This window comes from Oncorhynchus masou, chromosome 12 (genome assembly GCF_036934945.1).
Source record: "Oncorhynchus masou masou isolate Uvic2021 chromosome 12, UVic_Omas_1.1, whole genome shotgun sequence".
In the NCBI taxonomy this organism is placed as follows: domain Eukaryota; kingdom Metazoa; phylum Chordata; class Actinopteri; order Salmoniformes; family Salmonidae; genus Oncorhynchus; species Oncorhynchus masou.
The window spans coordinates 8,958,048-9,020,547 of NC_088223.1; the positions used below are offsets into that span (position 1 = coordinate 8,958,048).

At 46.1% G+C, this 62,500-nt stretch overlaps 1 protein-coding gene and 1 pseudogene across 1 annotated transcript in view; one reads left to right on the forward strand and one right to left on the reverse strand.

The window, feature by feature from the left end:
• Nucleotides 1–1,404, reverse strand: part of LOC135549513 (macoilin-1-like) — a 25,238-nt gene extending 23,834 nt beyond the window's left edge. Inside the window, exon 1 of the mRNA XM_064979527.1 lies at nt 1,179–1,404. Coding sequence (XP_064835599.1) covers nt 1,179–1,258 — 80 coding nt within the window. The 5' untranslated portion in view covers nt 1,259–1,404. The remainder of the gene's footprint in view (nt 1–1,178) is intronic.
• A 3,235-nt stretch (nt 1,405–4,639) lies between these two features.
• On the forward strand, nt 4,640–37,850 carry LOC135549514 (transcription factor E2F3-like; annotated as a pseudogene).
• Nucleotides 37,851–62,500: the final 24,650 nt, after the last annotated feature.

A 62,500-nucleotide genomic window follows, 5' to 3' on the forward strand; every position in this document is an offset into this window, starting at 1 on the left:
GAGAGAGAGAGACAGAGACGGAGAGAGACAGAGAGAGAGAGAGAGAGAGAGACAGAGACAGAGAGAGACAGAGAGAGAGTGCCCAAACAGTAAAAACAAAGAGGCTGTATGAAAACTAGCTCTGGTCCAAGGTGTTAATATGTTCCTCTACTAACCAGTAATGGAACATGTGTCACTACCGCCCTGGACCAGAGCTAGTGAAAAGCTCCCTGTGATATGATCAGTTCAACAGTGATTCACATAAACAACACAGTGTTTACAGACAACAACTTTCTCCTGATTTCAGCCACGAGGTTAATCTGCAACCACATGACCACACGGTTTCCGATGTTGTTTAAAAAAATAACATTCAAAAAAAAAGAGGCATTTGCACTGAATAACAGAAAAAGTTAATTCATATTTGTTCCTTTAATGAATCCGAAATTCATCCCCACTTGTTGATATACAGATATATATGGTTGTACAGTCCCTTCATACTAAAGCTCTGGTCCAGAGCGTATAGTCTTTGTTCATACTGTACAAGGCCAGAAATACAGCACCCTGACACTGTGCCAGACAGTGGCGTATGTCTATCAGAGGATCGGAGAGAACATTAAAACACGGTTTTTCAACAGCTGCTTTGCTGTGTGATCAATGGAGGTTTGCTGCTGACAATGTACTGAAGTGCTCACAAGTGTAGATGAACAGTCAAGCTTTGGATAACTAGCTAACTTAGTTATACAGGGCTACCAGACAGTGAGTGAGTATACAAAGAACACATTGTCATGTTTGGCTTGGATGTCCAGCTAACTATCAGTAAGACACTAATTAACCGTGCAATAAAATAATGATCTCTGTGTGAATGCATTTTTAGCACGTTTTCCAATGCCATTTGATTGTCTCTTCCATGTGAATGCAGTCGGTATTGTTTACATTTTGGAACAAATCCCTGAAACTGTCAGAATAGCAAGCGAACTAACAAGCAGCTGCTACTTAGTTAATATTACATAGCTTGGCCTTCAGAAACAGGCTATTAGACATTTGAAAAGGACACATTAATAGTAATGCTAAAGCAGGGGGGGGGGGGGGGGTTATTTGACACACTACACGACAGCGAAGTGTCTTGTCTGATATATCTCAGACGCCATTATTGTACGATCATGTCCCCTAACTAGAGCCCCCTTTCTTTCCGTCGGTACCTGCTATATATACCCTCGGTGATTCGGTTCCGTTTTAACGGGCGTCGGAGCTTGCTGCAGTCCGCATTGCGCCGCTTCATCCTCCCTCCTGTGGATTCGGTCCTGATACAAGTCCGGTAATTATAACGAAAATGTCAGGCGAACGATCAGATATGGACATTTCTACAAATATACAGCATTGTTGCTTTCTGGACGTGAAACAAAGAAAGAAATAAAAAACACTGTATCGTGGGACCCTCCCCCTTTCCGTCATACGTCACGACGCATTCACGTCATTCATACTCCTCCGTAGTAAGAAAAATGTCTGCCGCCATGGATGGAGCAAATGTTTATCCAATTTCAATGTTTGTACTTTGAAGGTATGAGTGATTTTCATTCAGTTGTTTAAATGTGCACTGTGGTTACTGTAGTGTGTTATTAAAATAAAGTTGTCACCTCTATATATTGTTTTGTTGACGTCAAAAGTCCGTACAAATGTACTAGCACAAACTGCGTCCTCGGACATGTTTGTAAATATGCTAACGTTAGCTAGCTAGCCCTGTTAGCAGTTACTGGGACGTTAGCCACCGTAATAACTTTAATGTGCCGCTAAGGTAGCTTTTATTATCCCATTGTATTTACCTTTACTTCTACTGTATGTTACATACTAGGTAACTACCTAGCTAATGTTGTGGATCTAGCTATGTCATTCACAGGTATCACCCACAGAGAGAAGAGAACCCAAAGGACGGGTGGAGGTAGAGATGGAGGCAGGGGTATGGGCTGAGGAGGTGGTAGGGGAAGGGACTTCCAGAACTGGGGCAGAGGGGGACATGATGGCCCGTCTCGGGGTCCTGGGACACGATGGTGGTTCTTGCAAGGGAGAGGCTGGGGAAGGGGAGACTTTGGAAGGCAACAGGAACGCAGAGGGATCTATACCACCCCTTCACTGCAGTCTATGGGAGGCCAGTAAGAAGATGAAGGAGCAGCAGACTGTGATTCTGGCCTTCCAGGGATAGAATATGAAGCAGCCCATACCCCTGCCTCCACCCCTGTCTCCATCTCCACCTGTCTCCATTGGGTTCTCTTCTCTCTGTGGGTGATACTGGCCTTCTGGGGATAGAATATGAAGCAGCCCATACCCCTGCCTCCACCCCTGTCTCCATCTCCACCCGTCTCCATTGGGTTCTCTTCTCTCTGTGGGTGATACTGGCTTTCTGGGGATAGAATATGAAGCAGCCCATACCCCTGCCTCCACCCCTGTCTCTACCTCCACCCGTCTCCTTTGGGTTCTCTTCTCTCTGTGGGTGATACTGGCTTTCTGGGGATAGAATATGAAGCAGCCCATACCCCTGCCTCCACCCCTGTCTCTACCTCCACCCGTCTCCTTTGGGTTCTCTTCTCTCTGTGGGTGATACTGGCTTTCTGGGGATAGAATATGAAGCAGCCCATACCCCTGCCTCCACCCCTGTCTCCATCTCCACCCGTCTCCATTGGGTTCTCTTCTCTCTGTGTGATACTGGCCTTCTGGGGATAGCAGATGAAGGAGCAGCAGACTCCGATACCAGTCTTCCAGGGATAGAGGATGATGTTTGAGCTAGCTACATTTAATTACACCCGCCTAATGCCTATATATAGGTATAGGAAGTACTGGCCAGTACTTCTTTGTCTTCTTTCTTCCCTTCGTGAAAGGACATTGAAGGTGACAGCTATTTGGGGCCTAAAAACAATGATCAAATCCTCGTGATCTGGGGTTGCAGGGTAGCCTAGTGCTGCACTAGTAACCGAAAGGTTGCAAGATCGAATCCCTGAGCTGACAAGGTAAACATCTGTTGTTCTGCCCCTGAACAGGCAGTTAACCCACTGTTCCTAGGCCGTCATTGAAAATAAGAATTTGTTCTTAACTGACCTGCCAAGTTAAATAAAGGTAAAAAATAAAATGACTGTATTGCATTTGAATGTTATTTTTGCTAGATGTTAGGCTCACAGGAAAATAATCAATGCAAGAAGACTCAATATGAGAAGAATGCAAGGTTTAATAATAATAAATACATAAAATACTTTGGGGGGGGGCTTATATTTGTACTATTTCATTGATGTACTTGTATTATATATATGTGTAAATTTGATTTTTAAAATATTTTTATGTCCCATATCCTCCTGAGACACCTTCGGAGACCTGGGTCACAGTCAGCCATTATCAACGCCAACCCTGGAGCAATTAGGGTTCAGGGCCTCGCTCAAGGGCACATCGGCAGATTCTTCACCTTGTCAGATTCAAACTAACAACCTTGCAGTTAATGCCCCAACGCGCTAACCGCTAGGCTACCTGTTATATTCTTATTCCAGGGTGGTGCCAGGTTTCCTCCAGACGTGACGCTTGGCATTCAGGCCAAAGAGTTCAATCTTGGTTTCATCAGACCAGAGTTTTTTGTTTCTCATGGTCTGAGAGTCCTTTAGGTGCCTTTTGGCAAACTCCAAGCTGGCCGTCATGTGCCTTTTACTGAGGAGTGGCTTCTGTCTGGACACTCTACCATAAAGGCCTGATTGGTGGAGTGCTACAGAGATGGTTGTCCTTCTGGAATGTTCTCCCATCTCCACAGAGGAACTCTGGAGCTCTGTCAGTGATCATCGGGTTCTTGGTCAACTCCCTAAGGCCCTTCTCCCCCGACTGCTCAGTTTGGCTGGGCGGCCAGCTCTAGGAAGAGTATCAGTGGTTTCATTTTAAGAATGATGGAGGCCACTGTGTTCTTGGGGACCTTCAATGCTGCAGAAATATTTTGGTACCCTTCCTCAGATCTGTGCCTCGACATAATCCTGTCTCTGAGCTCTACGGACAATTCCTTCAACCCTCGTGGTATGGTTTTTGCTCTGACATGCACTGTCAACTATGGGACCTTATATAGACAGGTGTGTGCCTTTCCAAATCATGTCCAATCAATTGAATTTACAACAGTTGGACTCCAATAAAGTTGGAAACATTTCAAGGATGATCAATGGAAACAGGATGCAACAGAGCTCATTTTCGAGTGAGGGTCTGAAAACATTATTTCTGTTTTTTTATTTGTAATAAATTTGCAAAAAATTCAAAAAAAAAATCTCACTTTGTCATAATGGGTTATTCGTGTGTAGATTAAGAAACATTTTCATTTAATCAATTTTAGAATAAGGTTGTTACGTAACAAAATGCGGAACAAAGCCAATGGGTCTGAATACTTCCGGAATGCACTGTTTATATATGGTGCTTACCTGACATGATCGAGTTTGACGTTTAGCAGACAAGTAAGCACAAGGTATCGCATTGTGTGTCGAAAATCATCACCCATTGGTCAAACACACTGACGCAATTACGTATAAGGAGACTGATATGACGCTAACCAATAGCATACCATATTCAAATATCGTTTAAAACATTCCCGGGAAATCCGAGTTTCGCGGGAGGGCCCTTCGCGGGTAAACTGCATCCCCTTATTCATTGTCAGCTTCCTGGAGCCATTTTTTAAACACCCAGAACGGAGCTTTCGATTCAATCAAATCCGTTGCATCTTCCCGTTTTAGAAACGTATCGTTTATACAATTTGAACGAATGGGCATGTAAGATATTAGTCTAACGATATCCCTGATTATTTTGGGTCGAGCCGAGGCGAACTTTGAGGAGAAAGTGCTCCAAAGTAGCGGAGGTACAAACGGACATTTGACCCTGAAGATGAGAAAGAGGGGAGTCCCGGAAAAAGTCCTAATTCCAGGGGTCGGAGGCTCCTCCATGGACAAAAAACAAACGGTTATGTCCCGGTACAGCAATGCGACATATTATCAGATTTTAACACCTCCGCCCTGCCCGAACCAGACTAACAATGTCGGTGTCGCAGACCCGACCGTGAGTCAGCTTTACACTACACCCATAGGGGTGTCTACAAACGGGACAGGACCGCGACCAGCCCTCGGAAGACCCCCGGTAATTTATAACACGATGGCTCTTTTGGCATACAAATATGAAGTGCAAGCTGACCAGTTAGTTAATAACTGTGTATTATGTTCGCTAACTAGTGACATATCCTAGTTATTTAACTAGTACCATTAGCTAGTTGGCTACAATTGCTAGCAAGTAGTAGTAGTATACAGTGCTAGCTTTTTTTTAAAATGTAGCTTAATACACTAATTTATATGTTTTACTGCACAGTCACACGTTTTTGTGATGCACCATTTGTAACGTTTCCCACTTCGAGTTGTCCCCTTTGACAGTGGATTCATAAAAGGGTTATTGAAGAACAATAGCTAAACTAGTTAACGTTAATTAGGTTTAGATACCTAGTTAGCCAAATGGCAAGCATACACCACGTTAGTTGGATAGCCAACACAGCTAGTTAGTGAACTATGGTCTTATTTGACACGTTTTAAACCAATACACCTCGTTGTCGTCCATATCCAGCAGCAGCCACAATTCTTAAAGTTTTGATCTGCAGAAATTATATCGTAATAATAACCCCCAATCAATCTTAAATTAAAATGTATACATAATCGACGACAACAAACAAACGTGTCTTATTCGTGGTACGTAGTTAGTAAAATGCCATCGGCTAGCGCTAAATGAAAGGGAATATATTCCTTAAAAAAACAACCCGAAACTAGGCCTTAAACCACACTTGGAGGGGGATGGGGTGAATCCGGTCCCCGTATTACTTTGGGACGCAAGTTTCTGTCGGTTGTGTTTCTCCCATTTTGTGATCATTCGCTCCCGGCGGCTCAAACAAACCGCGTGTGGAGTCAAACTGAAAGGTATTTACCATAAGTCCCCTCATTGTCATAAAACTAAAAGTGCACCAACTCTCTGTCACGTCGCTCGATACCTATAATACATTGTTTTGATAGCCAACATGGAGTCATACCACGAGGAAGTCCCAACACATTTCAGATTTTGTTGTGAAATGTGGTCAAATCGTGAAAGTTAGATTTTTGTTGTTGTTGTAACTTGCAAGCTGCCTGCCACACACATGGGAAGATGAATATACACTCACACTAAGAAATTATTTATGCAAAAGCATTTAAGGTGGGACTCTAAACGAAACATACTTGACCATAGTTCAAAGAATCAAGCAACTTGCAATGTGCCAATGTAAAGTAAACACATCATCAATGTGGAAGGAGAGGTGCTATGGCCAGTAGTCAGCTCTATAGACATACCAGCCTTTCTCCTGAGATAAATATAAACCACTAGGTTTAAACTAGGTGTCCTGATCTCACTTGACCGTGTTTACATGGGCAACCAGTATCCCCTGTAGTATTCAGGATACTCAAGTAGTCTGTTTTTGAGTTGACGCGTATATACACACAATAACCCCAAAAAGATTGTGTCCCCGTTCTGGGAAACCTGGATAAAATGCCTGTGATATGCTCATCTAAGACTGGGTACTGTGGCATGTGAACATCTTTTATTTTATTTATTATTATTCTCTCTTTTTGATCTGCACAAGCTTAGTTCTGCAAATCATGGGTATTGTGTGATGTTTTCATCTGATTTGTAAAAACAAACGACTTCAAAAAGTAGGCTACCCGTTCAGTTTGATTCACCGTAATGAATTTACAACATACTACTTTCACCTCTAATTTAGACGAGTTTCTGCTTATAATTTGGTTGGTCATTTGTTTGTCAACTATAGATACATGTAGCTTATTTTCTGTCACAATTGTGCTCCTGAGTGGCACAATGGTGGTTGTGATACAGCCTGGAATCAAACCAGGGTCTGTAGTGACACCTCTAGCACAGAGATGCACTGCAGACCTGGGTTCGATTCCAGGCTGTATCACAACCGGTCGTGATTGGTAGTCCCGTAGGGCGGTGCACAATTGGCCCAGCGTTGTTCGGCTTCGTCCAGGGGGGGGGGGTAGGCTGTCATTGTAACTAAGAATTTGTTTTTAACTGACTTGCCTAGTTAAATAGAGAGACTAAATAAAGGAGTGCTCACCAGAATGTCCTACATCGATAGAATGAATGCATTAGTCATCTATACTGAACGAAAATATAAACGCAACCATTTTATATAAGGAAGTCTGTCCATTGTAATAAAATCATTAGGCCTTCATCTATAGGATTTCATGACTGCCCAGCAATCAGAATATGTTTTTCCACACAAAGGGGCATTAATACAGACAGAACTACTCCAATACGAAATATAATCAGTTTGACCGGTTTCAAGGACATTAAAAGATGAAACGCAAAGACTTCAGTTTGTCTTGGGTGCATATTTTATATTCTGTGGTTGAAATACTGTCTGCTTGCATAAGTGTTAAAGATATAACGCATGACAAGCACCTTCAACATTTTATCGCGACGCTGAAAGAAATCGTACTTCTCCACTCTTGTTTTTCAAAACAAACTTACTATTTGTTGTATAATTTCACGGCATAATTCTGCAGGAGTTTATATTCCGTTGCATGTGAGAGGTTATCGGTCGACAGTCAGTGTCCATATTTCAGTTTATATTACATTTAACTCGTATGAATTTAGACGAGGGATCTTCTGTTTATTCATGGATACAGGGATACTCGTGAGCGGGATACCGAAGATGCATGTAAACAGCTTATCCTGAATAGTGTGTGCATGTAAACAGCTTATCCTAAAATGAGACTTTAAGTGGGACATGAGCTACTATCCAGTTTATGGATACAGGGATACTCGTGAGCGGGATACCAAAGATGCATGTAAACAGCTTATCCTAAAATGAGACTTTAAGTGGGACATTTTTAATTTTACCTTTATTTAACCAGGCAAGTCAGTTAAGAACACATTCTTATTTTCAATGACGGCCTGGGAACAGTGGGTCAACTGCCTGTACAGGGGCAGAATGACAGATTTGTACCTTGTCAGCTCGGGGGGTTGAACTCGCAACCTTCCGGTTACTAGTCCAACGCTCTAACCACTCAGCTACCTGCCGACCCTACACTCTAACCACTCGGCTACCTGCCGTCCCTACACTCTAACCACTAGGGTACCTGCCGACCCTACACTCTAACCACTAGGCTACCTGCCGACCCTACACTCTAACCACTAGGGTACCTGCCGACCCTACATTCTAACCACTAGGCTACCTGCCGACCCTACACTCTAACCACTAGGCTACCTGTCGACCCTACACTCTAACCACTAGGCTACCTGCCGACCCTACACTCTAACCACTAGGCTACCTGTCGACCCTACACTCTAACCACTAGGCTACCTGCCGACCCTACACTCTAACCACTAGGGTACCTGCCGACCCTACACTCGTAACCACTAGGGTACCTGCAGACCCTACACTCTAACCACAAGGCTACCTGCCGACCCTACACTCTAACCACTAGGCTACCTGCCGACCCTACACTCTAACCACTAGGCTACCTGCCGACCCTACACTCTAACAACTAGGCTACCTGCCGCCTCTACACTCTAACAACTAGGCTACCTGCCGCCTCTACACTCTAACCACTAGGGTACCTGCCGACCCTACACTCTAACCACTAGGGTACCTGCCGACCCTACACTCTAACCAATAGGGTACCTGCCGACCCTACACTCTAACCACTAGGCTACCTGCCGACCCTACACTCTAACCACTAGGCTACCTGCCGACCCTACACTCTAACCACTAGGCTACCTGCCGACCCTACACTCTAACCACTAGGCTACCTGCCGTCCCTACACTCTAACCACTAGGGTACCTGCCGACCCTACACTCTAACCACTAGGCTACCTGCCGACCCTACACTCTAACCACTAGGGTACCTGCCGACCCTACATTCTAACCACTAGGCTACCTGCCGACCCTACACTCTAACCACTAGGCTACCTGTCGACCCTACACTCTAACCACTAGGCTACCTGCCGACCCTACACTCTAACCACTAGGCTACCTGTCGACCCTACACTCTAACCACTAGGCTACCTGCCGACCCTACACTCTAACCACTAGGGTACCTGCCGACCCTACACTCGTAACCACTAGGGTACCTGCAGACCCTACACTCTAACCACAAGGCTACCTGCCGACCCTACACTCTAACCACTAGGCTACCTGCCGACCCTACACTCTAACAACTAGGCTACCTGCCGCCTCTACACTCTAACAACTAGGCTACCTGCCGACCCTACACTCTAACCACTAGGCTACCTGCCGTCCCTACACTCTAACCACTAGGGTACCTGCCGACCCTACACTCTAACCACTAGGCTACCTGCCGACCCTACACTCTAACCACTAGGGTACCTGCCGACCCTACATTCTAACCACTAGGCTACCTGCCGACCCTACACTCTAACCACTAGGCTACCTGTCGACCCTACACTCTAACCACTAGGCTACCTGCCGACCCTACACTCTAACCACTAGGCTACCTGTCGACCCTACACTCTAACCACTAGGCTACCTGCCGACCCTACACTCTAACCACTAGGGTACCTGCCGACCCTACACTCGTAACCACTAGGGTACCTGCAGACCCTACACTCTAACCACAAGGCTACCTGCCGACCCTACACTCTAACCACTAGGCTACCTGCCGACCCTACACTCTAACAACTAGGCTACCTGCCGCCTCTACACTCTAACAACTAGGCTACCTGCCGTCCCTACACTCTAACCACTAGGGTACCTGCCGACCCTACACTCTAACCACTAGGGTACCTGCCGACCCTACACTCTAACCACTAGGCTACCTGCCGACCCTACATTCTAACCACTAGGCTACCTGCCGACCCTACACTCTAACCACTAGGCTACCTGTCGACCCTACACTCTAACCACTAGGCTACCTGCCGACCCTACACTCTAACCACTAGGCTACCTGTCGACCCTACACTCTAACCACTAGGCTACCTGCCGACCCTACACTCTAACCACTAGGGTACCTGCCGACCCTACACTCGTAACCACTAGGGTACCTGCAGACCCTACACTCTAACCACAAGGCTACCTGCCGACCCTACACTCTAACCACTAGGCTACCTGCCGACCCTACACTCTAACAACTAGGCTACCTGCCGCCTCTACACTCTAACAACTAGGCTACCTGCCGTCCCTACACTCTAACCACTAGGGTACCTGCCGACCCTACACTCTAACCACTAGGGTACCTGCCGACCCTACACTCTAACCACTAGGCTACCTGCCGACCCTACATTCTAACCACTAGGCTACCTGCCGACCCTACACTCTAACCACTAGGCTACCTGTCGACCCTACACTCTAACCACTAGGCTACCTGCCGACCCTACACTCTAACCACTAGGGTACCTGCCGACCCTACACTCGTAACCACTAGGGTACCTGCAGACCCTACACTCTAACCACAAGGCTACCTGCCGACCCTACACTCTAACCACTAGGCTACCTGCCGACCCTACACTCTAACAACTAGGCTACCTGCCGCCTCTACACTCTAACAACTAGGCTACCTGCCGCCTCTACACTCTAACCACTAGGGTACCTGCCGACCCTACACTCTAACCACTAGGGTACCTGCCGACCCTACACTCTAACCACTAGGCTACCTGCCGACCCTACACTCTAACCACTAGGCTACCTGCCGACCCTACACTCTAACCAATAGGGTACCTGCCGACCCTACACTCTAACCACTAGGGTACCTGCCGACCCTACACTCTAACCACTAGGGTACCTGCCGACCCTACACTCTAACCACTAGGCCACCCTGCCGCCACATGAGCTACTATCCGGAAAACTGTACAGGTGAACGTGGTTAGTTCCTCAAGTGGCGGGAACATCGTCTCTCAAACCACTTCATCTGATTCCGGGCCATTTGACTTATGTCCGAACGGTCGAATTGAGATTCATTTGCCCCTATGTGTTTTTTTGTTGTTGTTGTTTTTAGACTTTTATATGGCATATTTTGTTGACAGTTTGACAAGAACATGTGGTAGCTGACGAGCTTTACAAATTGTTTTCAAAGAAATGAGTGAATTTGCTAGCAAGCTCAACAGCTAGCTAGTTGACTGCTGTGGTTAGCTGAAAAAGGACTTGTTTGGATCATCTCATCCTTTTTTTAGACTTTTTAAAGGTGTTCTTACACTTGTGATTTTGAACATTTCAAAGTAACTGGTCACCTTCCATGCCTTTGTTTTATTATATCACTTCTGGAGTGTAGAAACGTCAGTCATTTTCACTATTCTTAGCAATGATTTAGGAATCCTTGTAAGTATTAGCTAGGTTGCTACTTGTTGTTCGCCTACTGAAATTGAACTTCAGTTCATGAAAATAAATAGCTAGCCAGCTACTTAACCCTGTTGCCCAAAGCTAACGTTATAAGCAGCCAGCTAGCTTCATCTGGCTAGTGAGGGCGACCGGACCGGGTTGTGTGTTGTGAAGCAAGACACAAACGGCGTTCCGTAGAAATTCTGGTTGAGAATGAAACGACTGAACAAAGAAACATCACAGTAAGTAAGTGAAGGAAACCGGTTTTGATGTTTTAGTGGTAATGGGGACATAAGGCCAACACTATAACTGTTTAGTCAGTGTGGTGTGGTGGGTGTAACCTTTATTTAAATAGACATGTCAGTTAACATATTATTTATAATGACGGCCTACCCCGGCCACACCCGGGTGACGCAGGACCAATTGTGCGCCGCCCTATGGGACTCCCAATCACGGCCGGATGTGATACAGCCTGGATTCAAACCAGGGTCTGTAGTGACACCTCTTGCATTGAGATGCTGTGCTTTAGACCGCTGTGTGTGTTTTAACTACTAGAATGCTTAAACGGTTGCAAAAAATGTTAAATATTGGTAATCGGTATCACTTTTTTTGGTGGCAAGTAAAATATTGGTATCGGACAAAAATGTAATATCGGTGCATCACTGCTCTAAACTTTAACAAACACAGTAGTACTAGGTCACGCAGTAGTACTAGGTCACGCAGTAGTACTAGGTCACGCAGTAGTACTAGGTCACGCAGTAGTACTAGGTCACGCAGTAGTACTAGGTCACGCAGTAGTACTAGGTCACGCAGTAGTACTAGGTCACGCAGTAGTACTAGGTCACGCAGTAGTACTAGGTCACGCAGTAGTACTAGGTCACGCAGTAGTACTGGGTCACGCAGTAGGTCACGCAGTAGTAGTAGGTCACGCAGTAGTAGTAGGTCACGCAGTAGTAGTAGGTCACGCAGTAGTAGTAGGTCACGCAGTAGTAGTAGGTCACGCAGTAGTAGTAGGTCACGCAGTAGTAGTAGGTCACGCAGTAGTACTAGGTCACGCAGTAGTACTAGGTCACGCAGTAGTACTAGGTCACGCAGTAGTACTAGGTCACGCAGTAGTACTAGGTCACGCAGTAGTACTAGGTCACGCAGTAGTACTAGGTCACGCAGTAGTACTAGGTCACGCAGTAGTACTAGGTCACGCAGTAGTAGTAGGTCACACAGTAGTACTAGGTCACGCAGTAGTACTAGGTCACACAGTAGTACTAGGTCACACAGTAGTACTAGGTCACGCAGTAGTACTATTAGGTGTAATTGGCTTACAAGAAATAATAATGATAATAATAAATAGATATTTTATAGCACATTTCAAAGAATCTCAAAGCACATAAAATATAGCCAGCTAACTTAACATTTAAATAGTGGAGATTTGAAAGTCTTGTCGTCTTGGAGGAAGTTGAGGCAGTTTGGGCGGGAAAGGCAGTGAGGGTTTAGTGGAGAGGCATCAGTGGGACTGCCAGGGAGAAAACAAAGGCAGTTTGGGGGGGAAAGGCAGTGAGGGTTTAGTGGAGAGGCATCAGTGGGACTGCCAGGGAGAAAACAAAGGCAGTTTGGGGGGGAAAGGCAGTGAGGGTTTAGTGGAGAGGCATCAGTGGGACTGCCAGGGAGAAAACAAAGACAGTTTGGGGGGGAAAGGCAGTGAGGGTTTAGTGGAGAGGCATCAGTGGGACTGCCAGGGAGAAAACAAAGACAGTTTGGGGGGGAAAGGCAGTGAGGGTTTAGTGGAGAGGCATCAGTGGGACTGCCAGGGAGAAAACAAAGGCAGTTCGGGCGGGAAAGGCAGTGAGGGTTTAGTGGAGAGGCATCAGTGGGACTGCCAGGGAGAAAACAAAGGCAGTTCGGGCGGGAAAGGCAGTGAGGGTTTAGTGGAGAGGCATCAGTGGGACTGCCAGGGAGAAAACAAAGGCAGTTTGGGCGGGAAAGGCAGTGAGGGTTTAGTGGAGAGGCATCAGTGGGACTGCCAGGGAGAAAACAAAGGCAGTTTGGTGGGGAAAGGCAGTGAGGGTTTAGTGGAGAGGCATCAGTGGGACTGCCAGGGAGAAAACAAAGGCAGTTCGGGGGGGAAAGGCAGTGAGGGTTTAGTGGACAGGCATCAGTGGGACTGCCAGGGAGAAAACAAAGGCAGTTTGGGGGGGAAAGGCAGTGAGGGTTTAGTGGACAGGCATCAGTGGGACTGCCAGGGAGAAAACAAAGGCAGTTCGGGCGGGAAAGGCAGTGAGGGTTTAGTGGACAGGCATCAGTGGGACTGCCAGGGAGAAAACAAAGACAGTTTGGGGGGGAAAGGCAGTGAGGGTTTAGTGGAGAGGCATCAGTGGGACTGCCAGGGAGAAAACAAAGACAGTTTGGGCGGGAAAGGCAGTGAGGGTTTAGTGGAGAGGCATCAGTGGGACTGCCAGGGAGAAAACAAAGGCAGTTTGGGGGAAAGGCAGTGAGGGTTTAGTGGAGAGGCATCAGTGGGACTGCCAGGGAGAAAACAAAGGCAGTTTGGGGGGGAAAGGCAGTGAGGGTTTAGTGGAGAGGCATCAGTGGGACTGCCAGGGAGAAAACAAAGTCAGTTTGGGGGGGAAAGGCAGTGAGGGTTTAGTGGAGAGGCATCAGTGGGACTGCCAGGGAGAAAACAAAGGCAGTTTGGGGGGGAATGGCAGTGAGGGTTTAGTGGAGAGGCATCAGTGGGACTGCCAGGGAGAAAACAAAGGCAGTTTGGGGGGAAAGGCAGTGAGGGTTTAGTGGAGAGGCATCAGTGGGACTGCCAGGGAGAAAACAAAGGCAGTTTGGGGGGAAAGGCAGTGAGGGTTTAGTGGAGAGGCATCAGTGGGACTGCCAGGGAGAAAACAAAGGCAGTTTGGGGGGAAAGGCAGTGAGGGTTTAGTGGAGAGGCATCAGTGGGACTGCCAGGGAGAAAACAAAGGCAGTTTGGGGGGAAAGGCAGTGAGGGTTTAGTGGAGAGGCATCAGTGGGACTGCCAGGGAGAAAACAAAGGCAGTTTGGGGGGGAAAGGCAGTGAGGGTTTAGTGGAGAGGCATCAGTGGGACTGCCAGGGAGAAAACAAAGGCAGTTTGGGGGGGAAAGGCAGTGAGGGTTTAGTGGAGAGGCATCAGTGGGACTGCCAGGGAGAAAACAAAGGCAGTTTGGTGGGGAAAGGCAGTGAGGGTTTAGTGGAGAGGCATCAGTGGGACTGCCAGGGAGAAAACAAAGGCAGTTTGGTGGGGAAAGGCAGTGAGGGTTTAGTGGAGAGGCATCAGTGGGACTGCCAGGGAGAAAACAAAGGCAGTTTGGAGGAGGGGGGGACAGGCCGTCTTTCACAGCCCACCACACCTGCTTCTCTGAATGGCCAGTCAGTCCGTTGGGCTCCTTCTCTGGTTCTGGTCCTCCATTGCCAGGAATGTAGCACCCACCTGGGTGATGGCACAGCTGCTGAAAAGCCACCACATCTTGGCAGTGATTAATTCCCTGAACTTCCTCTGGACATGGTATGCAGTCCTTGGTGTAATAGTTCCAAACAGATTGAATAAAAACCTGAATTATTTTAATCTAAACAGCTAGCTAGCTGTCAAGCCAAAATATATAAACTTTGTATCACTGTCCTGCAACTCATGACCACAGGATGAAAAATGAAATAATAAAAAAAATACCACCTATAAATATGTGAACTATTTAGATCTCGCTGCCAAGGTCAACTTCATTTATTTAACCTTTATTTAACTAGGCAAGTCGGTTAAGAACAAATTCTTATTTACAATGACGGAATAGGAACAGTGGGTTAACTGTCTGTTCAGGGGCAGAACGACTGATTTTTACCTTGTCAGCTTGGGGATTGAATCTAGCAACCTTTCGGTTACTGGCCCAACACTAACCACTAGGCTACCTGCCGGCCCTACACTCTAACCACTAGGGTACCTGCCGACCCTACAATCTAACCACTAGGGTACCTGCCGACCCTACACTCTAACCACTAGCCTACCTGCCGACCCTACACTCTAACCACTAGGGTACCTGCCGACCCTACACTCTAACCACTAGGGTACCTGCCGACCCTACACTCTAACCACTAGCGTACCTGCCGACCCTACACTCTAACCACTAGGGTACCTGCCGACCCTACACTCTAACCACTAGGCTACTTGCCGACCCTACACTCTAACCACTAGGGTACCTGCCGACCCTACACTCTAACCACTAGGGTAACTGCCGACCCTACACTCTAACCACTAGGGTACCTGCCGACCCTACACTCTAACCACTAGGGTACCTGCCGACCCTACACTCTAACCACTAGGCTACCTGCCGACCCTACACTCTAACCACTAGGGTACCTGCCGACCCTACACTCTAACCACTAGGCCACCCTGCCGCCACATGAGCTACTATCCGGAAAACTGTACAGGTGAACGTGGTTAGTTTCTCAAGTGGCGGGAACATCGTCTCTCAAACCACTTCATCTGATTCCGGGCCATTTGACTTATGTCCGAACGGTCGAATTGAGATTCATTTGCCCCTAAGTGTTTTTTGTTGTTGTTGTTTTTAGACTTTTATATGGCATATTTTGTTGACAGTTTGACAAGAACATGTGGTAGTTGACGAGCTTTACAAATTGTTTTCAAAGAAATGAGTGAATTTGCTAGCAAGCTCAACAGCTAGCTAGTTGACTGCTGTGGTTAGCTGAAAAAGGACTTGTTTGGATCATCTCATCCTTTTTTTAGACTTTTTAAAGGTGTTCTTACACTTGTGATTTTGAACATTTCAAAGTAACTGGTCACCTTCTGTGCCTTTGTTTTATTATATCACTTCTGAAGTGTAGAAACGTCAGTCATTTTCACTATTCTTAGCAATGATTTAGGAATCCTTGTAAGTATTAGCTAGGTTGCTACTTGTTGTTCGCCTACTGAAATTGAACTTCAGTTCATGAAAATAAATAGCTAGCCAGCTACTTAACCCTGTTGCCCAAAGCTAACGTTATAAGCAGCCAGCTAGCTTCATCTGGCTAGTGAGGGCGACCGGACCGGGTTGTGTGTTGTGAAGCAAGACACAAACGGCGTTCCGTAGAAATTCTGGTTGAGAATGAAACGACTGAACAAAGAAACATCACAGTAAGTAAGTGAAAGAAATAGGTTTTGATGTTTTAGTGGTAATGGGGACATAAGGCCAACACAATAACTGTTTAGTCAGTGTGGTGTGGTGGGTGTAACCTTTATTTAAATAGACATGTCAGTTAACATATTTCTTATTTATAATGACGGCCTACCCCGGCCACACCCGGGCGACGCTGGACCAATTGTGCGCCGCCCTATGGGACTCCCAATCACGGCCGGATGTGATACAGCCTGGATTCAAACCAGGGTCTGTAGTGACACCTCTTGCATTGAGATGCTGTGCTTTATACCGCTGTGTGTGTTTTAACTACTAGAATGCTTAAACGGTTGCAAAAAATGTTAAATATTGGTAATCGGTATCACTTTTTTTGGTGGCAAGTAAAATATTGGTATCGGACAAAAATGTAATATCGGTGCATCGCTGCTCTAAACTTTAACAAACACAGTAGTACTAGGTCACGCAGTAGTACTAGGTCACGCAGTAGTACTAGGTCACGCAGTAGTACTAGGTCACGCAGTAGTACTAGGTCACGCAGTAGTACTAGGTCACGCAGTAGTACTAGGTCACGCAGTAGTACTAGGTCACGCAGTAGTACTAGGTCACGCAGTAGTACTAGGTCACGCAGTAGTACTAGGTCACGCAGTAGTACTAGGTCACGCAGTAGTACTAGGTCACGCAGTAGTACTAGGTCACGCAGTAGTAGTAGGTTACCCAGTAGTAGTGGTTCACGCAGTAGTAGTGGTTCACGCAGTAGTAGTGGGTCACGCAGTAGTAGTGGGTCACGCAGTAGTAGTGGGTCACGCAGTAGTAGTGGGTCACGCAGTAGTAGTGGGTCACGCAGTAGTAGTGGGTCACGCAGTAGTAGTGGGTCACGCAGTAGTAGTGGGTCACGCAGTAGTAGTGGGTCACGCGGTAGTAGTGGGTCACGCGGTAGTAGTGGGTCACGCGGTAGTAGTGGGTCACGCGGTAGTACTGGGTCACGCGGTAGTACTGGGTCACGCAGTAGTAGTGGGTCACGCAGTAGTAGTGGGTCACGCAGTAGTAGTGGGTCACGCAGTAGTAGTGGGTCACGCAGTAGTAGTGGGTCACGCAGTAGTAGTGGGTCACGCAGTAGTAGTGGGTCACGCAGTAGTAGTGGGTCACGCAGTAGTAGTGGGTCACGCAGTAGTAGTGGGTCACGCAGTAGTAGTGGGTCACGCAGTAGTAGTGGGTCACGCAGTAGTACTAGGTCACGCAGTAGTACTATTAGGTGTAATTGGCTTACAAGAAATAATAATGATAATAATAAATAGATATTTTATAGCACATTTCAAAGAATCTCAAAGCACATAAAATATAGCCAGCTAACTTAACATTTAAATAGTGGAGATTTGAAAGTATTGTCGTCTTGGAGGAAGTTGAGGCAGTTTGGGCGGGAAAGGCAGTGAGGGTTTAGTGGAGAGGCATCAGTGGGACTGCCAGGGAGAAAACAAAGGCAGTTTGGGCGGGAAAGGCAGTGAGGGTTTAGTGGAGAGGCATCAGTGGGACTGCCAGGGAGAAAACAAAGGCAGTTTGGTGGGGAAAGGCAGTGAGGGTTTAGTGGAGAGGCATCAGTGGGACTGCCAGGGAGAAAACAAAGGCAGTTCGGGGGGGAAAGGCAGTGAGGGTTTAGTGGAGAGGCATCAGTGGGACTGCCAGGGAGAAAACAAAGGCAGTTTGGTGGGGAAAGGCAGTGAGGGTTTAGTGGAGAGGCATCAGTGGGACTGCCAGGGAGAAAACAAAGGCAGTTTGGGCGGGAAAGGCAGTGAGGGTTTAGTGGAGAGGCATCAGTGGGACTGCCAGGGAGAAAACAAAGGCAGTTTTGGGGGGAATGGCAGTGAGGGTTTAGTGGAGAGGCATCAGTGGGACTGCCAGGGAGAAAACAAAGGCAGTTTTGGGGGGAATGGCAGTGAGGGTTTAGTGGACAGGCATCAGTGGGACTGCCAGGGAGAAAACAAAGGCAGTTTGGAGGAGGGGGGGACAGGCCGTCTTTCACAGTCCACCACACCTGCTTCTCTGAATGGTCAGTCAGTCCGTTGGGCTCCTTCTCCGGTTCTGGTCCTCCATTGCCAGGAATGTAGCACCCACCTGGGTGATGGCACAGCTGCTGAAAAGCCACCACATCTTGGCAGTGATTCATTCCCTGAACTTCCTCTGGACCCGGTATGCAGTCCTTGGTGTAAATAGTTCCAAACAGATTGAATAAAAACCTGAATTATTTTAATCTAAACAGCTAGCTAGCTGTCAAGCCAAAATATATAAACTTTGTATCACTGTCCTGCAACTCATGACCACAGGATGAAAAATGAAATAATAAAAAAAATAACACCTATAAATATGTGAACTATTTAGATCTCGCTGCCAAGGTCAACCTCGTTTATTTAACCTTTATTTAACTAGGCAAGTCGGTTAAGAACAAATTCTTATTTACAATGACGGAATAGGAACAGTGGGTTAACTGTCTGTTCAGGGGCAGAACGACTGATTTTTACCTTGTCAGCTTGGGGATTGAATCTAGCAACCTTTCGGTTACTGGCCCAACACTCTAACCACTAGGCTACCTGCCATCCCTCCACTCTAACCACTAGGCTACCTGCCATCCCTCCACTCTAACCACTAGGGTACTTGCCTCCTCTACACTCTAACCACTAGGGTACTTGCCTCCTCTACACTCTATCCACTAGGGTACCTGCCATCCCTACACTCTAACCACTAGGGTACCTGCCGTCCCTCCACTCTAACCACTAGGGTACCTGCCATCCCTCCACTCTAACCACTAGGGTACTTGCCTCCTCTACACTCTAACCACTAGGGTACTTGCCTCCTCTACACTCTAACCACTAGGGTACCTGCCGTCCCTACACTCTAACCACTAGGGTACTTGCCTCCTCTACACTCTAACCACTAGGCTACCTGCCATCCCTCCACTCTAACGACTAGGGTACTTGCCTCCTCTACACTCTAACCACTAGGGTACTTGCCTCCTCTACACTCTAACCACTAGGGTACTTGCCTCCTCTACACTCTAACCACTAGGGTACTTGCCTCCTCTACACTCTAACCACTAGGGTACTTGCCTCCTCTACACTCTAACCACTAGGGTACTTGCCTCCTCTACACTCTAACCACTAGGGTACTTGCCTCCTCTACACTCTAACCACTAGGGTACTTGCCTCCTCTACACTCTAACCACTAGGGTACTTGCCTCCTCTACACTCTAACCACTAGGGTACTTGCCTCCTCTACACTCTAACCACTAGGGTACTTGCCTCCTCTACACTCTAACCACTAGGGTACTTGCCTCCTCTACACTCTAACCACTAGGGTACTTGCCTCCTCTACACTCTAACCACTAGGGTACTTGCCTCCTCTACACTCTAACCACTAGGGTACTTGCCTCCTCTACACTCTAACCACTAGGGTACTTGCCTCCTCTACACTCTAACCACTAGGGTACTTGCCTCCTCTACACTCTAACCACTAGGGTACCTGCCGTCCCTACACTCTAACCACTAGGGTACTTGCCTCCTCTACACTCTAACCACTAGGGTACCTGCCGTCCCTACACTCTAACCACTAGGGTACTTGCCTCCTCTACACTCTAACCACTAGGGTACTTGCCTCCTCTACACTCTAACCACTAGGGTACTTGCCTCCTCTACACTCTAACCACTAGGGTACTTGACTCCTCTACACTCTAACCACTAGGGTACCTGCCGTCCCTACACTCTAACCACTAGGGTACCTGCCGTCCCTACACTCTAACCACTAGGGTACTTGCCTCCTCTACACTCTAACCACTAGGGTACTTGCCTCCCCTTAGAAAGACTATGTACGCCGTGACCCTTGAGGCTTGTTTTCCATCTGAAGGTTTCCAGATGTTCAACTTCTGTATAACTCTTCTGTCTCAGGCGAAGCGTCGGTTGGAGCTGGAGGAGAGGGACCAGTACACCACTGAGCCAATCAGTGAGCCCAGAGCTAAGAGAGCCACCACACACTCCCTCAGAAGAACTCAGAGTAAGTGACTGGGGGGGGGGGGACTCCCTTCCATCTCATAATTGCTCAAATAAAAAGCAAATTCTCTGAAGTAACATCTCACGGCACAACGCCTCTCCTCTATTTGAACTGGGTAGTTGTTGTGTAAACATTGATGTTGGCTACGTGTGCGTTGAAAACAACAACATGTAGTTCTTGTACATGAATGTTCTGTATTATGTGTTGTGTGGACCCCAGGAAGAGTAGTGGCTGCTTTTGCAATAGCTAATGAGGATCCTAATGAAATACCAAAATACCGTGCTAAGTGACGTTACGTTTTTTTTAGTCATCAAGCAGAAGATGTTTTCCAGAGCGACTCGCAGCTCAGCATTGCTTATCCGGGGAAGACTTTTAACAGTAGCCTCGTGAGCTTACGTGAATGGTTCGTTTAACTGGTAGTGCAGCGGTAGTCAGTCTGGGAGTATGAGGCTCGACTTTACTGTGGATTTAGTTCAGTAGACATTCTACCAGGAGATGTTATTGTCAGACATCAGGGATCCTGTATGAGAGGAGAAGAGACACCGTTTGGTACGAGTCAACATGACAGGCGTGAGTTGGGGACGAGAGAGCAATTTGGGGCAGAGGTCAGGTTAAACGAAGTGAGGAAGAACATGTTTCACTAATCTTCTGGACAGCAACAGGGGTGTATTGGCTGTTCAGGAGGGGCTCGGGAATAGGAGAAAGGCTTTTAAGTGCCACTTCTTGTGTGAATAGGTCCTTTGTCTGTGCAGCTGAATGACCCAATGGGTGAATAAACTTGGTATGAGCTTCACTGATCGTCCACGACATTTTCTAAGGTTAATTAAGAACCTAACACTATTGAAACACTTCACTAACTCTAGGTTGAAGGAAAGGAGACGAGGAAGAAGGGACAGGCTTGGGGACAACGCCGCAGGCAGGAACACCAATGTTTGTTGAGAAATTCTGGCCCCACCCATGCCTTGAACATTGTTGTTCCTTCCCTGGGCTGGCTGTGTGTTCCTTCCTGGGCTGGCTGTGTGTTCCTTCCCTGGGCTGGCTGTGTTGTTCCTTCCCTGGGCTGGCTGTGTGTTCCTTCCCTGGGCTGGCTGTGTGTTCCTTCCTGGGCTGGCTGTGTGTTCCTTCCCTGGGCTGGCTGTGTTGTTCCTTCCCTGGGCTGGCTGTGTGTTCCTTCCCTGGGCTGGCTGTGTGTTCCTTCCCTGGGCTGGCTGTGTTGTTCCTTCCCTGGGCTGGCTGTGTTGTTCCTTCCCTGGGCTGGCTGTGTTGTTCCTTCCCTGGGCTGGCTGTGCGTTCCTTCCCTGGGCTGGCTGTGTGTTCCTTCCCTGGGCTGGCTGTGTTGTTCCTTCCCTGGGCTGGCTGTGTTGTCCCTTCCCCGGGCTGGCTGTGTGTTCCTTCCCCGGGCTGACTGTTGTTTCTTCCCTGGGCTGGCTGTGTGTTCCTTCCTGGGCTGGCTGTGTGTTCCTTCCCCGGGCTGGCTGTGTTGTCCCTTCCCCGGGCTGGCTGTGCGTTCCTTCCCCGGGCTGGCTGTGTTGTCCCTTCCCCGGGCTGGCTGTGTGTTCCTTCCCCGGGCTGACTGTTGTTTCTTCCCTGGGCTGGCTGTGTGTTCCTTCCTGGGCTGGCTGTGTGTTCCTTCCCTGGGCTGGCTGTGTTGTCCCTTCCCCGGGCTGGCTGTGTGTTCCTTCCCCGGGCTGACTGTTGTTTCTTCCCTGGGCTGGCTGTGTGTTCCTTCCCTGGACCTGCTCAATGCTCTGTTTGGGTCTGTCGGTCAGTCTGTGTGTATGTGTCTCTAACCCATCTCCTCTCCCTCCAGCTCCTGTCTGTGGTAACTAACCCATCTCTCTCCCTCCAGCTCCTGTCTGTGGTAACTAACCCATCTCCTCTCTCTCTCCAGCTCCAGTCTGTGGTAACTAACCCATCTCCTCTCTCTCTCCAGCTCCAGTCTGTGGTAACTAACCCATCTCCTCTCTCTCTCCAGCTCCAGTCTGTGGTAACTAACCCATCTCCTTTCCCTCCAGCTCCTGTCTATGGTAACTAACCCATCTCCTCTCTCCCTCCTGTCTGTGGTAACTAACCCATCTCCTCTCTCCAGCTCCAGTCTGTGGTAACTAACCCATCTCCTCTCTCTCTCCAGCTCCAGTCTGTGGTAACTAACCCATCTCCTCTCTCTCCAGCTCCTGTCTGTGGTAACTAACCCATCTCCTTTCCCTCCAGCTCCAGTCTGTGGTAACTAACCCATCTCCTTTCCCTCCAGCTCCAGTCTGTGGTAACTAACCCATCTCCTCTCTCTCTCCAGTCTGTGGTAACTAACCCTTCTCCTCTCTCTCTCCAGTCTGTGGTAACTAACCCTTCTCCTCTCTCTCTCCAGTCTGTGGTAACTAACCCATCTCCTCTCTCTCTCCAGTCTGTGGTAACTAACCCTTCTCCTCTCCCTCTCCAGTCTGTGGTAACTAACCCTTCTCCTCTCTCTCTCCAGTCTGTGGTAACTAACCCTTCTCCTCTCTCTCTCCAGTCTGTGGTAACTAACCCATCTCCTCTCTCTCCAGTCTGTGGTAACTAACCCTTCTCCTCTCTCTCTCCAGTCTGTGGTAACTAACCCTTCTCCTCTCTCTCTCCAGTCTGTGGTAACTAACCCATCTCCTCTCTCTCTCCAGTCTGTGGTAACTAACCCTTCTCCTCTCCCTCCAGCTCCAGTCTGTGGTAACTAACCCATCTCCTCTCTCTCTCCAGTCTGTGGTAACTAACCCATCTCCTCTTTCTCCCTCCAGCTCCAGTCTGTGGTAACTAACCCATCTCCTCTCCCTCCAGCTCCAGTCTGTGGTAACTAACCCATCTCCTCTTTCTCCCTCCAGCTCCAGTCTGTGGTAACTAACCCATCTCCTCTCTCCCTCCAGCTCCAGTCTGTGGTAACTAACCCATCTCCTCTCCCTCCAGCTCCAGTCTGTGGTAACTAACCCTTCTCCTCTCCCTCCAGCTCCAGTCTGTGGTAACTAACCCATCTCCTCTCTCTCCCTCCAGCTCGTCTGTGGTAACTAACCCATCTCCTCTCCCTCCAGCTCCAGTCTGTGGTAACTAACCCATCTCCTCTCTCCCTCCAGCTCCAGTCTGTGGTAACTAACCCATCTCCTCTCCCTCCAGCTCCAGTCTGTGGTAACTAACCCTTCTCCTCTCCCTCCAGCTCCAGTCTGTGGTAACTAACCCATCTCCTCTCTCTCCCTCCAGCTCGTCTGTGGTAACTAACCCATCTCCTCTCCCTCCAGCTCCAGTCTGTGGTAACTAACCCTTCTCCTCTCCCTCCAGCTCCAGTCTGTGGTAACTAACCCATCTCTCTCTCTCCAGTCTGTGGTAACTAACCCATCTCCTCTCTCTCCCTCCAGCTCGTCTGTGGTAACTAACCCATCTCCTCTCCCTCCAGCTCCAGTCTGTGGTAACTAACCCATCTCCTCTCTCTCCCTCCAGCTCCAGTCTGTGGTAACTAACCCATCTCCTCTCTATCCAGCTCCTCCCTCCCCATTAGAGAAGACCAGGTATGACACATCTCTATGCCTCCTGACCCAGAAGTTTGTCCAGCTGCTGGCCCAGTCCAGTGATGGCGTGGTGGACCTGAACCGGGCCGCGGAGTCCCTCAAGGTGCAGAAGAGACGCCTCTATGACATCACCAACGTCCTGGAGGGGGTGCATCTCATCAAGAAATCCTCCAAGAACAACATCCAGTGGCTGTGAGTGGGGGGGCTTGATACACGGCTGTGAGTGGAGGGGGGGCTTGATACACGGCTGTGAGTGGAGGGGGGGGGCTTGATACACGGCTGTGAGTGGGGGGGGGGGGCTTGATACACGGCTGTGAGTGGAGGGGGGGCTTGATACACGGCTGTGAGTGGAGGGGGGCTTGATACACGGCTGTGAGTGGGGGGGGGGCTTGATACATGGCTGTGCAGAGCCAACCTGAATTGCACTTCCTGGCTAAAAAAAAAAGCACCAAAGTTGGTGGAACCCGTGCAGTAACGGACCAGATCCCACTTAGATTGGGGTCCCACGATAGTGCCACGGGTAGACCGTGTGTGGAATAAAACACGTGTGTTCTTTCCCATTTGAGTGTGTGTGTGTGTTAACATGTGCTCTTCTCTCCTCGTGTGTTTGTTTTTATTTTATTTGTTGAACCTTTATTTAACCAGGAAGGGCTCATTGAGATTTGAAATCTCTTTTTCAAGCGCGTCCTGATCAAGATAGGCAGCACCAAATCATTACAAAAATGACAGACAGACAACGTGGAAAAACTACAAGTCATCTAGTAAAAACCATAGAATTCACAAGAGCTTAACAAAATCAAAAACAGCAAATTTAAAAAATTGACAGGACAGGGAATCAGTCTCAAAATCATTCATCAGTGATTTTAAAAATACCAATCGGGACAAGTACCTTCAGTTTTTAAAAGTATTTTGTAAGCTGTTACAAGACGATGGTGCAGAGCACATAAAAGCCCTTTTACCAAATTCAGTTGGGACATTTGGAACAGTTAGCAGGATAAAGTCCAGCGAACGAAGAGAGTCCCCACCACATTTCTGAACAATAAAAATGCCCAAATAAAAAGGTAGTAAACCCAAAATGGCTTTGTAAATAAAGGTATACCAGTGTCTGAGCCTACGAGTGACTAGAGAAGGCCAGCCAACCCTGGTATACAAAGTGCAGTGGTGCGTAAGGGTTTTGCAGTTTAAAATAAATCTCAAAAGTGCCACTGTAAAGAGTGTCAATGGATCTCAAACACTGAGCGGAAGCATTCATATATAAAACATCCCCATAGTCTAGTAAAGGCATAAATGTAGCTGACACTAGCCTCCTTCAGGTTTCAAAAGAAAAAAAGGCCTTATTCCTCAAATAAAATCCCAATTTCAGCTTCAATTTTTTTTGTAAGTTGTTGAATATGCAATTTAAAAGAGGCGTCAGAGGTCTATTTCTTGCATTAGAAAACACCATTAGTTTAGTTTTGTCAGTATTGAGGATAAGCTTCAATTGACACAAGGTATGTTGAACAGTATAAAAAGCGAGGCACAACAATAATCAAAGAGTCCTCAGCATAAAAGTGACGTTGTGCATTTTGCACATTTTTGTCTAAATTATTTATATAAATAGAGAATTAGAGGGGACCAAGTACAGAGCCCTGGGGCACACCACTACAGACAGCCAATTTAACAGACATGAGCCCATCAAATTGAGTGTACTGAGTTGTGTATTTGGCCTGGTATGGTGTCCAATCAGAGGTAGCTGTCAATCGTTGTCCCTGATTAGGAACCATACTTAGGTAGCCTGGTTTCACTTTTGAGTTGTGGGTGATTATTTTTCCGTTTCAGTGTTTGTACCATTTGGGACTGTTTCGGTTTTCATTTTGATTCTTTTGTATTTTGTATTCATTTTCCATTAAATCACATTGTGGATACATACCACGCTGCATTTTTGTCCTCCGATCCTTCCTACTACTCCTCAGAGGAGGAAGAGGAGGAGGAGGAAGACAACCGTTACAGTTAGATTGAACAGAGATGTAAGTGGTTCAGCTATGAAATCAGCTGCCAGATTTAAAAATCAGTGATCCAAAAGATCAGGACCTGCAGGTATTTCTCTGATCTAAGGATTTCAGGGCTTTATGGTACCACCTGCACTGAGAATGGCAAAAAGCTACAAGTTTGACCAGCTCTCACTGGTTCATCCACACAGGGTTGGACAGAGACAGAGGACACTGGTTCATCCACACAGGGTTGTACAGAGACAGAGGACACTGGTTTATCCACACAGGGTTGGACAGAGACAGAGGACACTGGTTTATCCACACAGGGTTGGACAGAGACAGAGGACACTGGTTCATCCACACAGGGTTGGACAGAGACAGAGGACACAGGGTTGGACAGAGACCGAGGACACTGAATCAAACAGCCTACCAGATGATACAAAGTGCTCATTGAAACAATTCAGCATTTCAGTTTTGTCATATACAGCACCAGAGTCCTTCAAAACACATGACGGTAATTCATTAACATGACTGGTCCCAGACATCCAGAACTTTCTAGGGTCATTCAGGTTACCAGTGGTAGCAGACATAGCATTTTCAGACTTGGTCTTCCTGAGAAGAAAAGAACACTGGTTTCGTAAACTGCCTAAAAAATAAGCCAATCAGCATCAGAACATGATGTCCTTGCTTTAGCCCAGGCTAGATTACGGTCGTGAATAATACAAGACAGCTCAGAAGAAAACCGTGGACTATCCCTCCCTCTAACTCTGAAGCTGTTAACATGTCCTCTCCTCCTCCTGTGTGTGTGTGTGGTAACATGTCCTCTCCTCCTCCTGTGTGTGTGTGTGTGTGGTAACATGTCCTCTCCTCCTCCTGTGTGTGTGTGTGTGGTAATTTGTCCTCTCCTCCTCCTGTGTGTGTGTGTGTGTGGTAACATGTCCTCTCCTCCTCCTGTGTGTGTGTGTGTGTGGTAACATGTCCTCTCCTCCTCCTGTGTGTGTGTGTGGTAACATGTCCTCTCCTCCTCCTGTGTGTGTGTGGTAACATGTCCTCTCCTCCTCCTGTGTGTGTGTGTGTGTGTGTGTGGTAACATGTCCCCTCCTGTGTGTGGTAACATGTCCTCTCCTCCTCCTGTGTGTGTGTGTGTGTGTGTGGTAACATGTCCTCTCCTCCTCCTGTGTGTGTGTGTGTGTGTGTGGTAACATGTCCCCTCCTCCTCCTGTGTGTGTGTGTGTGTGTGTGTGTGTGTGTGTGGTAACATGTCCCCTCCTGTGTGTGGTAACATGTCCTCTCCTCCTCCTGTGTGTGTGTGTGTGTGTGTGTGTGTGGTAACATGTCCTCTCCTGTGTGTGGTAACATGTCCTCTCCTCCTCCTGTGTGTGTGTGTGTGTGTGGTAACATGTCCTCTCCTCCTCCTGTGTGTGTGTGTGTGTGTGTGGTAACATGTCCCCTCCTGTGTGTGGTAACATGTCCTCTCCTCCTCCTGTGTGTGGTAACATGTCTCCTCCTGTGTGTGGTAACATGTCCCCTCCTGTGTGTGGTAACATGTCCTCTCCTCCTCCTGTGTGTGGTAACATGTCCTCTCCTGTGTGTGGTAACATGTCCTCTCCTGTGTGTGGTAACATGTCCTCTCCTCCTCCTGTGTGTGTGTGGTAACATGTTCCTCTCCTCCTTCTGTGTGTGGTAACATGTCCTCTCCTGTGTGTGGTAACATGTCCTCTCCTCCTCCTGTGTGTGTGTGGTAACATGTTCCTCTCCTCCTCCTGTGTGTGGTAACATGTCCTCTCCTCCTCCTGTGTGTGTGTGGTAACATGTTCCTCTCCTCCTCCTGTGTGTGTGTGGTAACATGTCCTCTCCTCCTCCTGTGTGTGGTAACATGTCCTCTCCTCCTCCTGTGTGTGGTAACATGTCCTCTCCTCCTCCTGTGTGTGGTAACATGTCCTCTCCTCCTGTGTGTGGTAACATGTCCTCTCCTCCTGTGTGTGGTAACATGTCCCCTCCTGTGTGTGGTAACATGTCCTCTCCTCCTCCTGTGTGTGTGTGGTAACATGTCCTCTCCTCCTCCTGTGTGTGGTAACATGTCCCCTCCTGTGTGTGGTAACATGTCCTCTCCTCCTCCTGTGTGTGGTAACATGTTCCTCTCCTCCTCCTGTGTGTGGTAACATGTCCTCTCCTCCTGTGTGTGGTAACATGTCCTCTCCTCCTCCTGTGTGTGGTAACATGTCCTCTCCTGTGTGTGTGTGTGGTAACATGTCCTCTCCTCCTCCTGTGTGTGTGTGTGGTAACATGTCCTCTCCTCCTCCTGTGTGTGGTAACATGTTCCTCTCCTCCTCCTGTGTGTGGTAACATGTCCTCTCCTCCTCCTGTGTGTGTGTGTGTGTGTGGTAACATGTCCTCTCCTCCTCCTGTGTGTGGTAACATGTCTCCTCCTGTGTGTGGTAACATGTCCCCTCCTCCTCCTGTGTGTGTGTGTGTGGTAACATGTCCTCTCCTGTGTGTGGTAACATGTCCTCTCCTCCTCCTGTGTGTGTGTGGTAACATGTCCCCTCCTGTGTGTGGTAACATGTCCTCTCCTCCTCCTGTGTGTGTGTGGTAACATGTCCCCTCCTGTGTGTGGTAACATGTCCTCTCCTGTGTGTGGTAACATGTCCTCTCCTCCTCCTGTGTGTGTGTGGTAACATGTCCCCTCCTGTGTGTGGTAACATGTCCTCTCCTGTGTGTGTGTGTGGTAACATGTCCTCTCCTCCTCCTGTGTGTGGTAACATGTCCTCTCCTCCTCCTGTGTGTGGTAACATGTCCTCTCCTGTGTGTGTGTGTGGTAACATGTCCTCTCCTCCTCCTGTGTGTGGTAACATGTCCTCTCCTGTGTGTGTGTGTGGTAACATGTCCTCTCCTCCTCCTGTGTGTGGTAACATGTCCTCTCCTCCTCCTGTGTGTGGTAACATGTCCTCTCCTCCTCCTGTGTGTGTGTGGTAACATGTCCCCTCCTGTGTGTGGTAACATGTCCTCTCCTCCTCCTGTGTGTGGTAACATGTCCTCTCCTCCTCCTGTGTGTGGTAACATGTCCTCTCCTGTGTGTGGTAACATGTCCTCTCCTCCTGTGTGTGGTAACATGTCCCCTCCTGTGTGTGGTAACATGTCCCCTCCTGTGTGTGGTAACATGTCCTCTCCTCCTCCTGTGTGTGGTAACATGTCCTCTCCTCCTCCTGTGTGTGGTAACATGTCCTCTCCTCCTCCTGTGTGTGTGGTAACATGTCCTCTCCTCCTCCTGTGTGTGTGGTAACATGTCTCCTCCTGTGTGTGGTAACATGTCCTCTCCTCCTCCTGTGTGTGTGTGTGTGTGTGTGTGTAACATGTCCTCTCCTCCTCCTGTGTGTGGTAACATGTCTCCTCCTCCTCCTGTGTGTGTGTGGTAACATGTCCTCTCCTCCTCCTGTGTGTGGTAACATGTCCTCTCCTCCTGTGTGTGGTAACATGTCCTCTCCTCCTCCTGTGTGTGTGTGGTAACATGTCCTCTCCTCCTCCTGTGTGTGGTAACATGTCCCCTCCTCCTCCTGTGTGTGTGTGGTAACATGTCCTCTCCTGTGTGTGGTAACATGTCCTCTCCTCCTGTGTGGTAACATGTCCTCTCCTCCTCCTGTGTGTGTGTGGTAACATGTCCTCTCCTGTGTGTGGTAACATGTCCTCTCCTCCTCCTGTGTGTGTGTGGTAACATGTCCTCTCCTGTGTGTGGTAACATGTCCTCTCCTCCTCCTGTGTGTGTGTGGTAACATGTCCTCTCCTGTGTGTGGTAACATGTCCTCTCCTCCTCCTGTGTGTGTGTGGTAACATGTCCCCTCCTGTGTGTGGTAACATGTCCTCTCCTCCTCCTGTGTGTGTGTGGTAACATGTCCTCTCCTGTGTGTGGTAACATGTCCTCCTCCTCCTGTGTGTGTGTGGTAACATGTCCCCTCCTGTGTGTGGTAACATGTCCTCTCCTCCTCCTGTGTGTGTGTGGTAACATGTCCCCTCCTGTGTGTGGTAACATGTCCTCTCCTGTGTGTGGTAACATGTCCTCTCCTCCTCCTGTGTGTGTGTGGTAACATGTCCCCTCCTCCTCCTGTGTGTGTGTGGTAACATGTCTCCTCCTCCTCCTGTGTGTGGTAACATGTCCCCTCCTGTGTGTGGTAACATGTCCCCTCCTGTGTGTGGTAACATGTCCTCTCCTCCTCCTGTGTGTGTGTGTGTGTGTGTGTGTGTGTGTGTGTGTGTAGGGGCTGTAGCCTGTCTCCAGAAGGAGTGGCCAGTGTCCAGACCCCTGGCTCTGTGGGTAAACAACTGCTAGAGTTGACCCAGGAGGAGAGGAGACTGGACGAACTCATACACACCTGCACACTCATCGTCCAACAGATGACTGAAGACACACCCACAAGGAGATAGCCTTCCTTTACAGCCCTGCTGTGTGACTCAGATCTAAGTGTGTGTGTGTGTGTGTGTGTGTGTGTGTGTGTGTGTGTGTGTGTGTGTGTGTGTGTGTGTGTGTGTGTGTGTGTGTGTGTGTGTGTGTGTATCTGACTGTGAATCTGTATCTGACTCTGTGTGTGCATCTGATTGCTTGAGAGTGACATGCTGTGTGTGTGTGTGTGTGTGTGTGTGTGTATCTGATTGCTTGGGAGTGACGTGTGTGTGTGCGTAGAAGTGTGTTCTTGTCGTGTGTGTGCGTAGAAGTGTGTTCTTGTCGTGTGTGTGTGTGTAGAAGTGTGTTCTTGTCCTGTGTGTGTGTGTGTGTGTAGAAGTGTGTTCTTGTCCTGTGTGTGAACGACTACTTTTCCTTAACCTCTGGGTACGTTTGCGTACATATCGTATGATGATGTGAAAAGGATTCCTAGTCTGAATGACCAGACGGTCATCATGGTCAAAGCCCCTGCTGAAACCAGGCTGGAGGTGCCAGACCCTGCAGAGGTACACACACACACACACACACACACACACACCCTAAACAGAGACCAAACAGGGATCCTGGTAACACTTCCTGTCGTGTCACATCCCTGCAGACAGTCACTAATTTGACTGATACGCTATGCAATAACACAGGTTTGTGGACACCCCTTCAAATGAGTGATTTCTGCTATTTTATCCACAAGGGGTGTCCACAAACCTTTTAACATCAACCGCACAGCCATGCCATCGCCATAGACAAACATTGGCAGTAGGCTGGCTGGCACCGTATTCGAAGAGCTCAGTGACTTTCAACGTGACACCGTCGTAGCACCTCTCCAACAAGTCAGTTCGTCAAATGTCTGCCCTGCTAGAGCTGCCCCCAGTCAACTGTAAGTGCTGTTATTGTGGAAAGTGGAAACGTCTAGGAGCAACAACGGCTCAGCCATGAAGTGGTAGACCACACAAACTCGCAGAACGGGACCGCTGAAGTTCATAAGAAATGTGTCTGTCCTCGGTTGCAACACTTTCACGACTATCGATTTCCAAACTGCCTCTGGAAGCAACGTCAACACTATCACTGTTCTTCTGGAGCGTCATGAAATGGGTTTTCATGGCCATGCAGACGCCCACAATCCTAAGATGGGTTTGGTGGATGCCAGCAGAACGCTACCTACCCGGCAGCATTGTGCCCACTGTAAAGTTTGGTGGATAAATAATGGTCTGGGGCTTGTTTTCATGGTTCGGGCCCCTTCAGTTCCGGTGAAGGGAAATCTTAACGCTACAGCATACAATGACATTCTGTGCTTCCCAACTTTGTGGCAACAGTTTGAGGAAGGCCCCTTTTTGCTTCTGTTTCAGCATGACAATGTCCCCGCGCACGAAGCACCGTACAGAAATGATTTGTTGAGATTGGTGTGGAAGAACTTGAGTGGTCTGCACCGAGCCCTGACCTGAACCCCATTGAACACCTTTGGGATAAATTGGAACAGCGACTGCTAGCCAGGCCTAATCGCCCAACATCAGTGCCCGATCTCAATTATGCTCTTGTGGCTGAATGGAAACAAGTCCCCACAGCAATGTTCCAACATCTAGTGGAAAGCCTTCCCAGAAGAGTGGAGGCTGTTATAGCAGCAATGATCCAACATCTAGTGGAAAGCCTTCCCAGAAGACTGGAGGCTGTTATAGCAGCAATGTTCCAACATCTAGTAGAAAGCCTTCCCAGAAGAGTGGAGGCTGTTATAGCAGCAATGTTCCATCATCTAGTGGAAAGCCTTCCCAGAAGAGTGGAGGCTGTTATAGCAGCAATGTTCCAACATCTAGTGGAAAACCTTCCCAGAGGAGTGGAGGCTGTTATAGCAGCAATGTTCCAACATCTAGTGGAAAGCCTTCCCAGGCGACTGGAGGCTGTTATAGCAGCAATGTTCCAACATCTAGTGGAAAGCCTTCCCAGAAGAGTGGAGGCTGTTATAGCAGCAATGTTCCAACATCTAGTGGAAAACCTTCCCAGGCGACTGGAGGCTGTTATAGCAGCAAACGCGGGGCTCAACTCCATATTAATGTCCATTATTTTAGAATGAGATGTTCAACGAGCAGGTGTCCACATACTTTATTCAGGTGTATGATTGGTTGTAAGTTTGGTTGATACATTTTTTTTTTGATTGCCCAATCAGAGTCTCCAGGTCCACTTGAGCAGCACCCAGGGTCCAATAGAAGTCTTCCTGTGCTCAGATGACCACGCCCCTTCCTCCCCACTGAAAAACAACTCTGCGCCGAACGAAAGTGGACATCCGTCTTCGTCCTATGCCAGTGGAAACTCCACATCCTTCCTCAAGGTGTCACAAGGTGAGCCCATGGACTGAGATAGACATCGCGTCACTGTATCTGTCCCATTATGGCGTATTGTGAGGGCACGGGCAACAAGGCCATTGAGGCCACCTCCATTTTGAAGCAGTCTGTTTTCTTCTTCTATTATTTACGAGTTGGCAAACAAACTGAAAGGGAGCATACTGGCCCCTGTTGTGTGTCTGAACGGGTAAACGGCCAAAAGGTTGTAGATGTACGGTCACCTGCAGTTATGGAATGTTGGCTCACAAGTACAGTTTAATTGGCTGATCCCTCCTGACGACCTGGATGGAATCGTGTGACCTTTCCTTAACCTATAGGAAGTCCCGGCCATACTTCAAAATGATCAACGTCTTTAACCCTCCTGTGTTTCCGGTCGAATTGGACCGATTTACAAGTTTTCTCTCTGAAAAAAATGTAGTTCATTTAATCGGAGCGGGGCGTCATTGAAAATAAGAATTTGTTCTTAACTGACTTGCCTGGTTAAATAAAGGTAAAATAAAAAAAAAAAATTGTCATAAGGTTCCATGTCTTTGTCCACACAGGGCATCTGAACACACAAAATAATGTTGGTGATTTTCATTACGTTACATTTTGGGTGTTTTATTTAACTTTTGTACACCTGTGGTGTTCCCGATCAAAAATGACCGGTCATTAGAAACGAATAGGTGAGACTACAATTAGTGTATAAAATTGAGTTCAGGCACATGCCCATTCATCAGATGGACACACGTCCTCTCCCAGACCCCCACATGCATGTGTGTTTGAGCGTGTAAACACACACACACCTCACTCCCCTTCTTGGCTTCCATGGCAACCCCCACGGAACCCCACCTGTTGGCATTCTCACAAACAATCGCAACATTGTTTCAATAATATATAGACCTTTTCTCGCAGTTTTGGTATATAAAATATTTTTGAGGCCTTGCTCACAATTCATTCTGTGGCAGCACAATGAACTAACGATATACTGTATGTGAGGCTCTTGATCATATCTTTGACCATGACACAGGTGAGGAGAGAGACCAGGAAACTGACAGTGAAGATGCATTAGAGGAGAAAGTAGTCTGTGATAAATATCACAATATATTTCATCTGAGTATTTGTTATAGTCAAAATAATCCATACATTATACTTTTTTTTTTTAAACTTAAAAACGAGTTGTTTGAGCTCAGGTCAATGAGGCCTACAGGCCATAAAGAGCTAATAGAAGTTCAAAACCGTAATGTTCACAATAACTTAAGTTGATAAAAAGATCTAACGCAACATTAGGTGACAATATATGTATTATTATGGATTTATAATCAACTATAACGGTGGCGGCCATTTTGGACCGGGAACACAGAATGAACTAACATGAAACGAACGGAACAGGAGGGTTAATGTTGCCGCCCGTGCTTAAACATGGTTTTGGGCACTATAGAGTCCTCTATCTATCTCTATGGGTGAGCCCCACCTTCCGACTTAATTCTGTGGTGAGTGATTGGAAACTTAACTCTCACCTTTCTCTCACCCTCTTTTTCTTCTTGCTCTCTACCCATCTCTCACCAGAGGGTAATAACTACACCGGTACCGGTTTCTCCAACGCCCTGTCCAGCCTCCCAGCATGCTCTGCGGTGACAGTCACTCCTGTCTCCCCCCTGCCCTCCTCCCTCACCTCCCTCCTCCCCCTCCAGGACGTTGACCAGGAGCCCTTCATCCCCCCTCTCTCTCGTGGGGGATGACTACCTGCTTAGCCTGGGCGAAGACGAAGGCATCAGTGACCTGTTCTCCTACGATCTGGACCGTCTTCCATTAGACAACCTGCTCTGTAATTGAGTGAAATGTAATCTCAGCGGCCATTTTGGGGGAATTTTTAGTTTGGCCAATTTGTAGCCAGATTCATGGTCCCCAATGCGGTCGTTTCCAGTTATAAAGAACGGATTTAGAGCCCAGTGGGCTCTATGGAATGCAGCACAGCAGCCATTTTGGAGCAAGGCTTTGTTTTCTTGACCTTGTGGACTGGACTGCACATAGAGGACCTGCTGTGTAATTGACCCCTGGCCAGCGATGAGAGAAGGGTATAGAGCTGTTCAAAGGAAGTACGTTTCAGTTCAGACTCACTGTAAGGGTGAATTCTGTGGCTGAAAGAATGGAAGGAAAAAAACCTTCTCAAAGCCCGTCTTTCTGCTTTTGCACTGACAGGCAAACCAGCATCCTAAACAATCACTCATTCTCCATGGCAGACTGTTATCTCAATGAACTGTTCTCATTTGAAAGCAGAAATTATCCCGAACAAGAGATGAGTTATGGACGTTAACCCCTGAACACGGAACACTGATTCTTAACCCATATCTGCCATTGTGTGACTGTCGTCTGTGAACTTGTGTTTTATAATGTGACCCGATGATAGGTCCTGGTTCTCAGCTCACCACAGTAGAGCAGACCCGGTATCTACGTCCCAAGATGGTGATCTCTGCCTGGGCATCAATAATAATAAAAAATGCAAGAGGTCTTCCACATGGAGCCTTCTGACACAATACTGGAACTGAGACTGACTGGTAGTGTTCAGATAACCAGAGTATGTACTGAGAGATGGGCCTTCTCCTGATATAATGGTTTGCTACACAATTGGTGTATGTCTTGTTTGTTGTTTAGAGGAGGAAGTGAATATTGCTCCTGTTGCCGTGTGGGACATCCACTACATGTCCTTCTCCTGCTGTCGATTAACTTCTTTAATATCCAGGGATGAGCAATGTGCCTCCACACACACACACACACACACCACCATGCCAGAGTCACGTAGACAAGCCCCCATTTTGTTTTAGCCATGCTAGCAGCCATGCTAGCAGCCATGCTAGCAGCCATGCTAGCAGCCATGCTAGCAGCCATGCTACTTATTGACTAACGTATTAACCAACTCATAGTCAATTCTCAGGGCTCCCAAATTACTTTCTACTTGAAATACAATTTTATTACTTAATTAAAATGTACAAATGAATTGTAATGAATTTTTTTTTTGTGCCAGATATTATAAGGTAGGATGTTTTTTTTTTTTTTTTTTACTTACACCCAATCATTAACCCACTGATAAAAAATAAAAATGGATATCAATTTTTAAAAATGTACCCTTCGATTAGTATAGACATGTGACCTTTAAACTACCCAGCCATACGGTATATTCAGCTTTCCTTTGTGGGCTGAATCTGCCTGGTTTTAGAGAAGTGCTTTACTAGATGGTGTCCTATTGCCTTTACTAGTGTATGATGTTGGACCAGAGCTCTATGGGTTGATGACAGAACTTTCCAAGGAGTCCTTTTTTGAGCCAATTGACTGATATGAAAGTATGTTGGAGAACAGACATGTGCTGAACGGAACGATATACTGTATTGTCGTCTTACAGTAATGTAAAAAAAATAATAATAATAATACATATGGTAAGTCATTTCTAAGGTACTGTACTAGATGCTGTTTGTGTTTTTGTTTTTTTAGGTATTCTGGTGATAGTTTGGTTTACCAGTCTGTTTCTACATTGTTTGTAATGACAGTGAGTTGACGTGACGACACAAACAGATCTGGGACCAGGCTAATCTTGATATTTCTCCCAGGTGTTGTTGTCTGTGTCACACTGCTTTTCTTCATCTTGGCCAGGTCGCAGTTGTAAATGAGAACTTGTTCTCAACTAGCCTACCTGGTTAAATAAAGGTGAAATAAAATAAAGATACCTGTATAGCACATGTTCATATGAAGTGGTCTCGGTTTGAAGTCTTTTTGTACTGTTGTCCCGTATGAGTTTCATGTGCTTTTGAGTTGTGTACTGCCTGGTTTCCTAGCCCGCCTGGTTTCCTAGCCCGCCTGGTTTCCTAGCCCGCCTGCTTGCCGTTAGCCCGCCTGGTTTCCTAGCCTGCCTGGTTTCCTAGCCCGCCTGCTTGCCGTTAGGCTAGCCTGGTTTCCTAGCCCGCCTGCTTGCCGTTAGGCTAGCCTGGTTTCCTAGCCCGCCTGGTTTCCTAGCCCGCCTGGTTTCCTAGCCCGCCTGCTTGCTGTTAGGCTAGCCTGGTTTCCTAGCCTGCCTGGTTTCCTAGCCCGCCTGGTTTCCTAGCCCGCCTGCTTGCCGTTAGGCTAGCCTGGTTTCCTAGCCCGCCTGCTTGCCGTTAGGCTAGCCTGGTTTCCTAGCCCGCCTGCTTGCCGTTAGGCTAGCCTGGTTTCCTAGCCCGCCTGCTTGCCGTTAGGCTAGCCTGGTTTCCTAGCCCGCCTGCTTGCCGTTAGGCTAGCCTGGTTTCCTAGCCCGCCTGCTTGCCGTTAGGCTAGCCTGGTTTCCTAGCCCGCCTGCTTGCCGTTAGGCTAGCCTGGTTTCCTGGCCTGCCTGGTTTCCTAGCCCGCCTGGTTTCCTAGCCCGCCTGCTTGCCGTTTGGCTAGCCTGGTTTCCTAGCCTGCCTGGTTTCCTAGCCCGCCTGGTTTCCTAGCCCGCCTGCTTGCCGTCAGGCTAGCCTGGTGCCAACTCTGTTTTGCGTTATCACGTCAACTCCTTGTCATAATGGCACAAACATCTGGGAACAGGCTACAATTCGGTAGGAAATACAGCCATTGATTTCATCCTCAATTACCGTACTGAATTTCAGTAACTACTCTTGCTCTCCCCCGGGACTAGGGTGACGTTGACCCGGGATGCTGATCTTGGGTCAGTTTTGCATTTCACTAATGCCTAGGCTTGGGGAAGGCGGAATCTGATCCTAGATCTGTATCTAGGGGAAACTGCGCCTTTGGTGTTATACCAGTCTTTTTCTCTGCAGTTTTCCTTTATAGATCGTGGACTCTTCTATTAAGTTTTAAATGTGATTTATATAAATAAATATATACATGATTTTTTACTTAATGCTTTTGTTAAGATGTTTTTTATTTTTATGAGCATGAATTGATGTTTCTATCCACCATCCAGCGATACGATGCCGAGCTTAAACCAGAGCCATGTGTTTCAGTTAGGACATGTAGGATTATATATATATCAGAGAATTGAATGTTATACAGGTTGAAATACTGATGTGTGTGTGTGTGTGTTGGTTTTATGATCTGAAATAAAAGATCCTATACATTTTCCTTACGGATAAAAAGTGTATTTCTCTCATTACGTGCACAAATTTGTTTACATTCCTGTTCGTGAGCATTTCTCCTTTGCCAAGATAATCCATCCACCTGACAGGTGTGGCATATCAAGAACCTGATTAAACAGCATGATCATTACACAGGTGCACCTGGTGCTTGGGACAGTGCAAGGCCACTGACATTTTTGTTTTGTCACACAACGCTTCACATGTCTCCAGTTTTAAAGGGAGTGTGCATTTGGCATGCTGACTGCAGGAATGTCCACCAGAACTGTTCCCAGAGAATGTTATACAGGTTGAAATACTGAATACAACAGTACAATACACGTTGAAATACTGAATACAACAGTACAATACACGTTGAAATACTGATTACAACAGTACAATACACATTGAAATACTGAATACCAAGTTGTTCCCCTGCACTACAACCGTACAATACAGGTTGAAATACATTTTACCAAGAGGTCATTGGAGCTGTTTTTAAAAAAACAAATGGATTATAGTGGTTTAATAAAGTTACCACACTTTATTTTCAGATCCGAATCCAGAGCGATAGCTTGGCCCTAAATCTGTCATCTCCAGCAGGTGTTTTAACCGTTTGTTTTGTATGGAGGTCAATGAATGTCGAATTTGGTTGATAACCAATGGGATGGCTTAAAGAGCGCCACAGTGAACGTCTCATAATACCCATAACACCCTAGCGGTCAAACAAGGAAATAGTTCCTATTCTGTCCTTGAGTTGCGTTCCCATGCTAAACTCGACAGATAGCTAACAACTAAGTCTTCAATAAAACTCCCAAGGCGTGACTTTTCTTGAAATAATATATTGAAAACGTTTATGTTGTGAAACGGCAAAATACAGAAAATAATATACTTTAGTATTCAATTCACACCGACATACTGTAGCTGTACATTAAACATTTGAAGTTGCATAAATACAAAGCACGCGCTAAGGTACCATGCATCTGGCATGATGCCAAACCACATAGCTAATTGTTAACCATATGGTAATTGGCTCCTTTCATTACTCTAATGTACAACCATCTATGTAGAATAACAAAGCATATTACACTAGAAACAGTAACAAAACTACAGTATTGTATATTTTACAATTCGTTTGCATGACGCATGAGCAAAGTAATACAGCTAACGACATACATTAAAGGCATTGCAATTTGTGAGTAAATGCAACCAACATTGATATGTAAGCAACTCTATCAATAACAAGATTATCATCATTAGCTAAATGCTTGAATCGAATTTACAAACAAATATTTTTCCAAGGCTGAAGCGTGACAATAAATAACTACATTAAAAGACCTGCGCCGTAGCGTTGTTTGAAGCTGCTTCTATGCGTGCAAAACAAATTCTGTACTTCCTGCTTGCGTCGTCTTTCTAAGTACCAGAAAGCGCCACTAGGGGACAAATAACACCATTGAACACAATGAAAATACAATTTAACCATTGTAATAAAATAATCTGTTACCTTCTAACAGGATGGCAGCACAGTGCCAATCGTTTTTCCACCATTCATTTTTCCTATAGAGGATTTTAGAAACACTTAAAATAATGACTGTGTTTTGTGTCGGTTTACCCTGGAGTGATTTTTTGATAAGTGTAAATCTCTATCGGACAAGGTGACTTTAATCCAATATATTAGTCTCTTTTTACTCTCCTATTCCAAAAGGCTAATTAACGTCAAAGTAGACATCACGCAAGACTACAAATCCAAATGCAAGCTCCTGCACATCATCTCTCGCAGACGCCTTTGCTAAACAGGTATTGTGTCAATTTAAAACTCGCACAAGACATTTAACACAATTGTCACGTTAAAGAAAATGGAGCCAATTTATTAATTTACTAAATGTAGATAAAATTAGATAGTTAATCCAGAGAGGACCTCCCTTTATCTCGATTCACTAGACTCGTCCAGATCATCATGGGATTTGTAGTTCTTTATGAAAGCCACATTAGCAGCTAATTCGCATTTCATTTTTGGAGGGGTAAATACAGGCGACTGTATTGATCAAAGTCATTGGAAATAAGAAATTGTTCTTAACTGACTTGCCTAGTTAAATAAAATAAAAAATAACCTTGTCCTAGAGACTTACACGGGTATCAAAACGTCACGCCAGGGTAAGCCTACACCAAACACAGCCCTTTATTTTTAAGTGTTTCTCTAATCCCCTATGGGAAAAAAATGAATGGTGGGAAAAATGATTATAACCATTTCCTTGTTTGACCGCTAGGTTTCTTGGGTATTATGACGCATACTGTGGTACTCTATTTGATAGAATTTAAGTTTTGTAATGCTTTAGGTTGTTACTAGTGTACTGAATGCTTTAGGTTGTTACTAGTGTACTGAATGCTTTAGGTTGTTACTAGTGTACTGAATGCTTTAGGTTGTTACTAGTGTACTGAATGCTTTAGGTTGTTGCTAGTGTACTGAATGCTTTAGGTTGTTGCTAGTGTACTGAATGCTTTAGGTTGTTACTAGTGTACTGAATGCTTTAGGTTGTTGCTAGTGTACTGAATGCTTTAGGTTGTTACTAGTGTACTGAATGCTTTAGGTTGTTACTAGTGTACTGAATGCTTTAGGTTGTTGCTAGTGTACTGAATGCTTTAGGTTGTTGCTAGTGTACTGAATGCTTTAGGTTGTTACTAGTGTACTGAATGCTTTAGGTTGTTGCTAGTGTACTGAATGCTTTAGGTTGTTGCTAGTGTACTGAATGCTTTAGGTTGTTTAGGACATGTGACATCCTGGCAACTTTGAGGAAAAAACAAACACTTTATATATTTATATTAAGAATAACAGATGAGAAGATTCTTGATATCATAACACTTATTAGGGATAGACAAGTAGAAGGTTGTTTCCTGGCTCAGAGTTCGTTTTTGGCCTGTATTGGGACAGAAGGGAGAGTGGTCTTGTGGCCAACATTTATAAATGTTGCTATGTACAAAATATACCCCAAAACATACGCTAAACTTTATTTGAACTGTATAAACTCATAAAAAAAGTGGACAACGTGTCTAGACCTAAGCACAGATTCTCGTGGCTGAGGTATTGCATTGTAAACGGGCATGTGGGGGGGATACTATAACACGCGCTTATTTAATCATAACAAGAGAAACCGGGAAATATAATGAGATGCAATCATTTGCCATTAGTGATAAGAGCCAATATCTTATTTTTATTTGTATCTTTTGAATTCTAAAATAGTTTTATATAGAAATAACTATCTATATCCTATTTATTAGCATTATCTGACTGATGGTTTCATCCTCGTGATGTAGCCAATGGGCAAACAAACGTCCCATCTCTCATTTTAATCGGACCCACAAATATATTGCTCACTGCGAGCCGATCGAGAGCACAGTTTTAATCAGCTTTTTAACGGCAGAACAGACCATTCCCATTGACGTTTTTTTTTTAGCCTTCTGTAATTTCAAATGTATCAAGTATAACAATATTTCATTTTATAAACATAATACATATTTTCATAAATGCCTCGCCACATTTTCTGGCCATATTCCCGAAGAAGCTTTAGCCTACAACAAATTAACATAAACATACAGTTGAAGTCGGATGTTTTACATCCACTTAGGTTGGAGTCATTAAAACTCGTTTTTCAACCACTCCACAAATTTCTTGTTAACAAACTATAGTTTTGGCAAGTCGGTTAGGACATCTACTTTGTGCAAGACACAAGTAATTTTTCCAGATTAATTCACTTATAATTGACTGTATCACAATTCCAGTGAGTCAGAAGTTTACATACACTATGTTGACTGTGCCTTTAAACAGCTTGGACAATTCCAGAAAATGATGTCATAGCCTTGTAAGCTTCTGATAGGCCTTGAAATACATCCACAGATACGCCTCCAATGGACTCAAATGATGTCAATTAGCCTATCTTCAAACTCAGTGCCTCTGTTTGACATCATGGGAAAATCAAAATAAATGATCCAAGACCTCAGAAAAAGAATTGTAGACCTCCACAAGTTTGGTTCATCCTTGGGAGCAATTTTCAAACACCTGAAGGTACCACGTTCATCTGTACAAACAGTAGTACGCAAGTATAAACACCATGGGACCACATAGCCGTCATACCGCTCAGGAAGGAGACGTGTGGAGATGTGACCATCATTATGTTTGTAGTAAGAAGGGGGATGCTTGTAAGCCGAAGAACACCATCCCAACCGTGAAGCACGGGGGTGGCAGCATCATGTTGTGGGGGTGCTTTACTGCAGGAGGGACTGGTGCCCTTCACAAAATTGATGGCATCGTGAGGAAGAGAAATTATGTGGACATATTGAAGCAACATCTCAAGACATCAGTCAGGAAGTTAAAGCTTGGTTGCGAATGGGTCTTCCAAATGACCCCAAGCAAACTTCCAAAGTTGTGGCAAAATGGCTTAAGGACAACAAAGTCAAGGTATTGGAGTGGCCATCACAAAGCCCTGACCTCAATACCATAGAAAATGTGTGGGCAGAACTGAAAAAGCATGTGCGAGCAAGGAGGCCTACAAACCTGTCTCAGTTACACCAGCTCTGTCAGGAGGAATGGGCCAAAATTCACCCAACTCATTGTGGGAAGCTTGTGGAAGGCTACCCGAAACGTTTTTCCCAAGTTAAACCATTTAAAGGCAATGCTACCAAATACTAATTGAGTGTATGTAAACTTCTGACCCACTGGGAATGTGATGAAAGAAATAAAAGCTGAAATAAATCATTCTCTCTACTATTATTCTGACATTTTTAATTTCTTAAAATAAAGAGGTGATCCTAACTGACCTAAGACATGGAATTTTTTTGCAAGAATTAAATGCCAGGAATTGTGAAAAACTGAGTTTAAATGTCTTTGGCAGTATATAAACTCCCGACTTCAACTGTACACTATGGTTCAAAAGTTTGGTGTTACTTAGAAATGTCCTTGTTTATGAAAGAAAATCACTTTTTTTGTCCATTAAAACAACAACAAATTGATCAGAATACAGTGTAGACATTGTTAATGTTGTAAATGACTGTTGTAGCTGGAAACGGCCAATTTTATTTTTTAATGGAATATCTACATAGGCGTACAGAGGTCCATTATCAGCAACCATCACTCCTGTGTTCCAATGGCACGTTGTGTTAGCTAATCCAAGTTTATAATTTCAAAAGGCCAATTGATCATTAGAAAACCCTTTTGCAATTATGTTAGCACAACTGAAAACTGTTGTCCTGATTAAAGAAGCAATAAAACTGGCCTTCTTCAGACTAGTTGTCAAGATAATTTGTTTGTCATTTTAAAAGGCTAACTGATCATTTAGACTAGTTGAGTATCTGGAGCATCAGCACTTGTTGTCAAGATAATTTGAGATTTTTTTAGTTTTTTGTACATGCACAATCTTTTCAGGCTCTGGTCTAAAGTAGTGCACTATATAGGGAATAGGGCTCTGGTCTAAAGTAGTGTACTATATAGGGAACAGGGCTCTGGTCTAAAGTAGTGTACTATATAGGGAATAGGGCTCTGGTCTAAAGTAGTGTACTATATAGGGAATAGGGCTCTGGTCTAAAGTAGTGTACTATATAGGGAATAGGGCTCTGGTCTAAAGTAGTGTACTATATAGGGAATAGGGCTCTGGTCTAAAGTAGTGTACTATATAGGGAATAGGGCTCTGGTCTAAAGTAGTGTACTATATAGGGAATAGGGCTCTGGTCTAAAGTAGTGTACTATATAGGGAATAGGGCTCTGGTCTAAAGTAGTGTACTATATAGGGAATAGGGCTCTGGTCTAAAGTAGTGTACTATATAGGGAATAGGGCTCTGGTCTAAAGTAGTGTACTATATAGGGAATAGGGCTCTGGTCTAAAGTAGTGTACTATATAGGGAATAGGGCTCTGGTCTAAAGTAGTGTACTATATAGGGAATAGGGCTCTGGTCTAAAGTAGTGTACTATATAGGGAATAGGGCTCTGGTCTAAAGTAGTGTACTATATAGGGAATAGGGCTCTGGTCTAAAGTAGTGTACTATATAGGGAATAGGGCTCTGGTCTAAAGTAGTGTACTATATAGGGAATAGGGCTCTGGTCTAAAGTAGTGTACTATATAGGGAATAGGGCTCTGGTCTAAAGTAGTGCACTATATGGGGAACAGGCCTCTGGTCTATAGTAGTGTACGAGGGGAGGACGAGGTTAAAGGTCACAGAAATGAAGAAGGGGTTTAGCTGGGGGAGGACCTGGTTAAAGGTCACGGAGATAAGGAAGGGGTTTAGCTGGGGGAGGACGAAGTTAAAGGTCACGGAGATAAGGAAGGGGCTTAGCTGGGGGAGGGGAGGTTAGATAGTGTTGTATTAGGAGGACAGGGGGTTAGATAGTGTTGGATTAGGAGGACAGGGGGTTAGATCATGTAGGGGGACAGGGGGTTAGATAGTGTTGGATTACGAGGACAGGGGGTTATATAGTGTTGGATTAGGAGGACAGTGGGTTGGATAGTGTTGGATGAGGAGGACGGGGTTAGATAGTGTTGGATTAGGAAGACAGGGGGTTAGATCATGTAGGGGGACAGGGGGTTAGATAGTGTTGGATTACGAGGACAGGGGGTTATATAGTGTTGGATTAGGAGGACTGGGGGTTAGATAGTGTTGGATTACGAGGACAGGTGATTAGACAGTGTTGTATTAGGAGGACAGTGGGTTGGATAGTGTTGGATGAGGAGGACAGGGGGTTAGATAGTGTTGGATTACGAGGACAGGTGATTAGACAGTGTTGTATTAGGAGGACAGTGGGTTGGATAGTGTTGGATGAGGAGGACAGGGGGTTAGATAGTTTTGGATTACGAGGACAGGGGGTTATATAGTGTTGGATTAGGAGGACTGGGGGTTAGATAGTGTTGGATTATGAGGACAGGGGATTAGACAGTGTTGGATTAGGAGGACAGGGGGTTAGATAGTGTTGGATTAGGAGAACTGGGGGTTATATAGTGTTGGATTAGGAGGACTGGGGGTTAGATAGTGTTGGATTAGGAGGACAGGTGGTTAGATAGTGTTGGATTAGGAGGACAGGGGGTTAGACAGTGTTGGATTAGAAGGACAGGGGTTAGATAGTGTTGGATTAGGAGGACAGGGGGTTAGATAGTGTTGGATTAGGAGGACAGGGGGTTAGATAGTGTTGGATTAGGAGGACTGGGGGTTAGATAGTGTTGGATTAGGAGGACTGGGGGTTAGATAGTGTTGGATTACGAGGACAGGGGGTTAGATAGTGTTAGATTAGGAGGACTGGGGGTTAGATAGTGTTGGATTAGGAGGACTGGGGGTTAGATAGTGTTGGATTAGGAGGACAGGGGGTTAGATAGTGTTGGATTAGGAGGACTGGGGGTTAAATAGTGTTGGATTAGGAGGACAGGGGGTTAGATAGTGTTGGATTAGGAGGACAGGGGGTTAGATAGTGTTGGATTAGGAGGACAGGGGGTTAGATAGTGTTGGATTAGGAGGACAGGGGGTTAGATAGTGTTGGATTAGGAGGACAGGGGGTTAGATAGTGTTGGATTAGGAGGACAGGGGGTTAGATAGTGTTGGATTAGCAGGACAGGGGGTTAGATAGTGTTGGATTAGGAGGACAGGGGGTTAGATAGTGTTGGATTAGGAGGACAGGGGGTTAGATAGTGTTGGATTAGGAGGACAGTGGGTTGGATAGTGTTGGATGAGGAGGACGGGGTTAGATAGTGTTGGATTAGGAAGACAGGGGGTTAGATCATGTAGGGGGACAGGGGGTTAGATAGTGTTGGATTACGAGGACAGGGGGTTATATAGTGTTGGATTAGGAGGACTGGGGGTTAGATAGTGTTGGATTACGAGGACAGGTGATTAGACAGTGTTGTATTAGGAGGACAGTGGGTTGGATAGTGTTGGATGAGGAGGACAGGGGGTTAGATAGTGTTGGATTACGAGGACAGGTGATTAGACAGTGTTGTATTAGGAGGACAGTGGGTTGGATAGTGTTGGATGAGGAGGACAGGGGGTTAGATAGTTTTGGATTACGAGGACAGGGGGTTATATAGTGTTGGATTAGGAGGACTGGGGGTTAGATAGTGTTGGATTATGAGGACAGGGGATTAGACAGTGTTGGATTAGGAGGACAGGGGGTTAGATAGTGTTGGATTAGGAGAACTGGGGGTTATATAGTGTTGGATTAGGAGGACTGGGGGTTAGATAGTGTTGGATTAGGAGGACAGGTGGTTAGATAGTGTTGGATTAGGAGGACAGGGGGTTAGACAGTGTTGGATTAGAAGGACAGGGGGTTAGATAGTGTTGGATTAGGAGGACAGGGGGTTAGATAGTGTTGGATTAGGAGGACAGGGGGTTAGATAGTGTTGGATTAGGAGGACTGGGGGTTAGATAGTGTTGGATTAGGAGGACTGGGGGTTAGATAGTGTTGGATTACGAGGACAGGGGGTTAGATAGTGTTAGATTAGGAGGACTGGGGGTTAGATAGTGTTGGATTAGGAGGACTGGGGGTTAGATAGTGTTGGATTAGGAGGACAGGGGGTTAGATAGTGTTGGATTAGGAGGACTGGGGGTTAAATAGTGTTGGATTAGGAGGACAGGGGGTTAGATAGTGTTGGATTAGGAGGACAGGGGGTTAGATAGTGTTGGATTAGGAGGACAGGGGGTTAGATAGTGTTGGATTAGGAGGACAGGGGGTTAGATAGTGTTGGATTAGGAGGACAGGGGGTTAGATAGTGTTGGATTAGGAGGACAGGGGTTAGATAGTGTTGGATTAGCAGGACAGGGGGTTAGATAGTGTTGGATTAGGAGGACAGGGGGTTAGATAGTGTTGGATTAGGAGGACAGGGGGTTAGATAGTGTTGGATTAGCAGGACAGGGGGTTAGATAGTGTTGGATTAGCAGGACAGGGGGTTAGATAGTGTTGGATTAGCAGGACAGGGGGTTAGATAGTGTTGGATTAGCAGGACAGGGGGTTAGATAGTGTTGGATTAGCAGGACAGGGGTTAGATAGTGTTGGATTAGCAGGACAGGGGGTTAGATAGTGTTGGATTAGGAGGACAGGGGGTTAGATAGTGTTGGATTAGGAGGACAGGGGGTTAGATAGTGTTGGATTAGGAGGACAGGGGGTTAGATAGTGTTGGATTAGGAGGACAGGGGGTTAGATAGTGTTGGATTAGTAGGACAGGGGGTTAGATAGTGTTGGATTAGGAGGACAGGGGGTTAGATAGTGTTGGATTAGGAGGACAGGGGGTTAGATAGTGTTGGATTAGGAGGACAGGGGGTTAGATAGTGTTGGATTAGGAGGACAGGGGGTTAGTATTTAGTATTTTTTTTAGGATCCCCAGTAGTTGTTGCCAAGGCAGCAGCTACTTATCCTTGGATCCCACCAGGAAGAGATGCTGTTCCACCTATACCCTCTTATACTTCTGTGTGAAGTTTCTGCTCTGTGAAGTTTCCACGAGGTGCAGATCGAGGATCATCTTCCTCTCCTTCAATCCTAACCTAATCCTAAAATGGGTGGTGGGGGTGGGGGGGACTATTTCCCAAATCTCTCCTTCCTCCCAAAATATGCACTTGTTCACTTCACTGATTTGAAAGGAAATGATAACTGACAGGACCGGCCCTAGGTGTAAGCAACACACGCAACCACATTAGGGCCCCGCGGTTAGTTTTAGGACCTCAGTCGGGGTTCTCAATTTACTGTTAAGAGTTGGAATACTAAAATAAACAAGGGGACAATTTCTGAAATGTGGTTGTGGTTTAACAGATGTGTTCTTGTTATGGCAGTCACCTCAATAAACCCATGTCAGCTGACATATTTACTATTTTTTGTTAGTCTAGCTCGCTAAACTTGTTCTAATTATGGTCAAATTACCGACTGGACACACAGGGCCGTGACCTCCAGCCCCCCTCCCCCAATGATGTTGTTCGTTATTCTCTCTCAGATATGATGTTAACAATGCATAAACCATTACAACATGTCAAGAATTGCAAGAAATTAACTTCAAAACGGCAAAAAAATATATAAAATAGGGCTGGCCCTGGGACATGAATAAAACTCCCACTAGCGCCTCAACACGTCCAAATCGTTTAGATTCGTGGGAAGTAGTGAACGAGTAGACACTCCATGAGAAGTTAGAGCAGGAGAGAGGGGGGGGGACAGGGAAATAGAGTTAGGATACAAGGTCCTGTTTGTCTGACCAAGGCATCTGGTGGTGATCAAAATGGTTGCCTGGAGAGAACGACGGTCAAACTCCTGCAGTATGCAGTCAGAAGAACACACTGCTTTACGGGGAGGACTGTTAGGCTCCAGGAGATTGAGTGTTGAAGTACAGGGTTGGGCCCTGTTGAAGTGTAGGGTTGGGCCCTGTTGAAGTGCAGGGTTGGGCCCTGTTGAAGGGCAGGGTTGGGCCCTGTTGAAGGGCAGGGTTGGGCCCTGTTGAAGTGCAGGGTTGGGCCCTGTTGAAGTGCAGGGTTGGGCCCTGTTGAAGTGCAGGGTTGGGCCCTGTTGTTATGGAGAGGAGGTCTATTCTACTACACTACTTTGTCAGGTGGATGTTCCTACATGCCCCTTATTTTATTTTGTATTTTTTATTACCTTTATTTAACTAGGCAAGTCAGTTAAGAACAAATTCAGTGGGTCAACTGCCTGTTCAGAGGCAGAACAACAGATTTGTACCTTGACAGCTCGTGGATTTGAACTTGCAACCTTTCGATTGCTAGTCCAACGCTCCAACGCTCTAACCACTCTAACCACTGCCGTCCCTATACAATTAGGACCCAGAGTTAATCTTGTCCATGCAGGGCCCAGAGTTATTCTTGTCCATGCAGGGCCCAGAGTTATTCTTGTCCATGCAGGGCCCAGAGTTATTCTTGTCCATGCAGGGCCCAGAGTTACCCCTTGTCCATGCAGGGCCCAGAGTTATTCTTGTCCATGCAAGGCCCAGAGTTACCCCTTGTCCATGCAGGGCCCAGAGTTATTCTTGTCCATGCAGGGCCCAGAGTTATTCTTGTCCATGCAGGGCCCAGAGTTATTCTTGTCCATGCAGGGCCCAGAGTGATTCTTGTCCATGCAGGGCCCAGAGTTATTCTTGTCCATGCAGGGCCCAGAGTTATTCTTGTCCATGCAGGGCCCAGAGTTACCCCTGTCCATGCCGGGCCCAGAGTTACCCCTGTCCATGCAGGGCCCAGAGTTACCCCTTGTCCATGGAGGGCCCAGAGTTATTCTTGTCCATGCAGGGCCCAGAGTTATTCTTGTCCATGCAGGGCCCAGAGTTATTCTTGTCCATGCAGGGCCCAGAGTTACCCCTTGTCCATGCAGGGCCCAGAGTTATTCTTGTCCATGCAAGGCCCAGAGTTACCCCTTGTCCATGCAGGGCCCAGAGTTATTCTTGTCCATGCAGGGCCCAGAGTTATTCTTGTCCATGCAGGGCCCAGAGTTATTCTTGTCCATGCAGGGCCCAGAGTTATTCTTGTCCATGCAGGGCCCAGAGTGATTCTTGTCCATGCAGGGCCCAGAGTTATTCTTGTCCATGCAGGGCCCAGAGTTATTCTTATCCATGCAGGGCCCAGAGTTATTCGTGTCCATGCAGGGCCCAGAGTTACCCCCTGTCCATGCATGGCCCAGAGTTATTCTTGTCCATGCAGGGCCCAGAGTTACCCCTTGTCCATGCAGGACCCAGAGTTACCCCTTTTCCATGCAGGGCCCAGAGTTACCCCTTTTCCATGCAGGGCCCAGAGTTACCCCTTGTCCATGCAGGGCCCAGAGTTACCCCTTGTCCATGCAGGGCCCAGAGTTATTCTTGTCCATGCAGGGCCCAGAGTTACCCCTTGTCCATGCAGGGCCCAGAGTTACCCCTTGTCCATGCAGGGCCCAGAGTTATTCTTGTCCATGCAGGGCCCAGAGTTACCCCTTTTCCATGCAGGGCCCAGAGTTACCCCTGTCCATGAAGGGCCCAGAGTGCTTCCTGGTCAGATCAGGTGATGAAGTTGCCGCCAGTGGCCAGACTGCAGTCTGATGGTGTCCCCTTATGATGTAAATACAAACCTAGACACTAGGGGGCAGTCTGCTCTCACAGAAGGCGGGTTGAAAAGACATGAAGACCATCAGAAGCCATTCCTAAGCAACCAACAGTGAGTGTCCTCTTCTTTTCCCCTGGAGTTGAATTGGCAGCCAACCTGAACTGAATGATGTCATGGTTTTACAGTCTGTTCAATACAGCAATAATATCATGATGTCATGGTTTTACAGTCCAATGCAGTACAGCAACAATATCATGATGTCATGGTTTTACAGTCTGTTCAATACAGCAACAATATCATGATGTCATGGTTTTACAGTCTGTTCAATACAGCAGCAATATCATGATGTCATGGTTTTACAGTCTGTTCAATACAGCAACAATATCATGATGTCATGGTTTTACAGTCTGTTCAATACAGCAACAATATCATGATGTCATGGTTTTACAGTCTGTTCAATACAGCAACAATATCATGATGTCATGGTTTTACAGTCTGTTCAATACAGCAACAATATCATGATGTCATGGTTTTACAGTCCAATGCAATACAGCAACAATATCATGATGTCATGGTTTTACAGTCCAATGCAATACAGCAACAATATCATGATGTCATGGTTTTACAGTCTGTTCAATACAGCAACAATATCATGATGTCATGGTTTTACAGTCTGTTCAATACAGCAACAATATCATGATGTCATGGTTTTACAGTCTGTTCAATACAGCAACAATATCATGATGTCATGGTTTTACAGTCCAATGCAATACAGCAACAATATCATGATGTCATGGTTTTACAGTCCAATGCAATACAGCAACAATATCATGATGTCATGGTTTTACAGTCTGTTCAATACAGCAACAATATCATGATGTCATGGTTTTACAGTCCAATGCAATACAGCAACAATATCATGATGTCATGGTTTTACAGTCCAATGCAGTACAGCAACAATATCATGATGTCATGGTTTTACAGTCCAATGCAATACAGCAACAATATCATGATGTCATGGTTTTACAGTCCAATGCAATACAGCAACAATATCATGATGTCATGGTTTTACAGTCTGTTCAATACAGCAATAATATCATGATGTCATGGTTTTACAGTCTGTCCAATGCAATACAGCAACAATATCATGATGTCATGGTTTTACAGTCCAATGCAATACAGCAACAATGTCATGATGTCATGGTTTTACAGTCTGTTCAATACAGCAACAATATCATGATGTCATGGTTTTACAGTCCAAAGCAATATAGCAACAATATCATGATGTCATGGTTTTACAGTCTGTTCAATACAGCAACAATATCATGATGTCATGGTTTTACAGTCCAATGCAATACAGCAACAATATCATGATGTCATGGTTTTACAGTCCAATGCAATACAGCAACAATATCATGATGTCATGGTTTTACAGTCCAATGCAGTACAGCAACAATGTCATGATGTCATGGTTTTACAGTCCAATGCAGTACAGCAACAATATCATGATGTCATGGTTTTACAGTCCAATGCAATACAGCAACAATATCATGATGTCATGGTTTTACAGTCCAATGCAATACAGCAACAATATCATGATGTCATGGTTTTACAGTCTGTTCAATACAGCAACAAAATCACGATGTCATGGTTTTACAGTCTGTCCAATGCAATACAGCAACAATGTCATGATGTCATGGTTTTACAGTCCAATGCAGTACAGCAACAATATCATGATGTCATGGTTTTACAGTCCAATGCAATACAGCAATAATATCATGATGTCATGGTTTTACAGTCCAATGCAATACAGCAACAATATCATGATGTCATGGTTTTACAGTCTGTTCAATACAGCAATAATATCATGATGTCATGGTTTTACAGTCCAATGCAATACAGCAACAATATCATGATGTCATGGTTTTACAGTCCAATGCAATACAGCAATAATATCATGATGTCATGGTTTTACAGTCCAATGCAATACAGCAACAATATCATGATGTCATGGTTTTACAGTCTGTTCAATACAGCAACAATATCATGATGTCATGGTTTTACAGTCCAATGCAATACAGCAACAATATCATGATGTCATGGTTTTACAGTCCAATGCAATACAGCAACAATATCATGATGTCATGGTTTTACAGTCCAATGCAATACAGCAACAATATCATGATGTCATGGTTTTACAGTCTGTTCAATACAGCAACAATATCATGATGTCATGGTTTTACAGTCCAAAGCAATATAGCAACAATATCATGATGTCATGGTTTTACAGTCTGTTCAATACAGCAACAATATCATGATGTCATGGTTTTACAGTCCAATGCAGTACAGCAACAATGTCATGATGTCATGGTTTTACAGTCCAATGCAGTACAGCAACAATATCATGATGTCATGGTTTTACAGTCCAATGCAATACAGCAACAATGTCATGATGTCATGGTTTTACAGTCCAATGCAATACAGCAACAATATCATGATGTCATGGTTTTACAGTCCAATGCAGTACAGCAACAATATCATGATGTCATGGTTTTACAGTCCAATGCAATACAGCAACAATATCATGATGTCATGGTTTTACAGTCTGTAAAACGTCTATGAAAGGATTTGGGATTATTTCTACCTTGTTTTACTTGTTTGTGAATAATTTGCTCTTTCTTATATCTCTCCCTCCCTCCATCCACCCTTCTCTCCCTCCTTCCCCCTCTCTCCCTCTATCCACCCTTCTCTCCCTCCACACCTCTCTCTCTCCCTCCTTCCCCCTCCCTCCCTCCTTCCTTCCCTCCTTCCCCCTCTCTCCCTCCATCCACCCTTCTCTCCCTCCCTCCCTCCCTCCCTCCCTCCCTCCCTCCCTCCCTCCCTCCCTCCCTCCCTCCCTCCCTCCCTCCCTCCCTCCCTCCCTCCCTCCCTCCCTCCCTCCCTCCCTCCCTCCCTCTACCATTCTCTCCCTCCACACCTCCCTCCCTCCTTCCCCCTCTCTCCCTCCATCTGCCCTTCTCTCCCTCCACACCTCCCTCCCTCCTTCCCCCTCTCTCCCTCCATCTGCCCTTCTCTCCCTCCACTTCTCCCTCCCTCCTTCCCCCTCTCTCCCTCCATCTGCCCTTCTCTCCCTCCACACCTCCCTCCCTCCTCCCCCCTCTCTCCCTCCATCTACCCTTCTCTCCCTCCACACCTCCCTCCCTCCTGCTCTCTTTGTCTGTGTGATAGCTGCCTGAAGCACCCAGCAGTCTCCAATTTGATGATGTAATCCACTATGTCTGTACTGCAGTACCTCAGTGTGGCCATAGATGGCAGTGGTGTCCCTCAGAACCCCCCTCAGACTAAACGTAACCCAGTTCCCTACTTTCCTTGATTCACACACACACACACACACACACACACACACACACACACACACACACACACACACACACACACACACACACACACACACACACACACACACACACACACTAAGTCCATAGAAAGTCACTGTCGTTATTTATCTTGTTGTTCTTCTTTGTTTCGTTTGTTCTGTTAGTTTGTCAGAAATGGGTATAAGATCAATCAATCAGTATCTTCATACCTCATCATGAGTAATGAGATCAGTCATCCTGGACTTATATACCAGGCGGTGTCAGAGACTCCAATCACCCAAGTTATAGACTGCTTTCTCTGCTACCACACAGCAAGCGGTACCGGAGCACCAAGTTAAGGAACAACATTTATATTGAGCCCCCCCCCCTCTCTCTTAAGTCTACTTGGTAAATATTTTCTTAACTCTTCTTGAACTGCACTGTTGGTTAAGGGCTTGTATGTAAGAATTTCACGTTAAAGTCTACACTTGTTGTATTCGGCGCATGTGACAAATACCTATTTAATTTGATCAATCAGTCTCCTCCTACCTCAGTATGTGTGTAAGATCAATCGATCACTCTTCCTACCTCAGCATGAGTGTGAGATCAATCGATCACTCTTCCTACCTCAGCATGAGTGTAAGATCAATCGATCACTCTTCCTACCTCAGCATGAGTGTAAGATCAATCGATCACTCGTCCTACCTCAGCATGAGTGTAAGATCAATCGATCACTCTTCCTACCTCAGCATGAGTGTGAGATCAATCGATCACTCTTCCTACCTCAGCATGAGTGTAAGATCAATCGATCACTCTTCCTACCTCAGCATGAGTGTGAGATCAATCGATCACTCTTCCTACCTCAGCATGTGTGTGAGATCAATCGATCACTCTTCCTACCTCAGCATGAGTGTAAGATCAATCGATCACTCTTCCTACCTCAGTATGAGTGTAAGATCAATCGATCACTCTTCCTACCTCAGCATGTGTGTGAGATCAATCGATCACTCTTCCTACCTCAGCATGAGTGTAAGATCAATCGATCACTCTTCCTACCTCAGTATGAGTGTAAGATCAATCGATCACTCTTCCTACCTCAGCATGTGTGTGAGATCAATCGATCACTCTTCCTACCTCAGCATGAGTGTGAGATCAATCGCTGTCTTGCTGTGTGGACGGTAGTATATGTGAAGTTTCATTCACACAAAAAAATCTAATGTTCTAGAATGTCATTGGCTGAGGTTGAGCTCCGCTACATGACGCCATGCTCTCCGTGGCCAATTGGAAGAGAGCAGTAGTGCTTTTCTCTCTCTCTCTCTTTCCCTCTGTTTCTCCACTATCTATCTATCTCTGTCTCTATCTCCACTCACTCTCCCCTCTGTCTCGCCTCTCTCTCTCTCTCTCTCCCTCTGTCTCCCCTCTCTTTCTCCACTATATTCCACTACAACTCTCTCTGTCTCTCTCTCTCCACTCTCTCTGTCTCTCTCTCTCTCTCCACGTTCTCTTTCCCTCTGTCTCGCCTCTCTGTCTCTCTCTCTCTCTCTCTCTTTCTCTCTCTCCACTAGTCTCTCTCTCTCTCTCTATCTCTCTCCCTCTCTCTCTCTCTCTCCACTCTCTCTGTCTCTCTCTCTCTCTCTCCACGTTCTCTTTCCCTCTGTCTCGCCTCTCTCTCTCTCTCTATCTCTTTCTCTCTCCCTCTCTCTTCACTCCCTATCTCTCTCTCTGACTGCAGTTGTAAAACTCTGCAGAGGACAGTGTTCAGTTTATAATGCAGCAAACTGTTCAGAACTGAGTACTTAACATCTGTGTATTTTAGGGGAGACTGTGACCAGAAAGTAATTGGTTATTCATTTCATCAATCTGTCCATTCAGTCATTCCTCTATTCATTCCCTCATCCATTAATTCACTCATTAATTCAGTCATTCATTCATTAATTCACTCATCCATCCATTAATTCACTCATCCATCCATTAATTCAGTCATCCATTAATTAATTCAGTCATCCATCCATCCATCCATTCATTCAGTCATCCATTAATTCAGTCATCCATTCATTAATTCAGTCATCCATTCATTAATTCATTCATTCCTCTATTCATTCACTCATCCATTAATTCACTCATTAATTCAGTCATCCATTCATTAATTCACTCATCCACCCATTAATTCAGTCATCCATCCATTAATTCAGCCATCCATTAATTAATTCAGTCATCCATCCATTAATTCAGCCATCCATTAATTAATTCAGTCATCCATCCATTAATTCAGCCATCCATTAATTAATTCAGTCATCCATCCATTTATTCAGTCATCCATTCACTCATCCATCCATTAATTCAGTCATCCATCCATTTATTCAGTCATTCATCCATCCATCCATTAATTCATCCAACCATTAATTCATTCATTAAGTCATTAATTAATTAATTCATCCATCCATTAATTCATTAATTCATCCATCGATTAATTAATCCATCGATTCATTCATTCATTCATTCAGTCAGTCATTCTATTACATCTCTCAACATTCATTCACTTATTCATTATTCTTCTATATCTGTATTTTGACCTGTGTAATAACCAGAGTACTTGCCAAGTCAGCCTCTGAACGGCACACATACACAGTTCGTGTCTCAAGGCTTAAACATCCTTCTTTAACCTGTCTCCTCCTCTTCATCTACACTGATTGAAGTGGATTTAACAAAGTGACGTCAATAAGGGATCATAGCTTTCACCTGGATTCACCTGGTCAGTCTGTGTCATGGAAAGAGCAGGTGTTCCTAATATTTTGTACACTGAGTGTATTTACCTAGTCAAAACTAGGCCACAGCCCAATCCATAGACCCATACCCTTTTCCCCAATAGAAACACAGGCCAGACATGGTCATTTGCATATGATTTGCATAGAGTCCCCTGTGACTGTTTGGAATGTCAGGAGGCCAAATGAACCAGTGTTCTGTTTAACCGTTCACATTTGCATATCTAATTTGCATATGGGTGACTTAACTAGGCTTACTTAGCCGGATGACCCTAACAAACTGGTTTACTCTGCCACAGAGAAGGCAGATAGAGAGAGCGATTCATTTCATTAGGAAACGGCAGTGTGACTAAGCAGGGAGACTTTGGACGGGATTATTCAACGGGAGATGCAAGCTGTTGGCAATCAAGATGCTTTTGTTTGCTTGTGTCTGTGTGTCTGTGTGTGTGTGTGTGTCTGTGTCTGTGTCTGTGTCTGTGTGTGGGTGTGTCTGTGTGTGTGTGTGTCTGTGTCTGTGTCTGTGTCTGTGTCTGTGTGTGGGTGTGTCTGTGTGTGTGTGTGTCTGTGTCTGTGTCTGTGTGTGGGTGTGGGTGTGTCTGTGTGTGTGTGTCTGTGTGTGTGTGTGTGTGTGTCTGTGTGTGGGTGTGTCTGTGTGTGTGTGTGTCTGTGTCTGTGTCTGTGTGTGGGTGTGGGTGTGTCTGTGTGTGTGTGTCTGTGTGTGTGTGTGTGTGTGTGTGTCTGTGTGTGTGTGTGTCTGTGTCTGTGTCTGTGTCTGTGTCTGTGTCTGTGTGTGGGTGTGTCTGTGTGTGTGTGTCTGTGTCTGTGTGTGTGTGTGTGTGTGTGTGTGTGTGTGTCTGTGTGGGTGTGTCTGTGTGTGTGTGTGTGTATGTGTGTGTGTGTCTGTGTCTGTGTGTGTGTGTGTGTGTGTGTGTGTGTGTGTGTGTGTGTGTGTGTGTGCGCGTGCGTGTGCGTCTGCGCGTGTGCGCGTGTGTGTGTCTGTGTGTGTGTGTCTGTGTGTGTGTGTGTGTGTCTGTGTGTCTGTGTGTGTCTGTGTGTGTGTGTCTGTGTGTGTGTCTGTGTGTGTCTGTGTGTGTGTGTGTGTGTGTGTGTGTGTGTGTGTGTGTGTGTGTGTGTCTGTGTGTGTCTGTGTGTGTGTGTGTGTGTGTGTGTGTGTGTGTGTGTGTGTGTGTCTGTGTGTCTGTGTACACATGCAGAAAACTAAAAGACAGATTGTAATCTTCATTGTCATGTCTTTACATCCGTAGCCGTTTGCCAGCAGTTTTTCAGCGATTGTATTTTTTTCTCTGACAAGTCAACAATCATCTATTTGGTATTTGCAGCAGGTGTTGCCCACATTGCTGGCCCTTCCAACCGTTGGCTATGCAACTGAAAACATTCCACATCTGTTAAAAAATAATTCAACGAATCATCTGTGTCCAAATCAGCTTTCTGGTCTAATACCCTATTTTGAATGATTTTTATTTATTTCTGTAAAGACAGGAGTAATCTAATTAGGCTGTATAACTTGGGAAATTTAATCAAATTTACTTTAGGGAAAGTTTCCCCTAGCCTTATGGACATGCCTTTTGCATGTGGCAGAAACACTGATCATCTAATTGTTAAATAATCACTGTAGGCTTCCGGCGTACATCAGTTCACTCAGAGAATCATTTCAGCGTCCAAACCCCAACAGGGTACTGTGCAACTGCAATTTGATGACCAGAAAAAGACATCTGTTACAAAACAGCTACTTATATTGTATTGACATGCTGTGACTGTCATTAGGACTACATTTATAGCCTGGATTGATGTTGTCGTGAGCGTCTCAGTCTCAGCAAATTATCTCTGCTTTGACCTTGAGCAAACAACATACAGGAACTCAAGTCCTTCTGTTCACCTGATTTAGAATTCCTCACAATCAAATGTCGACCGCATTATCTACCAAGAGAATTCTCTTCGATTATAATCACAGCCGTATATATTCCCCCCCAAGCAGACACATCGATGGCTCTGAACAAACTTTATTTGAATCTTTGCAAACTGGAATCCATACATCCTGAGGCTGCATTCATTGTAGCTGGGGATTTTAACAAGGCTAATCTGAAAACAAGACTCCCTAAATTGTATCATCATATCGATTGCGCAACCAGGGCTGGTAAAACCTTGGATCATTGCTATTCTAACTTCCGCGATGCATATAAGGCCCTCCCCTCCCTCCTTTCGGAGAAGCTGACCACGACTCTATTTTGTTGCTCCCTGCCTACAGACAGAAGCTAAAACAAGAAGCTCCCACGCTGAGGTCTGTCCAACGCTAGTCTGACCAATCTGATTCCACACTCCAAGACTGCTTTCATCACGTGGACTGGGATATGTTTCGTATTGCGTCAAACAACAACATTGACAAATATGCTGATTCGTTGAGCGAGTTCATTAGAACGTGCGTTGAAGATGTCATTCCCATAGCAACGATTAAATCATTCCCAAACCAGAAACCGTGGATTGATGGCAGCATTCGTGTGAAAGCATGAACCACTGCTTTTAATCAGGGCAAGGTGACCGGAAACATGACCGAATACAAACAGTGTAACTATTCCCTCCGCAAGGCAATCAAACAAGCTAAGCGTCAGTATAGAGACAAAGTAGAATCGCAATTCAATGGCTCAGACACAAGAGGTATGTGGCAGGGTCTACAGTCAATCACGGATTACAAAAAGAAAACCAGCCCAGTCACGGACCAGGATGTCTTGCTCCCAGGCAGACTAAATAACATTTTTGCCCACTTTGAGGACATTACAGTGCCACTGACACGGCCCGCAACCAAAACATGCGGACCCTCCTTCACTGCAGCCGAGGTGAGTAAAACATTTAACAACGTCTCCACCCCGCTGATCCTCAACACTGGGGCCCCACAAGGGTGCGTTCTGAGCCCTCTCCTGTACTCCCTGTTCACCCACGACTGCGTGGCCATGCACGCCTCCAACTCAATCATCAAGTTTGCGGATGACACAACAGTGGTAGGCTTGATTACCAACAACGATGAGACGGCCTACAGGGAGGAGGTGAGGTCCCTCGGAGTGTGGTGTCAGGAAAATAACCTCACACTCAACGTCAACAAAACTACGTCACCCCCCTATCCACATCGATGGAACAGTAGTGGAGAGGGTAGTAAGTTTTAAGTTCCTCGGCATACACATCACAGACATACTGAATTGGTCCACCCACACAGACAGCATCGTGAAGAAGGCGCAGCAGCGCCTCTTCAACCTCAGGAGGCTAAAGAAATTCGGCTTGTCACCAAAAGCACTCACCAACTTCTACAGATGCACAATTGAGAGCATCCTGTCGGCTGTATCACCGCCTGGTACGGAACCTGCTCCGCCCACAACCGTAAGGCTCTACAGAGGATAGTGAGGTCTGCACAACGCATCGTCGGGACGCCGTAGCTGGGCCTTGACCACATACCATGTCTCCTTTAACAGAGTCAGTTGTAGCTGGGCCTTGACCACAGACCATGTCTCCTTTAACAGAGTCAGCCGTAGCTGGGCCTGGACCACAGACCATGTCTCCTTTAACAGAGTCAGCTGTAGCTGGGCCTGGACCACAGACCCTGTCTCCTTTAACAGAGTCAGCTGTAGCTGGGCCTTGACCACAGACCATGTCTCCTTTAACAGAGTCAGCTGTAGCTGGGCCCGGACCACAGACCATGTCTCCTTTAACAGAGTCAGCCGTAGCTGGGCCTGGACCACAGACCATGTCTCCTTTAACAGAGTCAGCTGTAGCTGGGCCCGGACCACAGACCCTGTCTCCTTTAACAGAGTCAGCTGTAGCTGGGCCTGGACCACAGACCCTGTCTCCTTTAACAGAGTCAGCCGTAGCTGGGCCCAAACCACAGACCCTGTCTCCTTTAACCTCTTGAAACTCCCCATCCCGGATCCGGGATTGTGACTAAGCCTCAGGCTCATTAGCATAACGCAACGTTAACGATTTCTGAAAATCGCAAATAAAATTAAAATAATACGTTTGCTCTCAAGCTTAGCCTTTTCTTAACAACACTGTCATCTCAGATTTTCAAAATATGCTTTTGAACCATAGAAATTGACTAATTTGTGTAAGAGTATGCAAAGCTAGCATAGCATTTTGTGTAGCATGTAGCACGCAACATTTTCACAAAAAGCCAGATAACCAAATAAATAAAATCATTTACCTTTGAAGAGCTTCTGATGTTTTCAATGAGGAGACTCCCAGCCACATACCAAATGCGCAGTGTTTCCTGAAAGCGTCTGTGTGTAGGAGAAATCGTTCCGTTTTCTACATTGCGCCTGGCTACCGAAACGAACCGAAAATGCAGTCACCTACAACGTGAAACTTTTTCCGGATTAACTACATAATATCGACCGAAACATGGCAAACGTTGTTTGGAATCAATCCTCAAGGTGTTTTTTCACATATCTCTTCATTGACATGCAGTTCGTGGAAGCTTGCTTCTCTCTCTGTGCCCCATGGAAAAATACTGGCAGGTGACTTTTGCGCACCAATTTCGGCGCAGGACACCGGGCGGACACGTGGTAAATGTGGTCTCTTATGGTCAATCTTCCAACGATCTGCCTACAAATACGTCACAATGCTGCAGACACCTTGGGGAAACGACAGAAAGGGCAGACTCATTCCTCTTGCGTTCACAGCCATATAAGGAGATCATGAAAGACAGAGCCTCAAAAATCCTTGTCATTTCCTGGATGCCAAGTCATCTTGGTTTTGCCTGAAGCTCACGTTAAAGGGCACGCACAGAGAAGATATTTGTATTTCTGGACACGTCAGAGTGTTTTCTTTCGAACAGTAGCAATTATATGCATAGTCGAGCATCTTTTTGTGACAAAATATCTTGTTTAAAACGGGAACGTTTTTCTTCCAAAAATGAAATAGCGCCACCATAAGTGTAAGAGGTTAACAGAGTCAGCCGTAGCTGGGCCTTGACCACAGACCATGTCTCCTTTAACAGAGTCAGCCGTAGCTGGGCCCGGACCACAGACCCTGTCTCCTTTAACAGAGTCAGCTGTAGCTGGGCCTGGACCACATACCATGTCTCCTTTAACAGAGTCAGCCGTAGCTGGGCCTTGACCACAGACCATGTCTCCTTTAACAGAGTCAGCTGTAGCTGGGCCTGGACCACAGACCATGTCTCCTTTAACAGAGTCAGCTGTAGCTGGGCCTGGACCACATACCATGTCTCCTTTAACAGAGTCAGCCGTAGCTGGGCCTTGACCACAGACCATGTCTCCTTTAACAGAGTCAGCTGTAGCTGGGCCTGGACCACAGACCATGTCTCCTTTAACAGAGTCAGCTGTAGCTGGGCCTGGACCACATACCATGTCTCCTTTAACAGAGTCAGCCGTAGCTGGGCCCAAACCACAGACCCTGTCTCCTTTAACAGAGTCAGCCGTAGCTGGGCCTGGACCACAGACCATGTCTCCTTTAACAGAGTCAGCTGTAGCTGGGCCTGGACCACAGACCATGTCTCCTTTAACAGAGTCAGCTGTAGCTGGGCCTGGACCACAGACCCAAACCAGGAAGTGTAGCCATAATTATTTACATTTTATTTAACCTTTATTTAACTAGGCAAGTCAATTAAGAACAAATTATTATATACCATGACGTCCTACCAATAGTAGGGCCATAGTAGGAAGCCTTGCAGCTTCAAAAAGTCGCAGACAAAATGGGCCCAATCCAGAGTCAGCTATAGCTAGCCCTGTAAGGACCGAAGCCGGAGACGAGAAGCAGGTACGGAGAGTTGCCATTTAATTAGTAACAGACAAAGAGTAAGACAGAAGCAGCGTCGCCACACGGATATACAACGACAAACGACAATCACTGCAGCAGCGGGAACAGAGATGGGGAACTGACAAATATAGAGGAGGTAATGAACAGGTGATTGAGTCCAGGTGAGTCCAATAATACGTTGATGCGCAGGAGTGCGTAATGATGGTGGCAGGAGTGCGTAATGACGGTGGCAGGAGTGCGTAATGACGGTGGCAGGAGTGCGTAATGACGGTGACAGGTGTGCTTAATGTTGGGGGGCCTGCCGCCCTCGAGCACCAGAGGGGAAGAGCGGGAACATGAGTAAGAAGCCCCAGTCAATCCCAAAACCCACTCAAGGACTCCCGTATGCCCCTGTAGAAGCGATGTTGGTTGTGTTCACTTTGGGTGTGTCTCGAGAAATCTCAAACAGTTTAGGACCCCCAAGACAACAAGAGGGAAGCTTCCTAATTAATACCTATCTAAATCATCGTTTAAAAAATTAAGTTTTATCTCTCCTCCATCAAATCTCATCACTTCAACTTATTTTTATTGGAGAAAGTAAGTTAGAGGACAGGTTTCCATCACCACAGCAAGTGGCTTCTCCCCACTGAGCCTTTCAAGTGTGATTGAGTTGACATCTGCGTCCTTGGAGAAAGGAGTCTGGTGATGTAGAAACAGTCCCCATGACATGGGCCAGATTACTTCCCAGCCAGGTTCCG